Source organism: Triticum urartu, chromosome 3 (assembly GCF_003073215.2).
Source record: "Triticum urartu cultivar G1812 chromosome 3, Tu2.1, whole genome shotgun sequence".
Taxonomy (NCBI): domain Eukaryota; kingdom Viridiplantae; phylum Streptophyta; class Magnoliopsida; order Poales; family Poaceae; genus Triticum; species Triticum urartu.
In genome coordinates, this window is record NC_053024.1 from 260,513,124 (window position 1) to 260,585,212 (window position 72,089).

Sequence of the window (72,089 nt, forward strand, 5' to 3'; positions counted from 1 at the left end):
ACCCATCCTCCGAGGACTTTGAGCGAAAATCATCAAGTGAGGAAAAACCAAAAACCCAAAACCGAAACACCTACAAACCCCAAGTGATTGAGCATCACTGAAGAGATTGATCCTGAGTGGATCTGACGCTTGTTACCTTTGAAGACTGTGCTTCTTCCAGACGGTTAGGCGTCATGGTCTAGAGCATCCAAGAGGAATTGTGGATCACCGGGTGACCAAGTTTGTGAAGGTTTGGAAGTCGCCTGAAGACTTACCACGAGTGATTGGACGAGGTCTGTGTGACCTTAGTTCAAGGAGAATACGGTGAGGACTGGGTGTCTTGGACTAAGTGTCCTTGACTGGGTGTCCGGGACTGTGTGTCCTCGAGTTTAAATACTCAGCCGCTCCAACCAGACGTACAACTGAGACAGCAGTTGGAACTGGTCTACCAAATCATTGTCTTCACCAAGCTTACTGGTTCTATTTCCTCAACTCTTTCATTTCCTCATAACTGTGTTGTATGTTTGTTCATATCTATGTTTGAAGACTTTAACTAAAGACTTTCTCAATTTCCTCAGTTCAATTTCTTCAGTCTGTTTGTCTTCATCCTGTGTTATCCTGTGATTACGCTTCCTGTACTCTGTGCCTGTCTTCATTTCATCATGATGACTATGCTTGTATTCTGTTGTGTTTACTTTTGAGTACTTATTCCGCTGCTAGTAGTTCTTCGCTAAGGAATTTCCTTACCGGCAAATTCCTCAATGAAGAATTTCATATAAATCGCCTATTCACCCCCCCCTCTAGTCGATATAACGCACTTTCAATTGGTATCAGAGCAAGGTACTCCCTTGTTCTGTGTGATTTTAGTTTAACCGCCTGGAGTTTTAGTTATGTCGACCGCAGGTATGACGAAGGTGACATGCCCCATCTTTGACGGTCAAGAGTATCCCAAGTGGAAGGCCATGATGAAGAAACGCCTCATGGCGATGAACAGCGAGTTGTGGACCGTCACTGAGATTGGCCTGACTGATTTGTGCAAGATGGCGGATGCTGATGACATTCACAAGTATACTCTTCTCAACCTCACGGCGAAGGATGTCATCTGCTCCAGCCTGTCACAAAATTAGTTCAGGAACATCATGATCGAGATGCATGACGTACCAGAGTGTTCGGGCTTTATTTGCCGTACTGTGGGGCGCGAAAGCCCCTGGTGAAACAAAATGTACCAGAGTGTACGTGTGTAATGAGTAATAAATACAAAGGTAGGGAAAAAGGGAAAATTAAGTAATGAGCTGACGCTACCATTTATTTACCATTGTAATGTGATTACTACGTCGAGGCGTACTTGTACAAGTAATGCAATAAGCAAGTAAGTCTATTTAACATGCCATGACCAAGAGCGAGCTGCGTGCGGGTATGTAAAACAGGTATAGCAATCGTTAGCAGAGACCATCTGGGGATTCCCTTGTACGCCGAAGCTCCTTGCCTCCTTAGTGTATCCGACGAACTGGTTGTTAGGAGAGACCTTGAAAAGAGAAAAACCTGAAATGAAAAGGGAGAGTAAAAGTATTCTAATCCTAGGGTCGGTCGAGCCGCACTATGGATTGCGGGCTAGCTATGCCTCCATCAATGCCCATGGAATTTTGAGTGTGTAGTTATGTACGCGCGGTACGAATGCTGCCATTTGATTGGGACTGGGACGAAGGCCAAATTGCTAGTTAAGCTCTTGATGAGATGGGTTGTCTTGCTGCAGGATAGTCCGGACTCTCTTAATGGTGCCCGGGGGCTCGGCCGCCGAATTAAGGTTCTGCTAGAAAAGGCCGCGTTGTACTTCTGCTGCTGAGGCCGTGGTATGCTCCTCGGAACGGAGGGAGCGTTCCGTATTTCCATTGACTATTATGACGCCACGTTGTCCGGGCATTGAGCCTGTACAGCGGGCCTCTACGCCTAGTATGACTCCTTTAAAGGCAGTCCTTGTGGGCTCGACCCATGATGGGTTAATGCCCATTTTGCACGTTGTATCCTGATAGAGCAGATTGAGGCTGCTGCCACCGTCCATGAGGACTCGCGTCAGGTGGAATCCATCAATGATTGGGTCTAGGACTAGTGCGGATGATCCGCCATGCTGGATACTGGTCGGATGATCCCGACGATCAAAAGTGACCGGGCACGATGACCATGGATTGAATTTTTTTGCGACTGGCTCTATCGCATAGACGTCCCTGAGTGCGCGCTTGCGCTCTCTCTTGGGGATGTGTGTAGCATATATCATGTTCACCGTTTTGACCTGAGGAGGAAACTTCTTCTGTCCCCCTGTGTTTGGCCGCAGGGGTTCCTCGTCATCTTCCTCGCTCTGCGATCCCTTTTCCTTGTTTTCGGCATTTAACTTGCCGGCTTGCTTAAAGACCCAGCAATCTCTATTGTTGTGGTTGGGCGGTTTGTCTGGGGTGCCATGGATTTGGCACGGATGGTCGAGTATGTGGTCTATGTTGGATGATCCCTGATTGTTTCTTTTATAAGGCTTTTTCCGTTGACCGGTCTTGGAGCCGCTGAATCCGGCATTGATAGTAGTGACATCGATGTTGTCATCATTGCTTCGCCGTTTGTGTTTGCTGCGTCGGAGCTTGCCGTTGCGGTTCTTAACCTCGGAGGGGCCTGCCTCGCTGGTTGTGTTTCTGCTACAAGCCAACCAACTATCGTCACCCGTGCAAAAGTGGGTCATGAGTGCCGTGAGGGCTGCCATAGATTTCGGCTTTTCTTGGCCGAGGTGGCGGGCGAGCCATTCGTCGCAGATGCTATGTTTAAAGGCCGCTAGGGCTTCGGCATCCGGACAGTCGACGATCTGGTTCTTTTTGGTTAGGAACCTAGTCCAAAATTTCCTGGCTGACTCTCCAGGTTGTTGGACTATGTGGCTTAAATCATCGGCGTCTGGTGGCCAGACATATGTGCCTTGGAAGTTGTCGAGGAAGGCTTCTACCAAGTCCTCCCAGCTGCCGATGGAATTTTCAGGCAAGCTATTTAACCAGTGCCGAGCTGGCCCTTTGAGCTTTAGTGGGAGGTATTTGATAGTGTGGAGGTCATCTCCACGGGCCATGTGGATATGGAGAATCAAATCCTCGATCCATACCGCGGGGTCGGTTGTTCCGTCGTATGACTCAATATTAATGGGTTTGAACCCTTCGCGGAATTCATGATCCATTACTTCATCGGTGAAGCAAAGAGGGTGTGCGGCGCCTCTATATCGGGCCGCGTTGCGATGTAGCTCCGATGGAGTCCGTCTGCGGTTGTCGGCTCGGGTGTGACTAGGTTTGTCACATACGAATAGGTAGCCATCATCACATGTCGAGGAACGTCCTCGTGATGCGTCCATTTTGCATCATGCTTTTATATCGATATTTATTGCATTATGGGCTGTTATTACACATTATGTCACAATACTTATGCCTATTCTCTCTTATTTTACAAGGTTTACATAAAGAGGGAGAATGCCGGCAGCTGGGATCATGGGCTGGAAAAGAAGCAAATATTAGAGACCTATTCTGCACAACTCCAAAAGTCCTAAAACTTCACGGAAGACGTTTTTAGAATATATAAAAAATACTCAGTGGAAGAAATTCACCAGGGGGCCACACCCTGCCCATGAGGGTGGGGGCGTGCCCTACCTCCCTGGGCGCGCCCCTACCTCGTGGGCCCCCTGGTGGCCCTCCGGTGGCCATCTTCTGCTATATGAAGTCTTTCGATGGAAAAAAATCATAAGCCATCTTCTCGGACGAAACTCCGCCGCCACGAGGCGGAACCTTGGCGGAACCAATCTAGGGCTCTGGCGGAGCTGTTCTGCCGGGGAAACTTCCCTCCCGGAGGGGGAAATCACCGCCATCGTCATCACCAACGCTCCTCTCATCGGGAGAGGGCAATCTCCATCAACATCTTCATCAGCACCATCTCCTCTCAAAACCCTAGTTCATCTCTTGTATCCAATTCTTGTCTCCAAGTCCGGGATTGGTGCTAGTAGTGTTAATTACTCCTTGTAGTTGATGCTAGTTGGTTTATTTGGTGGAATATCATATGTTCAGATCCTATATGCATATTAATACCCCTCTGATTATGAACATGTTTATGCTTTGTGAGTAGTTACTTTTGTTCCTGAGGACATGGGAGAAGTCTTGCTATTAATAGTCATGTGAATTTGGTATTCGTTCGATATTTTGATGAGATGTATGTTGTCTCTCCTCTAGTGGTGTTATGTGAACGTCGACTACATGGCACTTCACCATTATTTGGGCCTAGAGGAAGGCATTGGGAAGTAATAAGTAGATGATGGGTTGCTAGAGTGACAGAAGCTTAAACCCTAGTTTATGCGTTGCTTCGTAAGGGGCTGATTTGGATCCATATGTTTCATGCTATGGTTAGGTTTACCTTAATACGTTTGTTGTAGTTACGGATGCTTGCAATAGAGGTTAATCATAAGTGGGATGCTTGTCCATGTAAGGGCAGTACCCAAGCACCGGTCCACCCACATACCAAATTATCAAAGTACCGAACGCGAATCATATGACCGTGATGAAAACTAGCTTGACGATATTCCCATGTGTCCTTGGGAGCGCTTTTCTCTATATAAGAGTTTGTCCAGGCTTGTCCTTTGCTACAAAAATGATTGGGCCACCTTGCTGCACTTTATTTACTTTTGTTACTTGTTGCTCGTTACAAATTATCCTATCCTGTTACCACTTATTTCAGTACTTGCAGAGAATACCTTGCTGGAAACCGCTTATCATTTCCTTCTGCTCCTCGTTGGGTTCGACACTCCTACTTATCGAAAGGACTACGATAGATCCCCTATACTTGTGGGTCATCAAGACTCTTTTCTGGCGCCGTTGCCGGGGAGCGAAGCGCCTTTGGTAGGTGGAATTTGGTAAGGAAGAATTTATATAGTGTGCTGAAATTTACTGTCACTTGTTACTATAGAAAGTAATCCTCAGAGGGGCTTGTTCGAGGTATCTTCACCCTGACTAGTAGAGCAAAGAGTTGCTCCTCAACCTACTGAAAATGAAAATGGCTGCTTTGAATTCCTTCGGGTATGATAGAAAAACTGCTAGCTAATCCTTTTTTAGAAGATGGAACAAAACATCCTGATGAGCATCTAATATATGTGGATGAAGTTTGTGGATTATTTAAGCTTGCAGGTGTACCTGGAGGTGTTGTTAAGAAGAATGTCTTCCCTTTATCTTTGAAGGGAGATGCATCGACACGGTACAGGCTATGTGATGATATGGGGTCTTGGAATTACAAAGGATTGAAATTGGAATTTCATGAGAAGTTATATCCTATGCATCTTGTTCATCGTGATCGCAATTATATATATATAATTTTTGGCCTCGCAAAGGAGAAAGCATCGCTCAAGCTTGGGGGGGCTTAAATCAATGTTATATTCATGCCACAATCATGAGCTCTCAAGAGAAATGATTATTCAAAAAAATTATGCTCGGCTTTCTGATAGCAATCGCACCATGCTTGATACTTCTTGTGCTGGCTCTTTTATGATGAAGACTATTGAATTCAAATGGGATTTATTGGAAAGAATTAAACGCAACTCTGAAGATTGGGACCTCGACAAAGGTAAGGAGTCAAGTATGACACTTAGTTTTGATTGTGTTAAATCTTTTATGGATACCGATGTTTTCCATAAATTTAACACTAAATATGGACTTGACTATGAGATAGTAGCTTCTTTCTGTGAATCTTTTGCTACGTATGTTGATCTCCCCAAGGAGAAGTGGTTTAAATATCATCCTCCCATAGAAGTAAAAGTAGCTACACCTATTAAAGTTAAAGAAAAGATTGTCACTTATAATGATCCCATTGTTCCTACTTCTTATGTTGAGAAACCACCTTTCCCTGTTAGGATAAAGGATCATGCTAAAGCTTCAACTGTGGTTCGTAAAAGCAATATTAAAACATATACACCTCCTGAGCAAGTTAAAATTGAACCTAATATTGCTATTGTTAAAGATCTCTTGTCTGATAATATTGATGGGCATGTTATTTATTTCTATGATGAAACTGCTAGAATTGCTAAACCCTATGCTAAAGATAAACCTAGACATGTGGTAGGCATGCCTGTTATTTCTGTTAAAATAGGAGATCATTGTTATCATGGCTTATGTTACATGGGTGCTAGTGCTAGCGCAATACCTCATTCCTTATACAAAGAAATTATGCATGATATTGCACCTGCTGAAATAGAATATATTGATGTCACAATTAAACTTGCCAATAGAGATACTATTTCACCAATGGGAATTGTTAGAGATGTTGAAGTCTTGTGTGGGAAAACTAAATATCCTGCTGATTTTCTTGTTCTTGGTTCCCCACAAGATAGCTTTTGTCCCATTATATTTGGTAGACCCTTCTTAAACACTGTTAATGCTATCATAGATTGCAAAAAGGGATGTTCTTACTATCCGTTTAGATGATATGACTCATGAATTTAATTTTTCTAAATTTAGTAGACAACACCGTGAAGAAGAATTACCTAGTAAGGATGAAATTATTGGTCTTGCTTCTATTACCGTACCTCCTAGTGATCCCTTAGAACATTATTTGCTAGACCATGAAAATGATATGTTTATGAATGAAAGAAGGGAAATAGATGAAGTATTCTTTAAATAGGAACCTATTCTGAAAAACAATTTACCTGTTGAAATCCTAGGGGATCCTCCCCCACCCAAGGGTGATCCCGTGTTTGAGCTTAAATCGTTGCCTGATACTCTTAAATATGCTTATCTTGATGATAAAAAGATATATCATGTTATTATTAGTGCTAACCTTTCAGAGCATGAGGAAGAGAGATTATTGAAAACTCTGAAGAAGCATCGTGCTGCTATTTAATTGTTCTAAGAATAATCTAATTGCATTTAATTGTTCTAAGAATGATCATGATGCCCTCATGTCCGTATTTTATTTTTATCCACACCTCTATCTCTAAACATGTGGACATATTTTTCGATTTCGGCTTTTCGCTTGAGGACAAGCGAGGTCTAAGCTTGGGGGAGTTGATATGTCCATTTTGCATCATGCTTTTATATTGATATTTATTGCATTATGGGCTGTTATTACACATTATGTCACAATACTTATGCCTATTCTCTCTTATTTTACAAGGTTTACATAAAGAGGGAGAATGCCGGCAGCTGGGATTCTGGGCTAGAAAAGGACCAAATATTAGAGACCTATTCTGCACAGCTCCAAAAGTCCTGAAACTTCACGGTAGACGTTTTCGGAATATATAAAAAATACTCAGTGGAAGAAATTCACCAGGGGGGGCACACCCTGCCCACGAGGGTGGGGGCGCGCCCTACCCCCTGGGCACGCCCCCTACCTCGTGGGCCCCCTGGTGGCCCTCCTGTGGCCATCTTCTGCTATATGAAGTCTTTCGATGGAAAAATATCATAAGCCATCTTCTCGGACAAAACTCCGCCGCCACGAGGAGGAACCTTGGCGGAACCAATCTAGGGCTCTGGCGGAGCTGTTCTGCTGGGGAAACTTCCTTCCCGGAGGGGGAAATCACCGCCATCGTCATCACCAACGCTCCTCTCATCGGGAGAGGGCAATCTCCATCAACATCTTCATCATCACCATCTCCTCTCAAAACTCTAGTTCATCTCTTGTATCCAATTCTTGTCTCCAAGTCCGGGATTGGTGCTAGTAGGTTGCTAGTAGTGTTAATTACTCCTTGTAGTTGATGCTAGTTGGTTTATTTGGTGGAAGATCATATGTTCAGATCCTATATGCATATTAATACCCCTTTGATTATGAACATGTTTATGCTTTGTGAGTAGTTACTTTTGTTCCTGAGGACATGGGAGAAGTCTTGCTATTAATAGTCATTTGAATTTGGTATTCGTTCGATATTTTGATGAGATGTATGTTGTCTCTCCTCTAGTGGTGTTATGTGAACGTCGACTACATGACACTTCACCATTATTTGGGCCTAGAGGAAGGCATTGGGAAGTAATAAGTAGATGATGGGTTGCTAGAGTGACAGAAGCTTAAACCCTAGTTTATGCGTTGCTTCGTAAGGGGCTAATTTGGATCCATATGTTTCATGCTATGGTTAGGTTTACCTTAATACTTTTGTTGTAGTTGTGGATGCTTGCAATAGAGGTTAATCATAAGTGGGATGCTTGTCCAAGTAAGGGCAGTACCCAAGCACCGGTCCACCCACATAACAAATTATCAAAGTACCGAACGTGAATCATATGAGCGTGATGAAAACTAGCTTGACGATATTCCCATGTGTCCTCGGGAGCGCTTTTCTCTATATAAGAGTTTTTCCAGGCTTGTCCTTTGCTACAAAAAGGATTGGGCCACCTTGCTGCACTTTATTTACTTTTGTTACTTGTTGCTCGTTACAAATTATCCTATCACAAAACTATTTGTTACCACTTATTTCAGTACTTGCAGAGAATACCTTGCCGGAAATCGCTTATCATTTCCTTCTGCTCCTCATTGGGTTCGACACTCCTACATATCGAAAGGACTACGATAGACCCCCTATACTTGTGGGTCATCACCTCGCGATCCGTAAATCGATCAGGTATATCCTGCTTTATTGTTCAGGTCATGTCGAAGGTCATATGTATGACCGTGAGCTGCTTTACCTCTGCCTTTGCGATGTGGCGGGGCGGGCTGGTGTTCGGCTTGAGTTGCCACTTTGTCCCGTCCACGTGGTGGTCGATCAGCCGCATTGCGTGATGGTGGTATGTATTTCGGCGCCTCGTCGTCGAACTGAGGTAGTAATTTGCGCTTCGGGTAGCTTTTGGCCGGGCGTTTGAGGCCGTATTCTTCGGCTGCTAGGACATCGGTCCATTTATCATTGAGCAGATCTTGGTCAGCTTGAAGCTGTTGCTGCTTCTTTTTCAGGCTTCTTGCAGTGGCTATTAGCTGGCGCTTGAAGCGCTCCTATTCAAGAGGTTCCTCGGGCACGATGAAATCGTCGGTGCCGAGGCTTACCTCGTCCTCAAAGAGCGGAAGATAGCTTCCGTCCTCTGAGTCTTCGTGTGTGGCCTGTTTACCAGGGATGACCTGCCCATTTTCCCGTTCATCTTGTTGATTAGCTGTATCTATGGGGTCTTGGTGGTCTTCGGCACCTTCTAGAGTGTTATCTTCTCCTGTGCTGGTGTTGCTGTCTTTATTACAGCGTTACTTAGAGCGGCGCCGCCGACGCCGGCGCTTGGATTGTGTTTCAGAAGGTTTATCCTCAGCTGGATCTTCCTTGTCATCGTTGTTGTTCTCCTTTGGTGCATCCACCATGTACACATCGCACGAGGAAGTGGCCGTCCAGCGTCCGGTGAACGGCGGGTCCTAGGCCTCTTCTTCTCCGGCATCGTCATCCATACCGTCGATGTCATCGGAGCCGTAATCGAGCATGTCGGTTAAGTCTTCAACAGTGGCTATGAAGTGGGTGGTGGGTGGGAAGCAAAATTCTCCACCGTCAGCCCCTAGTTCAGACCGGATATAGTTCGGGCGTGAGTCCTTCGTCAAGGACATGTTTTTTAATGAGTTTAGCACGTCGCCCAAAGGCGAGTGCTGGAAGATATCTGCGGCGCTGAATTCGAAGATTGATAAACGATCCAGTTCGGTGTCCGCGTGCTCACATGGTTCGGAACTTACGTCCGGAGGCGAGTCCGGAGTTCCGGTGGCACAGGCATCGTATGAGATTAAGTCTGTGTGCGGCTCCAACGCCAGGGAATCTGTGGCCTCCGTGCCAGGGTTGAGCCTCTGGTCCTTGGATGGCGCAGTCTGCTCCGGATTTAAGGCCAGAGCAGTTACAGGAGCTATCTCCTGGATGCAGTCTGATGACAGATTTAGGTCATGTTCGTCAAGGTGACCAGGAGCAGTCGCCACGGTCTCGAATCCGACGAAGATCAAATCTCCACGGATGTCTGTAACGTAATTCAAGCTCCCAAATCTGACCTGATGGCCAGGGGCGTAGCTATCGATCTGCTCCAGGTGGCCAAACGAGTTGGCCCGTAGCATGAAGCCGCCGAACATGAAGATCTGTCCGGGGAGGAAGGTTTCTCCTTGGACAACGTCACTATCATTGAAGGGGCCATCAAACCTTTCATCGACGGCACAACGGAACTCTCAATGAAAGCACCAATGTCGATGTCAAAACTGGCGGATCTCGGGTAGGGGGTCCCGAACTGTGTGTCTAAGGTCGATGGTAACAGGAGACAAGGGACACAATGTTTTACCCAGGTTCGAGACCTCTATGGAGGTAATACCCTATGTCCTGCTTGATTCATATTGATGAATACAAGTATTACAAGAGTTGATCTACCTCGAGATCGTATTGGCTAAACCCTAGAAGTCTAGCCTGTATGACTATGGTAATGAATATTCGGTCTATCTACGGATCTAGCCCTCCAGTTTATATAGACATGGGAGGGATCTAGGGTTACACAAGGTCGGCCACAGAGAGGAATCTACATAGTTGGCCGCCAAGCTTGCCTTCCACACTAAGGAGAGTCCCATCCGGACACGGATGCAGTCTTCGGTCTTCGTGTCTTCACAGCCCATCAGTCTGGCCCATGGCTAATAGGTCGGACGCCCGAGGACCCCTTAGTCCAGGACTCCCTCACCTCCCACGTCCATTCCTGGCACCACTGGACCGCTGCTTCATCATCCACCACGGCTGCAGTGGCCACCATGGACGCCTCTTGCCCAAGCTCTTCCTCCTGTGGGCTGTAGAGCTGCACCACCACCACTCCGAGGCCCTTTGTTGTCTTCGTTTCGGAATGCCAAGTAGCCGATGGCACTAGGGTGCACCAAGTTCCTCTACGACCCGTGCACGACTACGTGGATCCACCTAGCACCCTTCGGATAAGCCAATTTCGACCACTTGGAGACGACAAGTTCCTCTCTGGACATGTACGACTACCGACGCCGAGACCGCCAAGTACCACGACAACCCTGAAGGGATTCGAATCCATCAAGTTCCTCTTCGAAATGTGAACCACTACTTCCATGACGTCCATTACCGCCATCGAGGACCAATAGTAACACTATTTCCACTACCATCGTTGTGATGCCCCGATAATTAAACTACAGTAATCCCCTACTAATGATGCCAGGTCATCACATTACTGTTGCTAATCCTCGCCTGATCAAATCTTAGTTCAAACTCAAACTCAAATTAAAGCCCAGAATTGAAATTTCTCAAACACGCAAAATAAAATGTTCAAAGTGTGGAAAATATTCCATAACTAATTATGTTGGTGACCCAACACTTTGGTAAAGTATTTTAATGCTCTTTTGTGAATATAACAGTGGCTAAAAATAATTATTTAATGCTATTTAAATAATAAAAATACTAAATTATTTTATTTGAACCTCGAACTAAATGTGGCAGTGGTATAATTAGTAAAAACAATTTAGGTGTTGTTCCTATATTTTATAATGCTAATAGCTATTCAAAAACAAAAGAAAACTAGAACTGTAAAAAGAAAAATAACAAATTAAATAAGACGTAAACAATCCCCCCGCCCCTCTGGGCCTTAGCCCATCCGAGCCAGAGGCCCAGCCGAACGTCCAAACGCTCCCTGCTCACACTGCTGCAGCGACCGAGCCACCGAGGGCGCTCCCGTCGAACCGCCTTGCCGACAACGCCGGAGGGGATAAGGGCGACGCCTCGGGCTCCCCTTGTCCCCTCCCCACTTGCCCTCGCGCTCCCCCTCCTCCTCTCTCCCCCTCTCGCTACACCCCTCCTCCAGATCCAACCGCGTCCGACACCGTCGTCGCCATGGTTGCCCTCGCCGGCGTGGCTACCCTCCTCCCCGGTGCCTGATGACATGTCCCTCCGCCCCGCCATGGTCTGCTTCGTCGCCTGGAACCACGAGACCAAGATGGAGAGCCCCACATCGCGGGGATCGAGCTCTCCTTCATCCTTCGGACGTCGCCGTTCGTCAATGACTCCGGCGATGTCGATCCTCTCCGAGCCCACCTTTGCACCCCTACGGGATCCCGGTGAGCCGCCCGTCCAACCCCTATGTCCCTCCCCTTCGTTTGCATGCCGTAGGCCGCCATCACCGTCGTGCCCGAACTCTCGCGTACGTGTACATGCGTGCAGCTACTGCGCTGCTTTGCTTGCGACGCTGCTGCTGCTGCGGCCCGCACCCGCCGCTGCCGCCTAGTCCTCGTGCCGGCCGCGCCCGAGCCACCCCCGCGCTTGCTCTGCCGCTCTGTGGCCGCGTAGCCCCCTGCTGCCCGCCGACCGCCCGCTGCCGCATGCACACGCCCGTGCTGGTCGCTACTACTGCGCCGCTCCACCCGCGCGCGTGTAGGCCCGCTCCTCTCCTATGTGCAGCTCGCGCGCCTGCTGGCTACCTTGCCCAGCCCGGCCTTGGCTCAAGCTTGCGCGCCTTCTGGCTACCTTGCCCAGCCCGGCCTTGTCTCAAGCTCGCCGCCCCGCGCTTGCCTCGACGAGCCACTGCGCCGCCAACGCGGCCGCGTCGCTGGCCCCGCTGCGCCTCTGCCCGCGCCCGTTGGTTCCCTTGCTGCTGCCGTGCTGCGCTCCGCTCGCGCTCGTCCGCATATGGTTTCGCTTGCTGCTGCGGCTGCCCCGCCTACGCCCGCCACGACCAACCACGCGTGCCCCGGCTCTCCTCTGCACTACTAATTACTGTAGCTATGGCTAGCTTTGCGAATTTTACACCAAGTAACCCCCTGGACTGCCCCTAAACAGCAGCTAAAAAACTATTAACAGGAGTAAGAATAATATTGGTAGGTAGTACACTTGTCAAAGCTCAAATGTTTCCATTGAACCAAATCAATTTGATGCATGGATTAATTCCTATGAAAATCACAAAAGTCCATCTTTTCTTAATAGAAAACAGATTTTACCCCCATAGCAGCGTGTGTGTGTGCTGTGTAGGTGTGTGTGTGTGATGTGTGTGCAGCGTGTGAGTGTGTGTGGCCGATGTGCCAAGTGCGTGGGGCTGCCCCAAAATTAGTCTAGGTCTAATTTAATTAGGTGGATTAGTTTTAGGATTATTTTTGCTGTCTAGCTAGTTTTATTAGGGCCTTTTATTAGTGCTAGGTTACTTTAGTAGTAGATGACATGTAGGCCCCCTTTTAAATAAGTTAGGTTTATTTATTTGTTTAGGTTTATAGTCTATGGCATGTGGGCCACACCTATCCTTTTGACTAGTCAAATTGACTCGGTCAATTCGGTTTAAGCTAAATATAATAATTCTAGAATATTTTTAAAACTTTAGAAAATTAATATAAAATAATACATAACTTGGATGAAAATACTTTATATATGAAAGTTGCTCAGAAAAGCGAGGCGAATCCGAATACGCAGCCCGTTCGTCCACCACACATCCCTAGCATAGCAAACCCGCAACTTTCCCCCTCCGGTTCGTTTGTCCGAAAACGCGAAACGTCGGGAATACTTTTCTGGATATTTTTCCCCTTTGCCCGTATCACCTATCCATGCGTTAGGTCACACCTAGCACAACGCATTGACGCGTCTCACTTTGTGATACTTTGATTGCTCTGTTATTTATTGTGTTTCCCCTCCGTTACTTCTTTCCGGTAGACCCCGGGACTGCCGGCGACCCCTAGTTCGACTACGGTGTTGACGACACGTCCTTCTTGCCAGAGCAACCAGGCAAGCCCCCCTTCGATCACCAGATATCGCCTACTCTTCTCTCTACTGCTTGCATTAGAGTAGTGTAGCATGTTACTGCTTTCCGTTAATCCTATCCTGTTGCATAGCCTGTCCTTGCTACTATTGTTGTTACCTTTACCTGCTATCCTACTGCTTAGTATAGGATGCTAGTGTTCCATCAGTGGCCCTACACTCTTGTCCGTCTGCCATGCTATACTACTGGGCCGTGATCACTTCGGGAGGTGATCACGGGCATATACTATATACTTTACACTGTTACATTACCTGTGGTACTGTTTGGAGTTGGGGGCTGAAGGGGCAGGTGGCTCCATCCCGGTAGAGGTGGGCCTGGGTTCCCGACGGCCCTCGACTGTTACTTGTGGCGGAGCGACAGGGCAGGTTGAGACCACCTAGGAGAGAGGTGGGCCTGGCCCTGGTCGGCGTTCGCGGATACTTAACACGTTTAACGAGATCTTGGTATTTGATCTGAGTCTGGCTACTGGCCTATACGCACTAACCATCTACGCGGGAACAGTTATGGGCACTCGACGTCGTGGTATCAGTCGAAGCCTTCGTGACGTCAGCGACTGAGTGGCGCACGCCGGATTGGACCGTAAGCCTGCTCTTGTATTAAGGGGGGTAGTTCTGCTTCCGGACGCGTACGCAACGTGCAGGTGTGCAATGGGCGATGGGCCCAGACCCCTGCGCCATAGGATTTAGACCGGCGTGCTGACCTCTCTGTTGTGCCTAGGTAGGGCTGCGACGTGTTGATCTTCCGAGGCCGGGCATGACCCAGGAAAGTGTGTCCGGCCAAATGGGATCGAGCGTGTTGGGATATGTGGTGCACCCCTGCAGGGAAGTTAATCTATTCGAATAGCTGTGATCTTCGGTAACAGGACGACTTGGAGTTGTATCTTGACCTTACGACAACTAGAACCGGATACTTAATAAAACACACCCTTCCAAGTGCCAGATACAACCGGTGATCGCTCTCTCACAGGGTGACGAGGGGAGGATCATCGGTTAGGGTTATGCTATGCGATGTTACTTGGAGGACTTCAGTCTACTCTCTTCTACATGCTGCAAGACGGAGGCTGCTAGAAGCGTAGTCTTCGACAGGATTAGCTATCCCCCTCTTATTCTGGCATTCTGCAGTTCAGTCCACATATAATAGCCTTATTCCAGTTGATACCAATGCATACATATGTAGTATAGCTCCTTGCTTGCGAGTACTTTGGATGAGTACTCACGGCTGCTTTCTCCCTCTTTTCCCCCTATCCCTTCTACCTGGTTGTCGCAACCAGATGTTGGAGCCCAGGATCCAGACGCCACCGTCGACGACGACTACTACTACTCGGGAGGTGCCTACTACTACGTGCAGCCCGCTGACGGCGACCAGGAGTAGTTAGGAGGATCCCAGGCAGGAGGCCTACGCCTCTTTCGATCTGTATCCCAGTTTGTGCTAGCCTTCTTAAGGCACACTTGTTTAACTTATGTCTGTACTCAGATATTGTTGCTTCCGCTGACTCGTCTATTATCGAGCTCTTGTATTCGAGCCTTCGAGGCCCCTGGCTTGTAATATGATGCTTGTATGACTTATTTTATTTGTAGAGTTGTGTTGTGGTATCTTCCCGTGAGTCCCTGATCTTGATCGTACACGTTTGCGTGTATGATTAGTGTACGATTAAATCGGGGGCGTCACAATCGTTGTGTACCACTACTTCCACTATGACCGTCCTGAGAACGAATGCTTCCCCTACACCACATCGAACTCGACCCACTCCGAAATGCACGCTTCGAAGGTATAACCGCCGAGACGACCGCCCATGAACGAATGCATTTGTTGTATGAGATGCTCGTGTTTGCACCGTGTCCGAGTTGTCATTGCACGTTCCTCCTCGTTTGCCATGCCATTGACCCGTGGGAACCCGGTAACCGGGATCACCCCACCATCTTTTGCATGTTCCGTTCATCCACACTTTCTTTTGCACCAGTATCTCAGTGAGTTGTTGGATCATCGGAATGTTTCTGTGGCACCATTTTCGTTGTAGTTGTCGTGGCACCCCTTTCATTCCGCCACGGTGGCAAAATGCTCCATATCTTATAACATGCCAACATCTTCATAAAAAATTGCATATAACTTGCATATGCCATCCGCATCATGATAATAACATTTAAATTGATTAAAATTGTTGTTTGCATTAAATTGCTAAATGCGTATGGGGATTTTCTAGAATTGTTGTTTGGTATTTCCAGCCTCATTTAAACTTGCCTAGATAGGTAGTTTTATTATGCTTCACCTCTTGCCATGCTTAACAACATTTAATATTGTTGGGTACATAAACGGGAGAGAACCAAATAAATGAATGTGGTGTTTCGTCAATATGCAACTCGTTGCATATTGAGCTCCACTTAATTTGTAGTATTGTTTGTTGCACTTTGCCATGCCATGTCTCATTAAAATGGACATGCATCATACATGATTGTGCATCATGCCATGTTTATGTGATGGTTGTTTACCATGTTGTTTGCTTCTTTCCGGTTGTGCTTCTTCTTGATAGTTCCGGTCACATTGCGATGGTGAGGATCCGTTCGACTACGTTGGTTCGTCTACTTCATGGACCCGGTCTTCTTCCTAGCGGGATTTCAGGCAAGATGACCATTACTCTGGATACCACTACTATCTTTGCTTTGCTAGTTGTCTCGATGCTACCGCTATGTCGCGCTACCTACCACTTGTTTATCAAGCCTCCCAATATGCCATGAAACAGCCTCTAACCTTTTCCCACCATCCCAGCAACCCGTTGTTTGGCTATGTTACCGCTTTGCTCAACCCCTCTTATAGCGTTGCTAATTGCAGGTGTAGTTTGTTCCATGTTGGGACATGGATATCATGGGATATCACAATATCTCTTATTTAATTAATGCATCTATATACTTGGTAAAGGATGGAAGGCTCGGCCTTTTGCCTGGTGTTTTGTTCCACTCTTGCCGCCCTAGTTTCCGTCATACCGGTGTTATGTTCCTTGTTTTTGCGTCCCTAACACAATGAGGGTTTATGGGCCCTCTTGACAATTCGCTTTGACTAAAACTCTTCCAGCAAGGCCCAACATTGGTTTTACCATTTGCTCAACATAATAACTTAACATGATAATAAACTTGACTCATAGGGAGTTAGCGCTACCCGAGGTTCGTTATTCAACCTAATACAGGGGGGCCAATGCTGATGGTGTTGGTCCCAAACGGGCAGATTGCGGGGCCGCCTCGGGGAAACCCGCGATATTTGGTATATACCTGTAGACTGACCCATCCGGGCGTGGCCTCAGACAAGATACGCACGGCTACTATCAGGGTGTCGGCACGTCGGGAGGTCTTGCTGGACTAGTTTTACCATTGTCGAAAAGTCTTGTGCACCAGGATTCTGAGTCTGATCGGAGGGTCCCGTGATGGAGGATTGTCTCCGCAGATCATGAGCTTGTCATGGGATAAGTTGGGACATCCCTGCAGGGTTTAAACTTTCGAGAGCCGTGCCCGCGGTTATGTGGCAGATGGGAATTTGTTAATATCGGGTTGTAGAGGACTTGAACTAAACTCAAATAAAATACATCTACCGCGTGCGTAATCGTGACTGTCTCTTTTCGGGTGCGTTCGAGAAGAGAACACGGTGGGGTTATGTTTGAACATACGTAGTTCAGGATCACTTCTTAATCATTACTAGTTTGCGACCATTTGCGTAATGTCTCATCTTACTCTTGTACTCATAAGTTAGCCACTATACATTGCTTAGCCGCTTGCTGCAGCCTCACCACTTATCCATTCCACACCCATTAAGCTTTGCTAGTCTTGATACCCATGGTAATGGGATTGCTGAGTCCTCGTGGCTCACAGATTACCACAACAACAACTACAGGTACAGGTAAAGCGAAGCCTTGACGCGAGAGCGATGCTTGCTTGTTTTGGAGTTCTTCTGCTTCTTCTTCTTCGATTAAGGGATAGGTTTCAGGTCGGGGAGCCTGGTATTAGCAGGGTGGATGTCATTCTTCTTTTTCATTTATTTTCATCCATAGTCGGATCCTGCTCTTCTGTATGATGATTGCTATGTATTGATGAACTATTGTATTCATGTTGTAGCCTGTGGCGAGTGTAAGCCTTTACCTTGTATTCTCATCTATTTAGTACATGGTATGATGTAATGATATCCACCTTGCTATGCGCTCAAAATGCGATTGTGCCCCAATCATGAATTCATCACGTGATTGGGATAGAATCGCATCTTGGGCGTGACCGCTTTCCATAGGAGATAATTCCCCTTTGTCAACTTCTCAGCCGGCGGAGGACCAAGGTTGAGGACGACTGAAGTCGAGGAAGCCATGGCGATGGAGAAGTTTCTGGTAGCTAGATTGGGAAGAGGATGGCTTTGTATAACATGTAAGATTAGATGGAAGCGTTCCTACTCCTCGTGAGGAGCCGCGTGGTGTATATTTATATGTGACAGGAAAGCCCCTGTTCATGGCGTAGGAGGCAAGAGTTAATCGCTAGGATACAAATCGTACAGGAAAAAAGAGAACAGGAAAGCTACGAGAGGGAATAGAGATAAGAGATGGTTGAGATTACATCAAGTTTAAATCATATCATCTAACAACGTTCTCCGGCGACGGGCGTCCGGATCCGGGGCGGTGCTAAACGCGGGACGACGAGGTGCGGGAAGCGGCGACGGTGGAGCTCGGAACCAAACCACCTACTCGATTTGGAGGTGGATGATGGATGGGTGGACCAGGTAGATCGAGGGTTGGAGCTGTTGGCTGGATGGGTGGATCCAAGAGAGGCCGGGGTTGTCCCGATGGGGAATTCAAGGGAGAGGAGGTGGGCGGATCGGGATGGATCCCGAGGAAGATGTTGAGTGGGTGGCAGCGCGATGACGGGATGGATGGGACATTGCTCCTAAAATTTAGGGTTAGGGGTCTATTTATAGGAAGGGGTTAGCTTATGGGCCATTCGGTCCCTCCGATCGTAATCGGACGGCCCGGGATAAATAGGCCAGGGAAGTCCAAATAAGAAACGAAAGATATTTTAGGGATGTTTGGGGATAATCCGGACCCACTGGTAACGACAGCCCGGTTCGAGTTCGCGTAAGTTTCGGACACGCACGCGAAGGGGTTTGTGGACCGTGCAGAAAGACTCTGGCTTAGGCAAGAGAGAAAATGAAGATCCAGGTCGAAGGGGTTTGAGAAAGGCCAACAGAGACAAACGGAAATCAGTACTGCGAACGGATGCAAGTTTTATGAAAACATGCGAATACAATGTGTATGATGACATGATGAAATGCAACAAACAATTAAATCACACGTCAACAACGAAAAACATGGAAGGCGTCTGGAGCGTCGGTCTCGGGCCGTTACATCGTGCTGCTCGTGACGGCTGCTGGGGAGATGTTGCTCTGCGCGTGAAGGTGGTGAGAGGAGGGATCTCGTCAGCGGTAAGGTTGAGAAGCACAACCATGGCGGCATGTGCCGCCTTCTATGGTCATGATGGGGAAGGTGTCCTCCAGGGGCAGACTCACAGCAAGCAGTGTTCTTCCTAGCCTCTCATCTCATCACTGCGGCCTTCGAAAAGCCGTCTTCAAGGACTGTGTCTATAACATGTGATGGCACCGCCTTCTATGGCCACTGCTGCAGGGAGCACCATTGCGGACACGTCATGGCCCTCGCCCACCGATGACGACACCATCGAGTACATGATGGACTTTTCATCGTATGCCGCATCGCGTACTGCTTCAAGTTATGCATGCTAGCTTTCCGCGGCCACTGACGCGGGGAGCAACACCGTGGCCTCGACACTAGTGTCGCTAACACAAGCGAACATGACGGATAGTCGGTATATTAGTAATAAATTTGTTATCTGTTTCTGCAATCTACAAGCAGTTGCAGAGTTATGAAAATATGTTGTATTCTTGTCACCGTATTTAAGCCAGTTAATTCTGCTTAGTTGCGTCTAGTAAAGTTCATCTTGCTCAAGGAGTCTTTCAAAACTCTTGTTTTACCGAAAGATTGCTCTGACACAGGAATACCTTTTTATTAACATAGTAGAGACGCAAACACTCGTATATATGCGAGCACAGTCACCTCTATGAACACAAGCACATACACCCTGCAGCTACGGGCACCTCTGGAAAAATAAGATTGACATATCATCTTGGGATTAATAAAGTCGTCGTCTAGCTAGGTACTGCTATGAGCAAGGTCTTTTGTATGAATGGGACGATGAGGCTCCAAAATTCTTATTACCGCATGTTCTCCATGATGTAACCTTGCCACGAGATGAATAAAATGCCATGAGGCTTTTTCTTTAAAAAAAAGAAAACAGTACACACCGGATGTTTGCCAAACGAGTTCTGGACACGTGGTCCATAAGCTTCGCACTCGTCTCATATGTCATGTGACGAAACAGCATTAAACCCAACCTTCTCGCGCTCGCGCATATGTGGACCAGACAATTCCCCAAATAGGACTACGGAAATAATGCGTTTGTGTTTTTTTTCTCTTTTTGAGAATTACTAAAATAGATGCCCTACTGTCCGACCGGTCCCACCCGACCCTTGTTTTGGTTCTTCTCTCAGCGCCTTTTCATCTTCGTTCCTCTCCTCTCCCCGGACTCCGTCCTTGCATCGCACCTCCCCGTGGTCTCCAGCATAAGCTGGCGCCCTAATCCGCGCTCACCGATAATGCTGCAGGAGTTCGTCGACAACGTCATCGCCGTCATCAAAGAGTGAGCAGGGCCTCCCCGCCCCCCCCACCCCCCCTGTTTTGTACTTGTTCGTCTCTGTCTTGCGCTTAGTTTGCGTCGCTTCGAAGGAATGGCTGGCTAGGGTTGGCGAAACCAGCGAATTAATCCGGGTAATTTAGGGATTTTGAATTGGTTTAAATTATCTGGTGGAGATTCTGCAGTTTTAGCCTTGTCACAAGTTACCACTAGAAAAGAGATATGTCTTGGGAAGAGATCTAGCGAGAAGAGGGAGCTTGTGCCTCGGACTTTGGGGCTCCCTCACCCCCGCTGTCTGCTAATCCCTCACCCTCGGACTTTGGGCCTTGTTCCGCACTAGTTAGGTCTTTGGTTGTTTTCTCGGCTTTCGGTGTTGGATTTATGTCTTCGTGTTGGTGTCGAGGTAATGGTACCCTTCTTCATGCTCTTTGTGGTGGTGGTATTGCGGGCAGCCAGCAGCGTCGATGGCCCCCGGCTAGGGAAGTCTTGTTGGTGGCCGGCCCTTGGTGATCGCGGTGATGTTCCCCCGGCCGTTTTTACAAAAGCGACGAGGCTGTGGTCTTATTTTCTCCCCTAGGGTGTCTCCCTGATGCGACATACTCCTATTGCTCTTTGGTGGTTCGTGCTCTCCCTCGGTCACTGCGGCGTTCTCTCCACCGCCGCTGCGAAGCTGGCAGAACTTTTTTTAGGAGATGGTTCGTCTCTTGCTGGAGATTAAGATTGTTTGGCTATCTGAGGACCTGGTTGTAATTTCCTTGTTTTCTAGGATGCCTTGTATTTTTGAAAGTCTTTTAATATAAATCCATAGCCTTGTTCACAAAAAAAGTCACAGCTAGAAATACGGCAATGCTACACGTACAAACAGTTTACAGGCTTTTACAGGTAGGTTAGTTTTTATTGGTCAACAAGTGAGCGGGACGGCCCACCCCCCTGAAAATCAGGGGGGGAGAGGTTTGTGATTGGTTGTTAGATGGAAAGAGCTTGTAAAAGCTTGTAAATCTTTGTATGTCTAGCATTTTTGCTAGAAATACCATAAAAAGCATGGATATGGTTGGATTATAGTGGATAAACTTTGATTGTCTTAGTAAGGACAGTGGATTTCTGGCCCCAAGATTGATTATAGTGGATAAACAATTGATTTTCTATAAGTTCTGTAGTGTATGTAGTTACATGGGTTATCACATGGAAACTATGTTTTGTGGATTTATGACCCAAAGTACTTCGTACAAGTATCTTTTACATTTCTTATTGACGTGATTAGTAAAAGAAATGTTCAATCTGTGTGTATTTGTAACAGTTCTGACGATTGAAATGACAAGTAGAAAGCGGCCGATACCGCTTATTTGCAACTGAATGTGGCTGTGGGTATGGTCTAATAAATCATTTGTTTAGATGCATGACGTCAATAGTGCTTGAAATCTTGTCTTAAAAGTAATTGTTACTAATGCTTGAATTAATCACCTGTTAATGAAAGAGGAGATGGTATAGCTGAAAATATGTTACTGATTTGTTGTAAGCACTAAATAAATGTATTATGTAGAGCAGATGACACACAATTCATAGTTAATTTCAATCTCCATGATGATGCCCATTTGATAATTATAGGCGAAAAATGTTGGTGTTCTGTTTTATTCTGTCTCTTTGAAACAGTTGATGAAGTGTGAAATGTTATGTATATACTCCCTCAGTTCCTAAATATTTGTCTTTTTAGAGATTCCAAATGGACTATCACATACGGATGTATATAGACATATTTTAGAGTGTGGATTCACTCATTTTGCTCCGTATGTAGTCACTTGTTGAAATCTCTAGAAAGACAAATATTTAGGATCAGAGGGAGTACAATATACCGATGAACTTGGTTCTGACAGTTAAAATTAACAATGCTAACTCAGCTAAATACTTGCTCTACCTTCTAAATGACAATGCATTGTTAATTCATAACTTATTATTGCAAAAGAGTAAGATGTTTCCTGGCTTTTCTTATATCAATCTCTGTAGGGTGATTCCAGGACCATAGACTAAGCTGATTGCTAGTGATTTCTGCACAAATTTCTTTAGCCCCTTGCTTCTTCTGAGATATCCTAACCCTGGCAGCGTAAAGCTTAATTGTTGTTAGTTTCAGTTTTCATTTCCTTCATACAAGATCAGGAACATCTAGGTTTCAGTTGAGTTGCTCTTATTTTGAGCTTTTGTACTTATAGTTTAGAGTATTTAACTCGTTGTACTTGTTTGGGCAGGTCTGTGAAGACATTCACATATGAGACGTTGAACAACATCGCGAGATTGATAAATGGAATATCAGCACTCTTGTTGACACTGTTACCTGGAAAAGCCAACATTTTGGAAGGGGTCAGTGGCTGGGAACTTAGGCCAGCATTTCGCGGGCCACGTCTTCCTCGTTGGATGGAAAGGTGAACACAGTTTCAATTTTTGGCACTTCTCTTTGGTTGCTGGATAGTTTTGAATATATTTTTTTTCATAATATGCGAGTACTATGTGGGCTAGGTTCTTTTCGCTTGCATCATTGCATGAGTACTTCTTTCTCTAGCCCGATAACTCATGTTATCAGTATTCATTGCCATGTTGCCTGTTACTAGTATATGCTCCCTCTGTAAACTAATATAAGAGCGTTTAGATCACTAAAGAAAGAGGGAGTATAGATTAAGAAAGAGGGAGTATAGATTAAGTATGGCTTCTTCTTTTGCTTGATAAGTTGATAATACCATTGAACCATTTCTGAATTCTGCAACCTCACTTGTTTGTTTTGAACTTCTGATAAAAAAAGTGGGGTCTCTTCATTTAACGAGTTCATTCACGAACTTTCTGCCGATTCGGAGTTTGAATCAATTGCTGGCTCTGTCCCTGGGGATGATGACAATGAAGAGTTTGTCTGCCCTCCTTCTCCGTTGTCCCAAAGTTCACGATTGTCACACACAAGCAGCTTTGGTAGACATGACCGTCGATTGAGAAGGCCTATCAAATATGCAGTTTCCTGGATTATTTGGCCTGTGAAGATTTTCCTTTCTTTGCTGCTCGTCTTGTTCAATGCTGTCAAATATCGGATATCAAGGGCATCTGCTAAAACCCCAGAAAGTCCTTATTTATCGAGGAGCATATCTGCGAAAAAACCAATTCACATGAAGGATCAAGTCCTACAACGAACGACTGATAGAAGGCGCGGAGTTGTCGAGGTAGTATATTTGAACAAATTGGAATCAGTTTAGTAATTTATTTATTTACTTACACCATACCAGGCCAGGAATCTGGAACCTCAAGATTGTTTAAAAGTATGTATATCCATTTGGCATTCACTCCTTTTTTTCTTTTCTCTTAGGATGTTCATTTGGCAGTTGAGATATTCATTGAATCAGTTTTTGACGTTGTTCATAAAGGAGCACATTATGTTCTTTCTCCTTCTGAGGTGTGGCAGAAGTTATTTTGGTGGATTCATGGAAACAGGGTTGGTAACAGTAGTCCTGCTGTTGATGTGCCAACAGCTAACATTGGCAGTGATAATCCAGTTCCAACTGAAAGGAAGACCGTATATCGTCATGCATTGAACACAGATTCTCGGACATGTGAAGATGTTATAACTGAACTTGGGTAGGTACCTCTGACCCTTCCATGTTTGTTAACATGCTAAAACATCTGGTACTTAGTTGCAAGTTCAAGATTATAAAAATTGTTTGTAGATATGGATAAGTTGTTTTTGCGAATGATGATTTAAGCATTTTTAAGGAGTGCAAGTTACCGTTAGTGTACTACACACGAGATGTTTGCTGGCTCCGTCCTCTCGAGGGCCAAATGTTGTTGAAGTATCGATGCAACAATGTTCTGCCTGCATTTCCGTTTTTCCAGCATATATCATATTAGTGCTAAAAAAATCAGTGTTGTCTAATATATATAGCCTTTTCCTGTAGTATGATTAGCTTAAATTAATTAAGTGAGTGGCTTGTTGAAAGCTTCACCTAGAATGATTATGTTTATTAATCCTTTAACTGTTTGGTTCCCAGCCGAAGCTTGCAATGCCTAAAGGTCAGGTGTGCCACAATGGTTTAGGTGGGTGTCTGGTTGGTCGTCACATGTGTGGCTTGGCCAGACTTTACTATTCATATGACCCGCATGTCATAGACTCAGATTTTGACCATACGTGTGGTGCTGAGTTTGTAGCCACACTTTCCCTATGCTTAGTTGTGGCGAAGTTAGACCATATGTCTGAACTGTTTAGGCGTTGTACAATGGAAGGTGCCTAGGGAAGGTGCTTAGAGAAATAAACCAGTTTTCCTTGAAGCGTTGGTGCTTATTTGTAGAGGGTAGACGCTTAATTAAGCACCTGTCATGTAGAGGTAAGCACTGGTGCTTTAGAAAAACTCGGTTTATTTTACTAAGCATCTTGCTAAGCACCTTACATTGTACTAAGCCTTACAAGTGTGGTGCTTTGTAGCCACAATTGTTTATAAGGCGGTAAGGCGAGCACCAACCGCCCTGACGCCTAAGCGCTTAAAACGGGCATAATTGCAAGGTGCTGCCAGGTGCTGCCTAAGCGTCCAAGGTGGGACGCCTTATGAACAATGCTGTTTACGAATCCACATAGTAGCACAACCTTTTCAATAATTGATTTGACCCTTTGTATTGATGACATTACTTTGTCCATAAATGATGGAACCATTCTGCCGTTATTTCCAGGTATCCTTTTGAGGCTATAAAGGTGGTTACTTCAGATGGATATGTTCTGCTGCTGGAGAGAATCCCCAGGTGAAAAAATAGCTATTTCTTGCCCTTATCTTTTCCCAATATTATGGAATGGGACTTGACACATGGCATGTTTAGGCGTGATTCACGGAAGGTTGTGTTGTTGCAACATGGAGTACTGGACTCATCTATGGGGTGAGCCTATGAAATTATAATTGGAAATTTGACAACATAATTGAAGATTTTTCGATGTTTGGCTATTCAATCGTGATTATTGGTTGCTATGCTAATTGATCACTTGATCCTATATTGTGGTTCATTCCTTCTGTATTGCTATTTCTTTCTTTTGATAACATAATGTGATAATTGGAACGATCTACTACTGTCATAATCCTAAATTCCTAATTACTGAGAAGTAGATAAAAGTGAATGATTCTTCTCTGCTTTGTTGAGAGGGGTCAGCCCCTTAATATAGTAGACAAGACTTGACTAATAAGCCGGTTAATATGTTCAAACTCGAATACGATCTCTAAACTAACTGGATTCTTTCCTAACAAAGTTGCTTAATCAACTAGGACTCTAATTAAGGGATAAGACTCCATGTTTGATGGGCTGTCTCACATAAAATCTCTCCTTCATCGAAAAACAGCTTGTCTGCAAGCTGTAGGTTGTCAATTTCCTCCTAGGGGACCTTGGGTGCTACCAGTTGTGGAGCTATCTTGGTCGTTGTTAAGTTACTGTATATATCATTGTATCTCTAGTTACAGTACTCTCCCCTTGATAGTACTCCCTCTGCAAAGAAATATAAGAGCGTTTAGATCATTAAGTAGTGATCTAAACGCTGTTATATTTCTTTACGGAGGGAGTATTGTTTTTATAGGTGACTAACTAGCAAAAATGCCCGTGCGTTGCAACGGGAGAAAAAGGATCACACACCCCTAAGCCCAATATGCATGGCGATGGAAATGTATGTTGCGGAATAACATGAAGCAGAATTGTGATTTCAGCCAACCAATCTTTGCAAATGGCTAAGAAATTTAGACATTGTACAATTTGTGAGTTAGGTTAAAGACAATCATCTCCAACAGAAATGAAAACAATAAACTCATGCATAAGAAAAGACATACAAAGCATAAGAAAGTTCGAAATACTGAAACATATTTCTTCTGCCAATGCAAGATGTTATTCCTCACATTCATTTCATTATCAGAAGAATAAAAATTTAGGATTTAATACAGCTTTTAATAGGAATAATGTGTACTATAATTAAGCACGGGCTAGGTTGTCACCGAGAAAGCATATTCAGTACTATAATCAAGCATAGGCTAGGTTGACTACCCATCGTTTGGTTTATAGTGTGCGTATATATCAACGAACAAACCAAATATAAGTGCAGTAAATATAGATTATCAACTACTCCCTCCGTTCCGAATTACTTGTCGCAGGTATGGATGTATCTAGATGTATTTTAGTTCTAGATACATCCATTTCTGCGACGAGTAATTTGGAACGGAGGGAGTATAACAGAAAGTTATAATTTTAGTATACAATGAGGGTAATTTTTTTATAATTTAGTATACAATGCAGATTAAGCACCATACTGACAATAAAAATGTCGTATACACAACACTTCTATTGAGTTACTGACATCATACAGTAAAAAGACTGCGATCCAAATTGCTTGCCTGCACTAGAGCTTCTTATACTGTATGCAACTCTTGTTCATTAAAAAAAGAAACAAATTAGATTTTGCATCAAAAATATAACATTGGTGGATGTATATTTCCCGTCCAACTTCAGTACTAGGTTGTACATCGGATGTTGATGCATAATGAGAAAGCATATCACATCAGCAGATTAGCCATCCTAATGAGTTACTCACATATGACAATAAAAATATTATACATGAAATATTTTTATTGAAGTAATTTTACACAGACGCAATTGTTCCTCCGTACCTTCAGTTACGCTAGGCATGACATCTTCTTCCTTGTTCACAAACTTTACTGAGATTAGACCCTATGACCATGATTTCTGAATGTGTTTTATGTGGAGTGTCCGAAAGACAATTTGTTTTGTCGTAGCCCATGTATGCTCCTGCTATATATAGGCTGTACTATGTTGTAGTAAACATAGGTGTTTCCCTGTTGCTTCGCTTTCCGGCTGTACGCGTCACGTTTTATTTTGCTGGGTATGAGCAGCGCATGCAGCAGCAAACCTGCATGCAATGGCATCATGCAACGTGAATCAAGGTTCTCCCCTCCTTAAATTATGCTCGATCCGCTCTAAAGTAACCAAAGTCCTGACTCGACTTCAACCGCAGCACCCCAAACCTTCACACGGGAAGGACAGGAGCGGCGCTAATTATTTTGGTTGTTGACACCCAGTGGCATTACCGTCGTCATGCTGACGCCTAGAGCTCCTTATCCATGTCCAGTCTCACAAGCATCTCTGTTGTCACCGTTGACATCACTGGCGGGACGGTGCCGTGCGGGACGACACCTCGGACTCGTATTGGCCCTTATCTGCTCCATGTGTATCTCCATATCTCAACGGTTTAATTACCTTCTATTTTCCTTTCTCCGAGGCAGCTTCTTAACACCTGGGAAAGTCAAAGAAGTATATAAATTTGATCGGTTAGATTTAAGGAGTCGATGTAGGACTATTGAAGATGCAATTGACCTACTGTTTAACGCACAAACATGTTCTAGCTCGTTGGTATTGTGACCTGTGTAGAACAGGAGGTCGCGAGTTCGATACTCCAGACCAGCGCGCAAATTTTTGCGCCTCGGCCTGATTTTTTGGGCCACTGGCCATCAGCACACACGGAGGGGTGATTATTTGGGCTTTTGGGCCACCAGCCGTCAGCACACGGAGGCTTCGTGAGACGCATGGATGGGGAAAGCTGACGTACGAAGAAATTAAGACGGACGGACGAAAATTAGAAGGGACGGACGAAATTACGGTGGTAAGAAGCGATAGATACTTTATTAGTAGGCATAGATTTACTTCCGGTGCTTTTCCCTGGAAAATTAGTAACTTAAGTGTGACAGTACAAATTACTGTTTATAGTTGGTAATTCTAGTGCTGAATGGCTGCCGAGAGATAATGTACTCCCTCCGTTCACTTTTATAAGTCGTTTCAGACAAGTGAAATTGTGCTGTTTTGCACATTGTCTGAAACATCTACAAAGCCTTATAAAAATGAACAGAGGGAGTATAACTTTTTGGGGATAATGGTACTGTGTCGATATAAATCTGTCCTCTTGTTTCCCCTGCAGTTGGGTATCAAATGGTGTTGTTGGCTCACCTGCATTTGCAGCTTATGATCAAGGTCAGTAATCAAAGTTGGATTTAATGTATTCCACTGCTGGGCCGCAAATGCTGAAGTTCTTTCCTCGTTTTTGATTCCGTGTAGGTTATGATGTTTTTCTTGGAAATCTCCGTGGTTTGGTTTCAAGAGAGCATATGGATAAAAATCTTTCTTCCTCCAAGTAAGTGCTACTCCCTGTTTTTTAGACCGTCTTATATTAATGAACAGAGGTTGTATTAGTTTATTGGTTGAGATAATTTTTTACTCCTCTATATGCCAAATCAATTTGGTTACTGTGCTTGCTCATCTCTGATGCTCCTTCTCAATTCATGTTAGGTACTGGAAATATTCTGTCAATGAGCATGGAACCAAAGATATGCCAGCAATAATCGAGGAAATTCACAAGATTAAAACTTCAGAACTTGGCAGCAGTCAGAATCTTATTGGGGAGGAAATGGAAGATCAAAATGGTGACATAAAGAATTCGGAAATACAGACTTCAGAGGAAGACGTGACAAAAAATCAGCCTTATAAGCTCTGTGCTGTCTGCCACAGCCTGGGTGGTGCAGTTATGTTGATGTATGTGGTGACATCAAGGATTGCGCAGAAGCCCCACAGGTTGTCAAGATTGGTCTTGCTATCTCCTGCCGGTTTTCACGAGGATTCAAATGTGGTGTTCAGCTTGGTGGAGAAGATCATCCTGTTTGTTGGTCCAGTACTTGCTCCACTTGTGCCTGGGCTGTACATACCAACTCGATTCTTCAGGATGCTTCTGAACAAATTAGCTAGGGATTTCCACAACTATCCAGCTTTGGGTGGTCTCGTCCAAACCCTTATGGGGTACGTTGTTGGTGGTGACAGTTCAAATTGGGTGGGAGTACTTGGGTTGCCTCACTACAACATGGATGACATGCCCGGTGTATCGTTTCATGTTGTACTCCATCTTGCACAGATAAAGAGGGCGAAGAGGTTCCAAATGTATGACTATGGAAGTGCCGCGGCAAACATGGAAGCGTATGGAACACCAAAACCATTGGACCTGGGAGCTCACTACAGTCTTATTGACATCCCCATGGACCTGGTTGCTGGGCAAAGAGACAGAGTAATCTCACCAACCATGGTGAAGAAGCACTACAAGTTGATGCGGAAGGCTGGTGTTGAAGTCTCCTATAATGAATTCGAGTATGCTCATTTGGATTTCACATTTTCACACAGGGAAGAGCTTTTGTCCTATGTTATGTCCCGCCTGGCCTTAGCAGCTGACGCAGGTAAAGGCCGCATCAAGCAGACCACTGTGCGACTAAGGAAGCCGAAGAGAGTTCAGTCAGAAATGGAGAAGGATCGTGCCATGGAGTATAGAGGCGCAGATGAAGAGATACCTGGTGAACCAAATGGGCATAGCAAGTGATGCAAATTTCTGACTAGCTGTTGTTGTACGTAGTTTTGTGCATAGGTAGTATATATACGACACGCCGCTCTCTGCATACTTCTACAATCTACACCATGTAGAAGAATATTTGAGGATGGATAGTGCACAGTTTTAATAGTGAAGTTCGATGGGGACTCTTTTATATCCTTGTCGGAAACCAGACTGGTACATGTATACATGATATGTTAATGTTTTCACACAAATGAATATAACTGACACAGGGACAGGCTATTTTTTGGGGGTGAATTAGGAGCGCTTGATAAGCCGCGGCATATGTCTACATTTCATCAAACACATGCCATGCAGAAAATACAAGTACCTTTACCTGGAACACAATGCATTCCATTAACTCGCGGACGCGGCGATATCGCCGGCCACGGCACCAACCACCAAGTACATTGGGGGGCAGGTTAGCGATCCACATGCGGTCATCAGAGCTGACCCAGAACTATAACTCGCCAGTAAATGAGCTGGGACATTACATTCACGTTGATCAAAATTAACTTTGTAATCTATGAAGCCCAGCTGTAGCTGAAACTTGGACTCCCGATCTGCCGAACTTGAGTCATTGGCTTGCTTGAGGGGAAGATCACACCGCCCGGCCCATTCCAAACCCCTTGGCAAGATTGATTGCTTTCATGAGGGCTGCGGCCTCAGCCTGTAGAGCCGCCGATTGGTGCAAGACGGTACCAGCAGCAGCAAAAAAGACATCGCCCGTCGAGTCTCTGGCAATACAGCCCCAGCCGGCCGTTCCCGAAGACACCATGAAAGAAGCATCGAAGTTCAGCATAACCCATTCAGGCCATGTTTGGCACCAAGGGTTTTCAAGGATTATTGGGGATTTGGTGAACCCCTCCCCCGCACCAAATCCCTCTAAATCCCCTTCCCCCTCCCAAACCCCTTCCCCATCTATCCATATAGAGTGTTTGGCATGCAGGGACAAATTTGGTCCATTTTAAACATGAACTTCAACAACACACTGATTAAAATCTGATCTTTACTGCTGAACACGCTGAAGCATCAATGGCCATATCATCAAGTACTACTGAAAGCAACAAATCATAATCTTTAAGAACAATGGCATATAAACTAAGAACATCAAAGGCCATACACAGGCATGCATCAGAATGTACCAACAACACCTAGGGTGCAACACAAACATCACTTAAATTCGGTTTCTGCTTCCCAACATAGTTTCAGTTTCGACGCCGACGCACATGCATACTTCAGTTCCATCGCATCCCTGAAAGCAGCAAGTCAATCAGAACATTAGACACCCAGTCAAACAATTCACAGCTACAAGAGTACTTCAAATACTTTCTCAAGAAAGAAAACAGGGGGGAAATATGGCATAGAGTCTGTTTCTTATACTTCATGATCTGAAACAGATGGACTCGCTCTCCTTTGTCAAAAAGTATAACAAAATCACTTCTGCTTCGGTAGACCCCCTAAACACAAGGACGGCTCAGATTAGCCCATACCTCTTCATATGAAGGGGCATGATAGTAATATTTATATTTTTAGTCCGTGAATGAACGCGCACATCCTCCCGCGCTGGACCGGCCCATACATCATGTTTTTTATTTTCTAAAACCGCAAAAATAAGTAAGTGCCGCAGAGGATTCGAACCGCCCTACACCAGTAATTAGCACAGGCGCACTAACCAACCGGGCAACTGAACAACACGTGCTAGATATTTTTTTTGACTAAAAATAGAACACCGGAAAGCGCACTATATCCTGTTTGGTTTTCTTTTCCGCTTTATTTTTCCTTTTCTTTATTTGTTTCCCTTTTCTTTCTTAAATGCGTAAAGATTTTAAAATTCGTGATTTTTTTAAATGAAGAAAAAAATTCAAAGTCGTGAATTTTTCTTCAAAGTGGGTGCACTTTTTTTTCCAAAAATGGTGAAGTTTTTTCCCCAAATTCATGAACTATTTCTCTAATCAGTGATTTTAAAAAAGAATTGAACTTTTTATAAAAATGATGAATTTTATTTTAAAAATGAATGAACTTTTTTTAAATCAATGGACTTATTTACAAAATTGATAAAGTTTTATTGAAAAAATATTTTTTTATTTTGATTTTTTAAAAAAATCAATGACTTTTTTCGAATTTGTGAACTTTTCCCAAAAATGATGAAGTCTTGTTTTACTTTTTCTGATCAATGAGCTTTCTTAAAATTCAGTTAACTTTTTAATTTTTTTGTGAACTTTCTTGAATTCCTAATTATTTATTTTAAAAATTATCTAAAAGTCAATGATCAAGTTGTAATTAAACTCCCTCCTCTTTCTTAATGAGCGTTCTTTGAAATTTATCTTGGATGCTTGGCATGGTGATACTAGTGTGTGGAACAAATTTGAGTCCATTTTATTGATGTGAAAAAAGTGCATCCAGACTTGCCCTACCGGCCTACCCGAGCCATCACCTTTGAACATGATATGCTTCTTGCCATGCACAAAATGACACCAAAACTTGTCAGTATGTGGCCATGCTCAGGGCTGGCCTTCATGCAAAATTTGAAGGAATTCGGACACCTAACGCACATTGTGTCACGTTCGGTTAGTGTTTTAAGATTTTTTTTCACGGGAAAACCTTAGTAAATGCATAAAAAGTCAGAACTCAGTGAAATTTATCATGGATGCTTTGCATGATGATGTTAGTGTTTCGAAAAAAATTGGTTTCATTTTATTGGTGTGAAAAAAGTGCAACCAGACTTGCCCTGCCGGCCTACTCAAACCACCACCTTTGAATATGGTGTGCTTCTTTCCATGCATGAAATGACATCAAATTTTGCCAGCATGTGAGCATGCTAATGGCAGGCCTCCATCGAAATTTTGAAGACATTTGGACACCGAACGCATGTTGCGTCACGTTCGACTAGTGTTTTAGGGTTTTTTTCACTAGGAAAACCCTAGAAAATGTATAAAAGGTCATAATTCAATGAAACTTATCATGGATACTTGACATGGTGATACTAGTGTGTGGAAAAAATTTGGGTCCATTTATTGATGTGAGCATTTTTTGAAAGAAAAAAGAATGAAAAACGAAAAACAACAAGAATGAAAATAAACAAAAAAGAACAGTAAACCGGTCGCTAAATGATTTATTTTCATTTCCCTTTTTCTATTTAATAGATGCTCTGAAATTTTAAAAGTGTCCGCTTCTTTTATGTGAGCATGTTCCTATTTAAACGAATAATGAACAAACATTTTTTGTTTAAATGAACATTTTTTCTATTTAATAGATGTTCAGAAATTTAATCATATTGATATGAGCATTTTCTATTAAACAAACAATTTTTTGACATATATGCACTATTTTCTTAAAATGCGAATATCTGTACTTTATGAACAGAATTTTAAAAAGCAATTTTTTAATTCAAAAAACAATAAGTGTGAGAATTTTCAGAAAATAAAAAAGAAACAAAAATTAAAAAATTAAAAAAATAAATAGAAAAAACGAAAAAGAAATAGTGATAACAATACCGATTCAACAAACTGAAGTAGAAGAAAAGAAGTTTAAATACCCAAGCATTAGGTTGTTCTAGTTGGTTAATGTGGTTTTCCTTAGACCAAGAGATCTTGAGTTCGATACATGGTGCCTGCGCTATTTTCTGAAATTTAATAAAAAGTGGGTATGATGTCTCGTATGTGTCACATAAGCATATGAGTATACGGATTGATGAAATGACTGTACCGCTCTTATACGGTTTGTGGAGGGGGGGGGGGTCTACCGAAGCAGGCCTCAAACAAAATTTATATGTGATGTACTTGAGCCAGATTTAACTTGATGCAAATAGAGAAAGCAAGCTCTACCATCAGGTCACATAGATATCTCACATCGAGTACTAGCACTAGAAACTCACAACTAAAATTTTATACGTATAGACCATATATACACTGCAGAGAAAAGGTTGACAGAAACTCTTTGCATATACAGTACAGATCATATATATGTACAGATCAAAACTAAAAATTTATATGTACAGATCATATATACAACTAAAAAAATATATTAGATTTAGTATGATTGTTCACTATCAAATTGTATCTATTTCTCTAACAAAAACTCTACAATTACTTTATTGCTGATTGCCAAACAGTATGGTTCAGTTTCTTCCTGTTATTTGCCCTTTATTCAAATTAGTATGCAGACAAAGCATTCATTCACAAGAAAAACATGTTTGTTCCAAGCTAATCAGGAATAGGAGCTTAAGTGTAGTCTCAGTTCGGAGATGAGAAATTGATTTCTAGCTAATCAGGAATAGGAGCTTAAGAACAAGACCAAGCAAGCAAGAACATTACGAACCAAATCAAAATACCTCTTCTAGGTAGGCAACTCATCCATTTCGCTCCGAAGCCACATGACCGCACTCACTTCTTGCAGTTTGATGAACATGTAAGATAACAAAGAGCTCGCTATTACGTTATAACAGAGCATCATAAATGTTTGTTCTAAGCTAATCAGGAATAAGAGCTTAAGTATATTCTTAGTTAGACATGTACATGCATATGCTCAGTTAGCAACCACATAAATATACTACAACTAGTCATCTCAGATGAGAAATTGATTTCCAGCTCTTGTCTGCATGTATTTTACTCATCTTAGCAAATCACACCAGTAACAGTTAACTTCGACATGTTTTCTCATCAGGTTGTCAAACTGCAAGAAGGCATGCCTTGCTGATCTTTGTAACTTAAATATGAAAAACTCACTGTACCTTTCTCTCACTGATTGAACAAAAAAATGGTTTCAATTAGTTCCCTGCTTGCTGCTCTGGGCCAGTATGGTTCAGTTATTTCTTGACTTTCAACTTTATTCAGACAAGATGCAAGCAAGATATACAGAGTGACGCTACAGCAGTTCTAACTTCAGAATATGTGTTTACTGCATTTTTCAAAGTTGAACATTCAACAAATAGATGTATAAGGTAGCAGGTAGTGTCCTTTCAAAAGTTATTCCTTACATATTTGAAACAAAGCTACTGCTAGACTTGAATGTAAAAGAACTAGTAGAGAAAAAAAGTAGTAGAATTGACCCTAATATTTCCCATATTAGGCGACAAAATGCATATTGTTTCTAAACAATGCTATATTTTTAGCACATAGTGTCAAAATTAATCAGACCGATGATATACCAATGAAACTTATGTGCAACAAAATGATTCTCTCCTCACATTTCTACACTACATCCAATTATCAATATCTAACACAAAATGGTCGGCTTATTTTGTTACTTTGATATCAGATATAGGAGTACTATATGCTAATAATAATGGGATTTTTTACTATGGAGTATAAAATCAGTACCGAAAGGTAGAGATCCTACTTGAGCATCTACATGTATAATGTTAAGGCACACATAAATGACATCAAAAAAGGGTTGGAGTTGTCTTGAATAGTAGTCCAGAGCTAGCGGCAACTAACTTCAAACAGGGGGAGGAGGAATGTGATGGGGAAGCAGGCAGAGGAACAACAGGAAGGGCCTCTCACAGCGGTGGTGCTGGAAAAGGGAGAGGAGCCGGTGGTGGCTCTCAGGGACGATGTGCTTGGCGAGCTCGCCGGGGAGGACGAGGCGAACGGAGGACTGGCGGCGGAAACCCTAGACGAAGATGAGGGAGGGGAAGGGGGTGGTGTACCTCGGGGGAGAAGGCCAGCTTTCCCTAGGAAGAAGAGGAAGCAGGCGTCCGACGGCGTTAGCAGCGACGACGGCGGCTGCGCGCGGTTCTCGCCGTCTCTTGTGACCGCGGCCGCGTCTCTTCTCCCTCCCGCATGAGGCGTGTGAGACGCGAGGTACCCCTCGATGCTGGAAAGCCCCGTGGATCGGGGAGGATCAGACGGGATATTCGGGGCTGACCCGGTTGAAGCCCAGTGCACCAAACGCTTCTGTTGGGCTTTTAGGGGCTTTTAAGCCCGAAGGGGAAAATCCACTAAAAAAACCCTTCGATCCCGGTGTGCCAAACACGGCCTCAGGTGGCTTCCATCTACATGGCGTGACAACTGTGGTCTGTGCCGGAGGTTCGACAGAACTTTGATCTGACTAGCAAATTCTTGCGCTGACATCTTCCTCTCACCGTGTCTAATGCGATTTCTTTCATTCCACCAGCGCCACAACAAGAAGATCACTTGGAGCTTTTTAATGTTTGGTAGGGCAAGGACTAACTCCAACACTTGAAGGGGCGAATGCCCCCATTAGCTTGGCGCTCGCCTTCAAGACCTGTCTCCCGCCATAGAGCCTTAACTAATTTGCATCTGAAGAAGAAGCGACCATCATCCTCAAAGAAGTGGTCGCATGACGCGCATCTTCTGTCCAGTTCGACTCCCCTAAGTTCAATATTCATGTGCAGAGGGTGACTGTTGTGCCCAAACCGGCACAGGAAATGGTGGACCTTGCCTGAACAGTCCATCTTCCAAATTCCCGATCACACTTTCTTGCGAGAGTTCATTCCCTCGATTCCCTCTCTATGTGGTTTGTTGCTCTATTGCCGGACCAGATCGATGTGTACCCTGTAGGCACATTTGGTAGAGAAGAGACCCCGAGAGTCGTAATACCATGCAACAAAGTCGTCATGTTGCTCAAAGACGGGAATGGATAGGATTAGCTTTAGCTTGCATCCTCTGCATGGAAGGTTTGCATGACAAGCTCAGTATCCCAGCTTGTTAAATTGTGATCCAAATTCTACCGTATTGGACTAGACGTAGTACATACGGTGTGGGCCTTTGCGTTGATACCGACGCGTACGAGTACAACTCGTTTACTTGTCCTCCATTGACTCTCATGTATTGCCATCTTATATAACCCATGTAGTCGTACCTAAAGACGGTTTGTCGTCTCGTGCTTGTAATACTTCTCCTCATATTGATTGCACCTTCATGAATCCATGGTTTTCTCCCGCAAGGGTTTCCACGCAAAATCCACGTCTCTCTGTCTCATTTATTTCTCGTTATTATTTAACAAGTGGTATATAGAGCCAAGTTGCAGATACGAGATGAGGCGAGAGAATTAGGGTTCCGTCTGTGCACCGCCGCCGACGCGACCAGGCGATCCATCTGGGTCGATTTCTACTACGCCGCCATACGAAGCCGAGACGGATAGGGTTCAAGAGTTTTTTTGGCGGGGGTGTTGTGTGCTGCTTCAGGCGATCTGTCCAGTCAAAGGTTGGTCTCGTTGCACGCTGCAGCTGAGGCTCCAATTCCCAACGTGACCTGGCGAGTTGCCGCTGCTGTGCGTACAGGCTTCAAGTCGTCGAGATCGTGAATTTCCGCTGCAGCCTGTTCGCTGATTGGACGCACTCAAGTCTCGAGGACATCCACACGGGTGCTACTGCTTGCTACTTTTCCAAGTCAAGACAAAGTTGAACCAGCGATCCATCACCACGTAAATTGGCTAGTACTACTAGATTACTAGTTTGGTTTATCCATCATCGTCAATTGCTACAGCCACCGAAGACTGTTCCAGGTGCCATCTTTCTAGTTGTTCGATCCGCATATTAAATTCTGTCAAGAATTTTTCTACGGGTTTGTACTACTTTGTGTACAAAGATTTATCCACTCATGGCTTTCATGAAGTACGATTTTCCGCCGCTAGACCGTGACACAAGGTTTACCCTATGGCAAGTCAAGATGCGGGCGTTGTTGGCACAGACCGACTATGATGAAGCACTGGATAGTTTTGGGAAGAACCGAATTGAGGACTGGACCGATGAGGAGAAAAGAATTGATCGTAAGGCTTTGTCAGAAATTCAACTCCATTTGCATAATAATATTTTGCAGGAAGTTTTGAGCGAGAAAACTGCCGCCGCTCTATGGTTAATGCTGTAAGGGATTTGTATGACTAAAGATCTTACCAACAAGATGCATCTGAAGCAAAAATTATTCCTGCACAGGTTACCCAAGGGAGGTAATGTTTTGAATCATATTTCAGAATTTAAAGAGATCATATCTGATCTAGTTGCAATGAAGGTTAAGTATGAAGAGGAAGATACTGCTTTAATGTTACTTTGGTCACTGCCAAGTTCCTATACCAATTTTAGAGACACCATATCATACAGTCGTGATACTCTCACGCTTAATGAGGTTTATGAAGCTTTGAACTCTGAGGAGAAGATGAATTAATGGTGCCTCAGGATGGTTTGAGTTCATCCCAAGCCGAGGGATTATATGTTCGTGGCAGGACAAAGGAGAATAACTCCAATAATGGAAACAGAGGCAAAAGTAAAAATGGCTACAGGGGCCGGTCGCAATCCAGAGACAAGAAATATTGCAAGAGAGATGGGCACGACATCTCGGAGTGTTTCAAGTTGCATAATAAAGAAAAGAGGAAAGGTGACAAACAAGGTGAAAATTCTGCTAACGTTGCTCGTGATGATAGTTCTGATGATGCTCTTGTCGTTATTGCTGGATGTGCTGAGATCAATGATGAATGGGTACTTGACACTTCTTGTACTTTTCATATGTGTCCACATAGAGATTGGTTTAATACTTCTGATTCCACTACTTCAGCTGGTTCCGTTTTGGGTTTTGATAATTCACCATGCAAGATTGAAGGCATAGGTTCCGTTTGAATCAAGATGTTTGATGGCACAATCAGAACTTTGATAGATGTTCGATATATTCCGAAGATGAAGAGAAATCTTATCTCTGTTAGTGCCCTTGATGCAAAGGTGTATAAGTATTCAGATGGAGATAGTGTTTTGAAGGTCACCAAAGGCTCCCTTATTGTGATGAAAGGTGACTTAAGTTCGACCAATGGTCTTTATTACCTTCGAGGTCCTACAGTTTCAGGTAACGCCACTCCAGTTGTTTTAAAGAATTCTGATTGTGATGCTGCTAACCTTTGGCATATGCGTCTTGGACATATGAGTGAACTTGGTTTAGCAGAGTTAAATAAGAGAGGTCTTCTTGATGGATATGAACCTGGTAAACTGAAATTTTGTGAGCATTGTATCTTTGGCAAACACAAGAGGGTGAAGTTCAACACTTCGGTTCATACAACTAAAGGTATTCTTGATTATGTTCATTCTGATTTATGGGGACCATCTCGAAAAAAGTCACTAGGTGGTGCTAGTTACATGCTGACTATTATTGATGATTATTTGAGAAAAGTTTGGCCTTATTTCTTTGAAGCATAAACATGAAGCATTCTCAACATTTAAGGAGTGGAAGATTATGATTGAAAGACAAACTGAAAAGAAGGTAAAAATAATTCACGCTGATAATGGTATGGAATTCTGTTCTAAGCAATTTAAGAATTATTGCAAGTCTGAAGGCATTGTCAGACACTACACCGTTCCTTATACTCCTCAACAAAATGGTGTTGCTGAGCGTATGAACATGACCATTATTTCCAGAGCCCGTTGCATGTTGTCCAATGCAGGTTTGCATAGGCATTTTTGGGCTGAGGCTGCTTCCACTGCTTGTTATCTCATTAACCGTTCACCATCTATTGCTCTTAATAAGAAAACTCCAATTGAGGTATGGTCTGGTTCACCCGCTGATTATTCACAGTTGAGAGTTTTTGGTTGCACTGCTTATGCTCATGTTGATAATGGTAAGTTGGAGCCTAGGGCTCTTAAGTGCATCATTCTTGGTTATAAGTCTGGTGTTAAAGGTTTTAAATTGTGGAATCCTGAAACCCAGAAGGTTGTTATTAGCAGAAATGTTGTCTTTAATGAATCTGCTATGTTACAAGATGTTTCATCTACTAATGTTCCTGTTGAGAGTGAACAACAGCCTATTGTTTAGGAGCCTACTGTTCAGGTGGAGCATGTTATTGATTCAGGTGATACATCCGGTAATGAAAATGTTGATGCACATGATGAACCCGTCGTTGATGATGATCATGTCACTCCCACTCCAAATCAGCCTATTGTTCTACCCAGTTGGAATCTCGCACGTGACAGAGTTAGACGGGGTATTAATAAACCTGATAGGTTAATTGAAGAGTGCAATATTGTTTCTTTTGCTTTACCTGTTGCAGAAGAAATTGAAGGTAATGCTGAGCCTTCTTCATATTCCAAGGCTATTATTTCCGGTGATAGTAATAAGTGGATGACCGCTATGCATGATGAGATGGAATCACTTGAAAAGAATGGCACTTGGGATTTAGTAAAATTACCAGAGAGAAGAAACCTATTCGTTGCAAGTGGGTTTTCAAGAGCAAAGAAGGTGTTTCTCCTAATGATGAGACAAGATATAAAGCAAGGTTAGTTGCTAAAGGTTACAGTCAGATTCCAGGTATTGACTATAACGAAGTCTTTTCTCCTGTTGTGAAGCATAGCTCTATTCGCACTTTACTCAGTATTGTTGCCATGCATGATCTTGAGCTTGAACAATTGGATGTTAAAACTGCATTCTTACATGGAGAATTAGAAGAGGATATTTATATGGAACAACCTGAAGGTTTTGTTATTCCTGTAAAAGAAAAGCTTGTCTGCAAGTTAAAGAAATCTCTTTATGGATTGAAGCAATCCTCTAGATAGTGGTACAAGAGATTTGACACCTTTATGCTCTCTCAAGGTTTCAAAGGGTCTAATTATGATAGCTGTGTTTATTTGAAAACTGTCAAAGTTTCAACTAATTATTTGCTCCTTTATGTTGATGATATGCTAATTGCTGCAAAGAGTATGTTAGAGATTAATGAACTAAAGAAGCAATTGAGTAATGAATTTGAGATGAAGGATTTGGGTGCAGCAAAGAAAATACTTGGCATGGAAATATCCAGAGATAGACCATCTGGAAAAGTATATCTAAGTCAAAAGGGATATATTGATAAAGTTCTTCATCATTTTAATATGCATAATGCCAAGCTAGTAAGTACTCCGTTAGCTGCACACTTCAAATTATCATCAGCTTTATGTCCTAAGTCAGATGTAGATATTGAGTACATGTCTAGAGTTCCCTATTCGAGTGTAGTTGGTTCACTTATGTATGCCATGGTTTGTTCTCTTCCGGATTTATCTTATGCATTGAGTGTTGTGAGTAGATACATGGCTAATCCCGGAAAAGAGCATTGGAAAGCAGTTCAGTGGATTTTCAGATACCCGCGAGGCACTTCTAATGCTTATTTACAGTTTGGGAAAACTAGAGATGGACTTGTTGGTTTTGCTGATTCTGATTTTGCTGGTGATTTGGATAAGAGAAGATCACTCACAAGTTATGTTTTCACCATTGGTGGTTGTGCTGTGAGTTGGAGAGCAACTTTGCATTCTATTATGGCTTGTTCCACTACTGATGCCGAGTATATGGCTATTTCTGAGGCATGCAAAGAAGCTATCTGGTTGAGAGGTTTGTACGCTAAGCTTTGTGGAGATTCATCTTGCCCTACCGTATTTAGTGACAGTCAAAGTGCTATATATCTTACAAAGAATCCAATGTATCATGAGAGAACAAACCACATTGATGTCAGATATCACTATATTCAAGATGTTGCTGCTGAATGTGATTTGAAGGTATGCAAGATAAGTACTCATGATAATCCCGCTGATATGATGACAAAGCCAGTTCCGACCAATAAGTTTGAGCTTTGCTCAGGCTTAGTTGGTATTTCTCACTAGTCCTATGGACTTTGACGCACAAGGTGTTTAAGCTGATTTGGATGGAGTTATTCACTTTCTTCGACTACTGGAGAGAATTTGGCTTAAGGTGGAGATTGTTAAATTGTGATCCAAATTCTGCCGTATTGGACTAGACGTAGTACATACGGTGTGGGCCTTTGCGTTGGTACCGACTCGTACAAGTACAACTCGTTTACTTGTCCTCCAAGGACTCTCATGTATTGCCCTCTTATATACCCCATGTAGTCATACCTAAAGACGGTCTATCGTCTCATACTTGCAATACTCCTCCTCATAGTGATTGCGCCTTCGTGCGTCTGTGGTTTTCTCCCGCAAGGGTTTCCACGTAAAATCCGTGTCTCTCTGTCTCGTTTATTTCTCGTTATTATCTAACACAGCCGTTGGATATTGGATCGATCAGCTTCGAGACCTGTGTGGGAAGGTGTGCACCCTGCTTCATTAATGGCCGCATGAACTAATCTCTCGGTCTTGGGAGCCAAGGGTCAGACCAGATCTTTATCTTCTCCCCCTGTTTCAACACACCAGATCCTCCTTAACTAACTCCAGGCCCTTAATGCTTCACCAAGTGTAGCTCATGCCCGCCATCGGAACAACTGAAAATATGTCACCGCCAGGATAATACCGCGTTTCCAGAACTTGTGCATATAGAACTTCCTGATTTCACCAAAACTTTTGAGGTTCATTGTGATGCTAGCGGTCATGGTATTGGTGGAGTTTTGATGCAAGAAAAGCGAGTCGTTGCATATTTTAGCGAAAAACTTTCCGGTGCTCAACTTAACTATCCTATATATGACAAAGAATCATATGCTTTAGTGCGAGTATTGCATGTTTGGGAGCATTATCTTCGCCCACACGAATTTGTGATACATACCGATCATGAGACACTTAAGTATCTAAAAGGCCAAACCAAGTTGAATAAACGACATATGCTAAATGGAGTGAATTTATTGAATCTTTTCCTTATGTGATCAAGTACATTAAGGGCAAAGAAAATGTTGTGGCGGATGCTCTTTCCCGCATATGCATGCTTGTTACTCAACTAGAGTTGAATGTTATTGGCTTTGAGCATATTAAAGATCTTTATGTGAATGATCCTTCTTTTGCACTTCCTTATGCCAAATATCTTACTCATACTTGTCGGGAGGACTTTTATCTCAAAGATGGCTACCTTATGCGCGCTAACAAGCTTTGTATACCCAAGTCTTCTCTTCATTTGTTGCTTTTGCAAGAGGCTCACGAAGGTGGAATCATGGGACATTTTGGACGCGACAAGACCTTCACCACACTCTCCTTCAAGTACTTTTGGCCAAAGATGTTCCGTGACATGGCACGCTTCACCAACAAATGCTCTACATGTCGCAAAGTAAGTCCAAAGCCCAGTCTCATGGTTTACATATGCCCCTTCCAATTCCATATCAACCATGTGAGGATATTAGTATGGATTTCGTGCTTGGTTTACCTAGAACTCGCAATGGAAAGGATTTCGTCTGTGTTGTTGTGGACCAATTCTCAAAAATGTCACATTTCATACCATGCAACAAGATAGATGATGCTTCACATGTTGCTAATCTTTTTTGTAGGGAAATTTTGAGATTTCATGGAGTGCCAAGGACCATTGTGTCGGACCATGACGTCAAGTTCTTAAGCTACTTTTGGAAGACCATTTGCGCCAAGCTCGGCATCAAGCTTCTATTCTCAACGACCTACCGTCCTCAAACCGATGGCCAAACGGAAGTCACCAACCGAACGCTATCTACTCTCCTACGCGTGTTGATCAAGAAGAAAATCAAGGAGTGGGAGGAGTGCTTACCAATCGCTGAGTACGCCTACAATAGATCTCGACACACTACTACTGGCAAGTCTCCCTTCATGGTTGTCTACGGCTTCAACCCATTGCCCCATTGGACATTCTACCTCTTCCGCAACAAGAACGCACAAACATGGATGCTAGTGCAATGACAAGTTTTCTCAAGAAAGTGCATGAAGATACAAGGGCAACAATTGAGCATCAAGTACACCGCATAGCCACCAAGCTCAACATCAACAAGACACCAATGGTGTTCCAACCGGGCAATCTTGTATGGCTTCATCTTCGCAAAGACCGCTTCCCCAACGAGCGCAAGTCAAAGCTACTACCACGCGCTGATGGACCCTTCAAGGTGCTAGCACGCTACAACGACAACGCTTACAAGATTGACATCCCACGCGACAAGTACAACGTAAGCGACATCTTCAATGTCAAAGACTTGGCCAAGTACCATGGTGATGAAGATCACGATCCATGGACGAATCTCTCCCAAGGGGGGGAGGTGATGCGGAGCATCCTTTCATCATCCCCGTGGACTCTACATCAACACATCAAGCCCCATGTGTACCTATGACAAGAGCTAAAGCATGCGCATTAGAAACCAAGGTGAATTCTTTCCTACTTGGCTTGCATATGGATACAAATGGAACTTGGTTGCTACCTCACCAAAATATGCTATGCTTCATTAGGTACAAAGAGGAACACCACCAAGAAGATCAGGAGAATCACGAAGGAGAAGGAGGACCACCCCAAGGCCATGCGGATCAAGACGGAGCACTACAGCAGCTGGACAGGAAGTCCCAGGTGACCCCGTGCGCACGGCCCCCCGAGACCCCGTGCCCACGGACTATCCAGGGAGTTGGCGCTGAGGCACCCCGTGAGCACGAGCGTGTACCGTGCCCATAGGACCCCGTGCGCACGCGCCCCACTAACCCCGTGCGCACGGGCTCTCCAGGATGGACGGCTGTGATCACCTGTTCGAGCCCCTCTCCATCCACTTCGACCCCAAGCCTATATATTCCGTACCTAGGGTTATGTTTAGGGTTAGAAAAGTATTAGATGAGATATTTTCTCTTTCTACCTTCCCTCTTGTGGATCAAGACCCCTTAGGGAAGAATCCTTGTGAATTTCAAGATGTCCACAAGGAGAAGACTACCTTCAAGACCTCATCTCCTAGGAGTGGGAAGAACCTTATCATTGTTTCTTTTCCTTTGATTGTGTTTGTGAACTTGTGGATCTTGTGTTCGCTATTCTAGTGGATGTGTAATTGGGTATTGTTGGAGTGATTTTCCTCTTTGTGTTCTTGTTGTTCATCTCCTTTTCCCCCTCCAAGTGTGAACAGATCCATCTCGAGGTTTCACCCTACAATATCTTGGTATCATGAGCAAGGTTGATTCACATCTTGGAGTCCCTACCCTCTATTTTCTAGCTTGATTTTGTTGTTTTTTCATCCTAATTCGAAAATCCCCACCAAAAATAGCCCCAAAAAATTTTCTTGCAATTTGTTGATCTTGTGAGATTTGGTTGTTTTGATCCACAAATTTGGTGTTTGGCAAGTGGATCTATCCCCCTATCATCTTCCCCACGCACCCCTCCATCGAATTTGGCCTCAAATTGGGAAATGCCCACGGATCCAGAGCAGTTCGTCCGCTCACAGGGGACCCCGTGCACACGGGCCTCACTTACCCCGTGTGCACGGACCATCCAGAGACTTCCGACCATGTTTGGTTTTGCATCATTTTGATTCCCTACCACCACTTGTGTTCCTCCACAATATTTCTCGTGGTTGTTTGAGTTTGGGGTGCGATTTACCTCGTGTCCTAAGGTGTTTCAGCTACTTGGGTGCGTTTGGACGCCATCATCACCGCCACTCATCATCGACTCGGACTCCACATCGTTCCGACTACATCATCTTCATACCAACCATAAGCAAGGATGGTAACCTCGACGACGCCTTTGTGCTACCCTTGCCATTACCTTGATAGCTTCGAGCCTCTTTTGCGTAGCTTACCCATCGAGACTAGCTTGTTGAGCATTGCTGGGCCACGCCTTAGTGCACCATTAGTGTTATGTCTCTCCCGTGCATATACTACTTGTCATCTTGCATTGGGGCCTAGTAAAAAAAGCAAATAAAGGAAAGCTTTTAAGCAAAAGAGAAGAGAAGCAAGAGCTTGTAAGCAATAGCATTGAAACACTTTACCTAGTTCATCATCTTGGTTCATACATACATAAGCATAGTTGGATAGTGAGATGACCCATTTCTCTCTTAGGTTGGTGCACTAGCGTATCTAGCCCATTGGAGCAATCGAGCTAGCGTCTCTCTAGTATCCGTACAACAAGAGCATTTTTCCGTGGTTCCACATCGTAGAGCTCACCCCTTGGTTGTGCGGATCCCATTTATCTTCCATGTGTGCGTTCCTAGTGTTATCTTGGGTTTGATCTATTTGTCTTACTTGCCATTTGTGAATACTCTCAACTTTTTCAACATCTTGATTAACATTTGCTTGAATTATTTGTGCCATTTCCTAACCTAGCTCCTCCATAAGCCTTTTACTTGTAGGTGTGAGAAACAATACCCGGTACCAATTCTCCTATTATAGCATCACGTGCGATCATACTTGTTACATCCACAATCTTCGGAAAAGGTAACTTTGGTTTTGTTCTCTCATTTTCCTACTCACCACCACTTTCACATGATGGATAGGCCGAGTTCCTCTACCAACCCACTCTTCATCGAGCAAGACGATGACATGACCTCCTACATCACCAAGCAACACCTCTTTGGTGCACAACAAGCTTTGCATCAAGAACAACAAGCAATGAGCGACCGCATCGACCATCTCGCCACCGACTTATGCCTCTTCGAGCAATGTCTAAGAGACTAATTCGACAACAAGCTCGACGAACAAAAACAAGAGAGAAATGCAAGAATGGATGAGATTCGTGCCTTGTTGGTCAACCACTCTTCTACAATGTCGTCCTACTCGATATGGAGCCGATCGAGTCAACACTCTGATGAGACCATCTCTGGCTCAATTACTCCGACATCTAACACTCTTCAATGAGCCGTGCGCCAAGACCGTCAAGAAAATCACAATCCTCTTCACGACATCGATCCTCAAGAGCAACTTCTAGTGCAAGAACATCGACACCGCCAAAACCAAGCTACCTTTGCACAAGCACGAGAAAGGCAACGCCAATGCCAACAAGAGGAAGAGAGGGCGCGCAAACACCAAGAGGAACAAGATGCCGAGGCACAACATCTTCAACAACAACGACGTGAAGCTCAAGCTCAAGTGGCTCGCGACGCGCTCTAAGAGTCCACTCAAGCCGTTGCCCACCGCAGTCGTCAAGTACGTGATCAAGAGGAAGCTCTTCATCAGAAAATACAAGAAGAAGCCGCCCAACATGAAGAAAACCAAGAAAGGAAAGATTGTGAACACATGCATCGCCCTCCACTACGCCAAGAGCACATCCTTGTCAACGATCTTCCTCCATGCCAAGAGCAACACCAATTGGAGCAAGGGCGTGCAGACCCTCCTCCTCCTCGTCACGAGCGATTTCAACATCATCACTTTGATGAGGAACTTCGCTACGGCAAGCTCAAGTTCACCATGCCCAAGTTCTCCAGAAGCAACGACCCCGAGGAGTACTTATCATGGGCATTGAAAGTCGACAAGATATTTCATCTCCACAACTATGACGAAGAAAAGAAGATTGCCATGGCATCCCTCAAGTTCCAAGACTACGTCCTCATTTGGTAGGAACAAGTGATCGAGCGACATCGCCAGAAGGACGAGCCACCCATCACGACATGGACACAAATGAAGGACGTCATGCGAGCATGCTTCGTGCCTACACACTACACACGAGATCTCTTCAAGAAGTTGCAACTCCTCAAGAAAGGCATGAAGACGGTTGAAGAATACTATCAAGAAATGGAGATTTCCATGATACGAGCCAATGTCAAAGAAGATGATGAGCAAACAATGGAACGCTTCTTGAACGGTCTCAACCACCCAATACGGAAGATTGCCGATTTCTAGCCTTACTCCAACCTTCTCGAGCTAGTTCATCAAGCGAGACCAAGGCGGAACGACAAGTACAAGAAGATTTCAAGCACGCCATGTACTCATCCAAGACCTACGGCTCATACACTTTAACACCCCGAGTCCGATGCGTCAGGTGTCTTCCAGTTATTTCGCTGTCATTGCCATGTCATTCGCTTGCGTGTTGCACTTTGCCATGTCATCATATGCATTTCATCTGCATGTTTTCAAAAGTTGCATCCGTCCGGGTCTCCCAGTTTTCTCCATTATCCATTCCGAGCCCTTTTCACACTTACACACATCCGCCGCACCTTCCAGATCTCGTTTGGTGAGCGGGAGAAAAAAGTTCTCGGAATGGGCCAAGATTTGTCGAGTGGTCTTGGTACATCACCGGTAGACCGCCTGTCAAATTTCGTTCCATTTGAGGTCGTTTGATGCCCCAACGGTTAACCACGTTAACGAAAGCCCTCCTTGTCTTTGCAGCCCAGCACCCCTCCACAATAGCCCACAAGCCCATCTAAACCCCCTCCATGTTCTTCATCGTTGGATCATGATCGTGTGGGCGAAAACCACACCTCAATAGCCTCTCTCACCAAGGCGGAACGACAAGTACAAGAAGATTTCAAGCACGCCATGTACTCATCCAAGACCTACGGCTCATACACTTTAACACCCCGAGTCCGATGCGTCAGGTGTCTTCCAGTTATTTCGCTGTCATTGCCATGTCATTCGCTTGCGTGTTGCACTTTGCCATGTCATCATATGCATTTCATCTGCATGTTTTCAAAAGTTGCATCCGTCCGGGTCTCCCAGTTTTCTCCATTATCCATTCCGAGCCCTTTTCACACTTACACACATCCGCCGCACCTTCCAGATCTCGTTTGGTGAGCGGGAGAAAAAAGTTCTCGGAATGGGCCAAGATTTGTCGAGTGGTCTTGGTACATCACCGGTAGACCGCCTGTCAAATTTCGTTCCATTTGGAGGTCGTTTGATGCCCCAACGGTTAACCACGTTAACGAAAGCCCTCCTTGTCTTTGCAGCCCAGCACCCCTCCACAATAGCCCACAAGCCCATCTAAACCCCCTCCATGTTCTTCATCGTTGGATCATGATCGTGTGGGCGAAAACCACACCTCAATAGCCCTCTCCTAGCTCCCAGAATCTATATAAAGGCCCCTGTGGGAGCCCTGGATTAGGGGGTCTCCGGACAGTCGGACTGTTGGACTATGAAGATACAAGATTGAAGACTTCATCTCGTGTCCGGATAGGACTCTACTGGGCGTGGAAGGCAAGCTAGGCAATACGGATATGTATATCTCCTCCTTTGTAATCGACCTTGTGTAACCCTAGCCCCCTCCGGCGTCTATATAAACTGGAGGGTTTTAGTCCGTAGGACAACATACAATCATACCATAGGCTAGCTTCTAGGGTTTAGCCTCTCTGATCTCGTGGTAGATCAACTCTTGTAATACTCATATCATCAAGAATAAATCAAGCAGGACGTAGGGTTTTACCTCCATCAAGAGGGCCCGAACCTGGGTAAAACATCGTGTCCCCTGCCTCCTGTTACCATCCGCCTTAGACGCACAGTTCGGGACCCCCTACCCGAGATCCACCGTTTTTGACACCGACATTGGTGCTTTCATTGAGAGTTCCTCTGTGTCTTCACCGTTAGGCTTGATGGCTCCTACTATCATCGATAACGATGCAGTTCAGGGTGAGACTTTTCTCCCCGGACAGGTCTTTGTGTTCGGCGGCTTCGCACTGCGGGCCAACTCGCTTGGCCATCTGGAGCAGACCGAAAGTTACGCCCCTAGCCACTAGGTCAGGTTTGGAAGCTTAAATTACACGGCCGATATCCGCGGAGACTTGATCTTCGACGGATTCGAGCCCCTGCCTTGTGCGCCACACGGTCACGATGAGTACGATTTAGCTCTACCATCGGACCGTATTCAGGAGATCGCATCAGCAGCCGCTCCGAGCCTCAATTCGGAGCCAGTTGCGCCATCCATGGACGGGTGGATAGACCCCGTCACGGAGGCCGTATCCTCAGCGGTGATCGAGCCGAATATCGACCTTACCCTTCACGAGAGCCGTGTTGCCAAACTGCCGGATCCTTCTTAGGCCACGGACTCCGAACCGCCTGTGCCCGTTCCTATCGAATCCGATTGGGCGCCGATCATGGAGTTTACCTCCGCAGATATTTTTCAGCACTCGCCCTTCGGCGACATACTAAACTCATTAAGGTCTCTCTCCTTGTCAGGAGGATCCTAGCCGAACTATGTCCGACAGGATTGGGATGCGGATGACGAAGAAATTCGCCGCCCACCCACCACCCACTTAGTAGCCACTGTCGACGACTTAACCGACATGCTCGACTTCGACTCCGAAGACATCGACGGTATGGATGACGATGCGGGAGACGAAGAGGAACCACTGCCCACAGGGCACTGGACAGCCACCTCATCATACGATATATACATGGTGGACACACCCAAAGAAGGCAATGGCGACGAGACAACGGAGGATGACCCCTCCAAGAAGCAACCCAAGCGCCAGCGTCAGCGGCGCCGCTCTAAGTCCCGCCAAGGCAAAAGCGGTGATACCGACACAGGAGATAATAGCACTTCGGACAGTGCCAAAGACAGCAACAATCCCCTCCAGCAAGATTTAGGGCATGAGGATGGAGAAGCCAGCTCTCTAGAGAAAGCGGCAGATGGAGAGGCGGAGGATGATAATTACATGCCTCCCTCTAAAGACGAGGCAAGCCTCGACGATGACGAATTTGTCGTGCCTGAGGATCCCGTCGAACAAGAGCGCTTCAAGTGCCGGCTTATAGCCACGACAAATAGCCTTAATAAAAAGCAACAACAGCTTCAAGCTGATCAAGATTTGCTAGCCGACAGATGGACCGAAGTCCTTGCGGCCGAGGAATATAAACTCGAACGTCCCTCCAAGAGTTACCCAAAGCATAGGTTGCTACCCCGACTGGAGGAGGAAGCATTCAAACCCACATCTCCAGCACATGATGCGGCTGACCGGCCACCTCGTGGTCGCGGCAAAGAGGCATTTTAGCCAAAAGCTCATTCTGCACTCCAAAGTCACTCACATAAAAACGTCAAGGCATGGGGAAATACGCCAGACCTGCGAGACGTATTGGAGGACAAAGCAAAACATGCAAGATCGATCTACGGATCACGAGGGCATGCCACTATGCGAGACGATAATCGTCACGCCGGATACAGTAAAAGTAAGTCCGACCGGGCCGAACACAGCGGGCAAGACTCATTCGAGCTGCGTCGCGACATAGCCCAGTACAGAGGCGCCGCACACCCCCTATGCTTCACAGACGAAGTAATGGATCATCAAATCCCAGAGGGTTTCAAACCCGTAAATATAGAATCATACGACGACACAACAGATCCTACGGTATGGATCGAGCATTTCCTCCTGCATATCCACATGGCCCGCGGTGATGATCTACACGCCATTAAATACCTCCCACTCAAGCTCAAAGGACCAGCTCGGCATTGGCTCAATAGCTTGCCAGCATAGTCCATTGGTTGTTGGGAGGATCTGGAAGCCGCATTCCTCGACAACTTCCAGGGCACTTACGTGCGACCAGCAGATGCCGATGACTTGAGCCACATAATTCAGTAGCCAGAGGAATCGGCCAGGCAATTCTGGACACGATTCCTAACAAAGAAAAATCAAATCGTCGACTGTCCGGATGCAGAGGCCCTAGCAGCTTTTAAGCACAACATCCGCGACGAGTGGCTCGCCCGGCACCTTGGTCAGGAAAAGCCAAATCTATGGCAGCCCTCACGACACTCATGACCCGCTTTTGTGCGGGAGAAGACAGCTGGCTGGCTCGCAGCAATAACATATCAAAGAACCATGGTACTTCGGATACCAAGGATGGCAATGGCAGGTCACGTCGCAACAAACATAAGCGCATCATTAACAGCGACAATACCGAGGATACGACAGTCAATGCCGGATTCAAAGGCTCTAAACCCGGTCAGCGGAAATAGCCATTCAAAAGAAGCACTCCGGGCCCGTCCAGTTTGGACCGTATACTCGATCGCTCGTGCCAAATACACGGCACCCCCGACAAACCAGCCAACCACACCAACAGGGGTTGTTGGGTGTTCAAGCAGGCCGGCAAGATAAATGCCGAAAACAAAGATAAGGGGTCACATAGCGATGACGAGGAGGAGCCCTGACAGCCGAACACCGGAGGACAGAAGAGGTTCCCCCCACAAGTGCGGACGGTGAACATGATATACGCAACCCACATCCCCAAGAGGGAGCGGAAGTGTGTGCTCAGGGACGTATATGCGTTGGAGTCAGTCGTCCCAAATTTCAACCCATGGTCCTCCTATCCGATCACCTTCGATCGCAGAGACCACCCCACTAGTATCCGTCATGGTGGATTCGCCGCACTGGTCCTAGACCCAATCATTGACGGGTTTCACCTCACTCAAGTCCTAATGGATGGCGGCAGCAGCCTGAACCTGCTTTATCAGGACACAATGCGCAAAATGGGTATAGACCCCTCAAGGATCAAACCCACAAAAACGACCTTTAAAGGTGTCATACCAGGTGTAGAGGCCCATTGCATAGGCTCAGTCACACTGGAAGTGGTCTTCGGATCCCCGGATAACTTCCAAAGTGAAGAGTTAATCTTCGACATAGTCCCGTTCCGCAGTGGCTACCATGCACTACTCGGGCGAACCGCATTTGCGAGATTCAATGCGGTACCGCATTATGCATATCTCAAGCTCAAGATGCCAGGACCTCGGCGGGTCATAACAGTCAATGGAAACACAGAGCGCTCTCTCCGCACGGAGGAGCACACTGCGGCCCTCACAGCAGAAGCGCAAAGCAGCCTCTCAAGGCAATCCACTAGTTTGGCGATTAAGGACCCGGACACCTTCAAGCGCGCCCGGAGTAATCGGCAACTTGACCGCCTCGCGCGTTCCAAGCTCGCATAGCAGTACGACCCCCACCCCGGTCCCAGCCAAACGGCGAAATCCGTGCCACGCGTACATAATTACGCATTAAAAATACCATGGGCACAGGTGGGGAGGGGGGCACAACTACGACACACCCCAAGACGCGGCTTAAACCGCACTAGGGGCCTCCCGCTTTGTTATTTTTCTCTTTCAGGATTTTAATCTCTGGAAACCCTGTCCGGCAGCATGATTGCCGAACACATGATGCAGCAACCAAGGAGGCAGAGAGCTACGTCACACCACGGAACTCCCAGGTGGATTACGATAACGAGTGAAATACTTGCTTTAATACTATTCCTCAGCTTGCCCTTGGAAGGGACATGTCAAATAGTCCTACTTTTTGCTTATCGCACTACTTTATCACTCTGCTCTAACACACCTTTTTGAATAAAAAAATGCATAGCATTAAGACTATTATTGCATTCTTCCTTTACATATATATGTTCATTCATGACATCTAGCACCCGTACACTCTGGTACGGCCAATACGCCAGGGGCTTAAGCATACCCCATAATGCGGCGTGAGAAGTCCGAACACTTTCGACAGTGCGGCACCCCAAACTTATAACATTATATGCATCAGCTCCGAATCATGTCTTGGGTCAATAGTTGGGTTTGCCCGGCTCCCATGTTTTGTTACCTTACGTTCCGCTATATCGGCTAAGGTAGCACTGGGAGAACTACTACGATTGTGCCCCGGTTCTGCTGGGCTAAGCACCTTAGTAGAGAAAGCTAAAACTGACTGTCATGATAAGGCGAGAGACTGGTCGCTGTTCGAGAGGTTTCAAGTTCCTAAAGACTTATGCCGCTTAGAGCGAGGAGTCGGCCCTGTCTAGCTTAAGGCATGCATCGCGCCCCAAATTTGGCCTTTCGAATACTAGGGGCTTCGCCGAAATTTAAAATTATAGAATTATATGGCTAAGTGAGAGTGATAACGCATTATAGTCCGATTGCCTTGTTCGTTGTGCTGAGCACCTCCCTCGAAGGACCCAACAATGGGAACAAGAGTGCTCAGGTTTATCCCGAACACCCCAGCACTCGTGGCATGGGGGCAGAAGCCGACGACTAGCCATCTCCCAGATTTGATAAACAGCCGAACATAAGGCAATATTTTAAATTCAAACAAGCGTTGCATAGCGCATATGAACAAGTTTTCATAATACAAGATTACACGAGCAAGTTTACTCCAATATTACATCTTTCGCACACTCGTCCGCTACAAGATGGGCACCCTTCAGGACACCCTCATAGTACATCTCGAGGTGGCGATGCTCCTTGCCCTGCGGTGGCCCTTCCTTCACCAGCTTCACGGCATCCATCTTGGCCCAGTGCACCTTCGCACGGGCGAAAGCCCGGCGTGCACCTTCGATGCAGACGGACCGCTTGATGACTTCCAGCCGTGGGCAGGCATCCACAAGACGCCTCACCAGGCCGAAGTAGCTGTTGGGAAGGGCGTCACCAGGCCACATCCGGACTATAAAGCCCTTCATGGCCTGTTCGGCCGCCTTGTGCAGCTCGACCAGTTGCTTCAGCTGGTCGCTCAGAGGCATCAGGTGTTCGGTCTCAGTATACTGAGACCAGAAAAACTTCTCCGTTGAGCTTCCCTCCTCGGCCTGGTAAAACTGTGCGGCATCCGACACGCTGCGGGGCAAATCTGCGAATGCTCCTGGAGAGCCCCGGACTCGGGTAAGTAACAAGTAATTTACTTTCACATGCTTGCTTTGCATATTGAATGCCTTACCCACCGCTATCTTGTTCATCGCATCAATCTCCTGGAGGGCCTTTTGGGCCTAAGCCTTGGCATTCTTTGCGCTCTTGAGGGCTGTGGCAAGCTCGGACTCTCGCGTCTTCAAGTCAAGCTCCAACGCCTCGTGCTTCGTCACGAGAGCGTGGAGCTCTTGCTGCACCTCGCCCACCCGTGCCTCCTGCCTTTCCCGCTCGGTGCGCTCCTTGGCCGCTTTGTTTTCGGCCTTGGATAGCGCTTGCTTCAAGGTCGCCACCTCGGTCATGGCCCCTGGCAAATTTACGATGATCCTGTCATTTTGCAATCGCATTCTTTTTATATATATCCATAGACTAGGTACTACTTACCTTTGTTCTCCTCGAGCTGCCTCTTAGCAAGGCCGAGCTCTTTCTTGGACCCTTCAAGGTCCTGCTTCAGTACGGCGACCTCCGCAGTTAGTGCGACAGAGGTCAGCAGCGAAGCCTGCATACGCATATAGACATACTTATATTAGACTCCTGCAGATATTAGTTGATCCTCTATTCGGTTTTTCTTTTTGAACACCAAACAAAGCATCAGGGGCTACTGTCTATGCGGTAATATTTTTCCTATATTTCAAATACTTACCTCAAAGCCTGTTAGAAGGCTGGCACAGGCTTCAGTTAGTCCGCTCTTGGCGGACTGAACCTTCTGGATCACCGCACTCATAATAGTGCGGTGCTCTTCGTCGATGGAAGCGCTGCGAAGAGCTCCCAGCAGATTGTCCGGTGCCTCTGGATGGACAGAGGTCACCGGCACAGGCGTCTTGCCCCTTTTGGAAGGAGGCCGCCTGTCTGAGTCCGGAACCACTGGAGGTTCCGGCGTGGTGTTCGGCTGAGGGCCGAACTCGGAGCCCTCGGGAGCCTCCCTCCCTCTGCTCCTGGAGTCCGGAAGGTCGCCTTGAGGCGCCTCCGGGATTGTCTCCCCTCGACCCGGTGCCTCTTGATACAATACCTCGGCATTGTCCATAGGGCAAGGGGAGGTGGCGGTCGGAAGTGGATCGCTATCCATATGCGACGAGTCCAAGGAGCCGCCCGACGAAGATACGTCGATACGGGCTTGGGGCGGTCTGCATAATCATATTCAGCGTTAGGGGAAGCAGTGCGACAAAGGTATGCTATGAGTTACTCTGGTATCCGAATACTTACGACTTCACCAGGGGCTTGGCCCTGAGCAGCCACTCGTCTTCTCCTTCGGCGGCGGCGGTGGAGTAGTCCGGAAGGAGGGTCCTCCCCTTCTTGGACCCTTCGCCCCCCAGTCGGGGCGGCCTTCCTTTTCTTGTCTCCCCCGACTGAAGGGGGAGCATCTTCATCTTCCTCCTCATCTTCGGGGGAGGAGTGCGTCGCGGAGTTATCGGACGATGAGTCTGATACCACCTGGTGCCGGGAACTATTTAGGGTTCCCTTGGCCTTCTTGGTCTTCTCCGGCACCTTGTAAGGAGCTGGAGTCATCATCTCCGTCAGGAGAGTGTCCGCAGTGTCTTCGGGCTGAGGGGCCGGACAGTTAATCTGCCCCGACGTCTCCACCCAGTCCTGTCAAAGGCATGGAGCTCAGACCCCGCACATGGTTAAGCTAGGGGAAATAAATATCCTACCGGATGTATAGAACTCACCAAATGCGCTAGGCGCTTCGCGCTTAGCCCGCGGTCCTCGGTAAGAGAAGGAGGGACCTCGGCACCCTTGAACAACACCCTCCAGACGTCCTTGTGCGTCGTGTCGAAGAGCTCTCTTAGAGTCTGGTGCCGGGCTGGGTCGAACTCCCATAATTTAAAATCCCGTTGTTGACACGGGAGGATCCGACGGAAGAACATGACCTGGACTATGTTGACAAGCTTGAGCTTCTTGCTTGCCACATTCCGGATACATTTCTGGAGTCCGTCCAGCTCCACCGATGAACCCCAGGACAGGCCCTTCTCTTTCCAGGAGGTGAGCCGCGTGGGGATTCCTGATCGAAACTCGGGGGCCACCACCCAGTTGGTGTCGCGTGGCTCGATGATGTAGAACCACGCCGATTGCCATCCCTTTATGGTCTCCATGAAGGAGCCTTCGAGCCATATAACATTGGGCATCTTTCCCACCATGGCTCCACCGCATTCCTCTTGTTGGCCTCCCACCACCTTCGGCTTGATATTGAAGGTCTTCAGCCACATGCCGAAGTGGGGCCGGATGCGGAGGAAAGCCTCACACACGATGATGAACGCCGAAATGTTGAGGATGAAGTTCGGGGCCAGATCATGAAAGTCCAGCCCGTAGTAGAACATGAGACCGCGGATGAATGGATGGAGGGGAAACCCCAGTCCGCGGAGGAAGTGGTGGAGGAAGACTACCCTCTCGTGAGGTTCCGGGGTGGGGACGATCTGCCCCACAGCGGGTAGCCGATGCGCGATATTCACGGATAAGTATCTGGCTCTGCGCAGCTTTTTGATGTGTCCCTCCATGACGTAGGAAGCCATCCACTTTCCTCCCGCTCCGGACATGTTTCGAGAAGGTTGAGGAGAAGGATGTGGACTTGGGCGTTGGAGCTCGGGTGTGCGAGAATGGATGAGCAAGGAGGAAGAAGGCATGGTTAGAAAAAGGATAAACCTTACCCCTTTATAAGGGCAGCCGAAACTATGCGCCCCCACTAGCCTGGTAAAACTCGCTTATCCCCCAAGCGCCATAATTGATGGCGCGGTTGGGTTACCCATGCCCATATTGATGAGAATCCCGTAATAAGGGGGACACGATCTCTGCTTTGACAAGACGTGTCAAGAAACCGCCTCGCATTATGTGTGGGGCTAGTTAAAGGAAACAGTTCGAATAATCACCGGGCCACGGCATGATGTCATGTTGCCGAAACATGTCAGTAGATTAGGTTTGTGGAAATATCATTCTCTCTACGGTGGTATGTGGAACTTATTTTGTAGGGTCGGACACTATCCTTGTATTCAAATTCTTCCGTGGTGTATTCGGAGGAGGAACCCGCCTTGCAATGTCGAAGACAACACTGCGCGCCGGACTCATCATCATTGAAGCCTGGTTCAGGGGCTACTGTGGGAGTCCTGGATTAGGGGGTCTCCGGACAGCCGGACTATATCCTTTGGCCGGACTGTTGGACTATGAAGATACAAGATTGAAGACTTCGTCTCTTGTCCGGATAGGACTCTACTGGGCATGGAAGGCAAGCTAGGCAATACGGATATGTATATCTCCTCCTTTGTAACCGACCTTGTGTAACCCTAGCCCCCTCCGGTGTCTATATAAACCGGAGGGTTTTAGTCCGTAGGACAACATACAATCATACCATAGGCTAGCTTCTAGGGTTTAGCCTCTCCGATCTCGTGGTAGATCAACTCTTGTAATACTCATATCATCAAGAATAAATCAAGCAGGACATAGGGTTTTACTTCCATCAAGAGGGCCCGAACCTGGGTAAAATATTGTGTCCCCTGCCTCCTGTTACCATCCGCCTTAGACGCACAGTTCGGGACCCCCTACCCGAGATCCGCCGGTTTTGACACCGACAGCCCCCTCCATTTTCGGGCGAAACCCTAGCCTTCCTCTTCCTCCGCGCTGATGGACGCGTCCGCATGCACAGGACACGTCCAGCCACCGCTGATACGTCTCCATCGTATCTACTTTTCCAAACACTTTTGACATTGTTTTGGACTCTAACTTGCATGATTTGAATGGAACTAATGAAGGAAATGTGCCCTAGAGGCAATAAGAAAGTTGTTATTTATATTTCCTTATATCATGATAAAGGTTTATTATTCATGCTAGAATTGTATTAACCGGAAACTTAGTACATGTGTGAATACATAGACAAACAGAGTGTCACTAGTTTGCCTCTACTTGACTAGCTCGTTGAATCAATGATGGTTATGTTTCCTAACCATGGACATGAGTTGTCATTTGATTAACGGGATCACATCATTAGAGAATGATGTGATTGACTTGACCCATCCGTTAGCTTAGCACGATGATCATTTAGTTTGTTGCTATTGCTTTCTCCATAATTATACATGTTCCTATGACTATGAGATCATGCAACTCCCGAATACCGGAGGAACACTTTGTGTGCTACCAAACGTCACAACATAACTGGGTGATTATAAAGGTGCTCTACAGGTGTCTCCGATGGTGTTTGTTGAGTTGGCATGGATCAAGATTAGGATTTGTCACTCCGATTGTCGGAGAGGTATCTCTGGGCCCTCTCGGTAATGTACATCACAATAAGCCTTGCAAGCAATGTAGCTAATGAGTTAGTTACGGGATGTTACATTACGGAATGAGTAAAGAGACTTGCCGATAATGAGATTGAACTAGGTATTGAGATACCGACGATCGAATCTCGGGCAAGTAACATACCGATGACAAAGGGAACAACGTATACCGTTATGCGGTTTGACCGATAAAGATCTTCGTAGAATATGTAGGAGCCAATATGAGCATCCAGGTTCCGCTATTGGTTATTGACCGGAGACATGTCTTGGTCATGTCTACATAGTTCTCGAACCCGTAGGGCCCGCACGCTTAACGTTCGGTGATAATCGGTAATATGAGTTTAGGTGTTTTGATGTACCGAAGGTAGTTCAGAGTCCTGGATATGATCACGGACATGACGAGGAGTCTCGAAATGGTCGAGACATAAAGATCGATATATTGGATGACTATGTTTGGACTTTGGAAGGGTTCCGGGCAAGTTCGGATGAATACCGGAGTACCAGGGGGTTACTGGAACCCCTCGGGGACTGTAATGGGCCTTAGTGGAGAAGAGGAGGGGCGTCCAGGGCAGGCCGCGCGCCCCCTCCCCCTCTAGTCTGAATTGGACAAGGAAGGGGGGGGGCGCCCCCCTTTTTCCTTCCTCGTCTCTCCTCCTTCCTTCCCTCCTACTCCTACTCTTGGAAGGGTTGGAGTCCTCCTCCCGATGGGAGCAGGACTCCCCTTGGGGCGCGCTTAGGAGGCCGACCTCCTCCCCCTCCTCCACTCCTTTATATACGGGGAGGGGGGCACCCCATATACACACAAGTAGATCATTGATCTTTTAGCCGTGTGCGGTGCCCCCCTCCACCATAATCCACCTCGGTTATATTGTAGCGTTGCTTAGGCGAAGCCCTATTCCGGTAGCATCATCATCACCATCATCACGCCGTCATGCTGACAAAACTCTGCCTTGAAGGTCTACTGGATCGTGAGTTCGCGGGACGTCACCGAGCTGAACGTGTGCAGATCGCGAAGGTGCCGTACCTTCGGTGCTAGATCGGTCGATCGTGAAGACGTACGACTACATCAACCGCGTTGTCATAAGCTTCCGCTTACGGTCTACTAGGGTACGTATACGATACTCTTCCCTCTCGTTGCTATGCATCACCATGATCTTGCGTGTGCGTAGGATTTTTTTGAAATTATTGCGTTCCCCAACAGTGGCATCCAAGCCAGGTTTATGCGTAGATGTTATATGCACGAATAGAACACAAAGGAGTTGTGGGCGTGTGTATATACGTATTGCTTGCCGTCACTAGTTGATTCTTGATTCAGCGGCATTGTTGGATGAAGCGGCCCAGACCGACATTACGCGTACGCTTACGCGAGACTGGTTCTACCGATGTGCTTCGCACACAGGTGGCTAGTGGGTGTCCGTTTCTCCAGCTTTAGTTGAATCGGATTCAATGAACAAGGTTCTTTCTGAAGATCAAAAAGCAATCACTATACCGTGTTGTGGTTTTTGATGCGTAGGTAAGAACGGTTCTTGTTCAGCCCGTAACAGCCACGTAAAACTTGCAACAACAAAGTAGAGGACGTCTAACTTGTTTTTGCAGGGCATGTTGTGATGTGATATGGTCAAGACATGATGCTAAATTTTATTGTATGAGATGATCATGTTTTGTAACACTGTTATCGGCAACTGGCAGGAGCCATATGGTTGTCGCTTTATTGTATGAAATGCAATCGCCATGTAATTGCTTTACTTTATCTCTAAGCGGCAGCGATAGTCATAGAAGCAATAGTTAGCGAGACGACAATGATGCTTTGATGAAGATCAAGGTGTCAAGCCGGTGACGATGGTGATCAGGACGGTGCTTTGGAGATGGAGATCAAAGGCACAAGATGATGATGGCCATATCATATCACTTATATTGATTGCATGTGATGTTTATCTTTTATGCATCCTATTTTGCTTAGTTCGGCGGTAGCATTATAAGATGATTTCTCGCTAAATTTCAAGGTATAAGTGTTCTCCCTGAGTATGCACCATTGCTACAGTTCGTCGTGCCAAGACACCACGTGATGATCGGGTGTGATAAGCTCTATGTTCACATACAATGGGTGCAAGCCAGTTTTGCACACGCAGAATACTCGGGTTAAACTTGACGAGCCTAGCATATGCAGATATGGCCTCAGAACACTGGAGACCAAAAGGTCGAGCGTGAATGATATAGTAGATATGATCAACATAGTGATGTTCACCATTGAAAACTACTCCATCTCATGTGATGATCGGACATGGTTTAGTTGATATGGATCACGTGATCACTTAGATGATTAGAGAGATGTCTATCTAAGTGGGAGTTCTTAAGTAATTTGATTAATTGAACTTTAATTTATCATGAACTTAGTACCTGATAGTATTTTGCATGTCTATGTTGTTGTAGATAGATGGCCCATGCTGTTGTTTCGTTGAATTTTAATGCGTTCCTAGAGAAAGCTAAGTTGAAAGATGATGGTAGCAATTACACGGACTGGGTCCGTAACTTGAGGATTATCCTCATTGCTGCACAGAAGAATTGCATCCTGGAAGCATCGCTAGGTGACAAACCCACTGCAGGAGCAACGCCAGATGTTATGAACACCTGGCAAAGCAAAGCTGATGACTACTCGATAGTTCAGTGTGCCATGCTTTACGGCTTAGAACCGGGACTTCAACAACATTTTGAACGTCATGGAGCATATGAGATGTTCTAGGAGTTGAAGTTAATATTTCAAGCAAATGCCCGGATTGAGAGATATGAAGTATCCAATAAGTTCTATAGCTGCAAGATGGAGGAGAATAGTTATGTCAGTGAACATATACTCAGAATATTTGGGTACCACAACCACTTGACTCAATTGGGAGTTAATCTTCCTAATGATAGTGTCATTGGCAGAGTTCTTCAATCACCGCCACCAAGCTACAAGAGCTCCGTGATGAACTATAATATGCAAGGGATGGATAAGACGATTCCCGAGCTCTTCGCAATGCTAAAGGCTGCGGAGGTAGAAATCAAGAAGGAGCATCAAGTGTTGATGGTCAACAAGACCAATAGTTTCAAGAAAAAAGGTAAAGGGAAGAAGGGGAACTTCAAGAAGAACAGCAAGCCAGTTGCTGCTCAAGTGAAGAAACCCAAGTTTGGACCTAAGCCTGAGACTGAGTGCTGCTACTGCAAAGGAACTGGTCACTGGAAGCGGAACTGCCCCAAGTATTTGGCGGAGAAGAAGGATGGAAAAGTGAAAGGTATATTTGATATACATGTTATTGATGTGTACCATACTAATGCTCACAATAGTGCCTGAGTATTTGATACTGATTCAATTGCTAACATTTGCAACTCGAAACAGGGGCTACGGATTAAGCGAAGATTAGCTAAGGATGAGGTGACGATGCGTGTGGGAAATGGTTTCAAAGTCGACGTGATCGCCGTCGGCACGATACCTCTACATCTACCTTCAGGATTAGTATTAGACCTAAATAATTGTTATTTGGTGCCAGCGTTGAGCATGAACATTATATCTGGATCTTGTTTGATGTGATATGGTTATTCATTTAAATTAGAGAATACCGGTTGTTCTATTTATATGAGTAATATCTTTTATGGTCATGCACCTCTAACGAGTGGTCTATTTTACTAAATCTTGATAGTTGTGATACACATGTTCATAGTATTGAAGCCAAAAGATGCAGAGTTGATAACGATAGTGAAACTTATTTGTGGCACTGCCGTTTAGGTCATATTGGTGTAAAGCGCATGAAGAAACTCCATTCTGATGGACTTCTGGAATCACTTGATTATGAATCACTTGGTACTTGCGAACCATGCCTCATGAGCAAGATGACTAAAACTCCGTTCTGCGGAACAATGGAGCGAGCAACAGAGTTATTGGAAATCATACATACTGATGTGTGTGGTCCAATGAACATTGAAGCTCGCGGCGGATACCGTTATTTTCTCACCTTCATAGATGATTTGAGCAGATATGGGTATATCTACTTAATGAAACATAAGTCTGAAACATTTGAAAAGTTCAAAGAATTTCACAGTGAAGTGGAAAATCATCGTAACAAGAAAATCAAGTATCTACGATCTGATCATGGAGGCGAATATTTGAGTTATGAGTTTGGACTTCATTTGAAACAATGTGGAATAGTTTCGCAGCTCACGCCACCTGGAACACCACAGCGTAATGGTGTGTTCGAACGTCGTAATCATACTTTACTAGATATGGTGTGATCTATGATGTCTCTCACTGATTTACCGCTATCGTTTTGGGTCACGCTTTAGAGACAGCTGCATTCACGTTAAATAGGGCACCATCTAAATCCGTTGAGACGACACCTTATGAACTATGGTTTGGAAAGAAACCCAAATTGTCGTTTCTTAAAGTTTGGGGCTGCGATGCTTATGTGAAAAAGCTTCAACCTGATAAGCTCGAACCCAAATCAGAGAAATGTGTCTTCATAGGATACCCAAAGGAGATTGTTGGGTACACTTTCTATCACAGACCCTAAGGCAAGATATTCGTTGCTAAGCATGGACCCTTTCTAGAGAAGGAGTTTCTCTCGAAAGAAATGAGTGGGAGGAAAGTAGAACTTGATGAGGTAAATGTACCTTCTCCCTTATTGGAAAGTAGTTCATCACTGAAATCAGTTCTAGTGATTCCTACACTAGTAAGTGAGGAAGCTAATGATGATGATCATGAAACTTCTGATGAAGTTACTACCGAACCTCGTAGGTCAACCAGAGTAAGATCCACACCAGAGTGGTATGGTAATCCTATTCTAGAAGTCATGTTACTTGGCCATGATGAACCTACGAACTAGGAGGAAGCGATGATGAGCCCAGATTCCGCAAAATGGCTTGAAGCCATGAAATCTAAGATGGGATCCATGTATGAGAACAAAGTATGGACTTTGGTTGACTTGCCCGATGATCGGCAAGCCATAGAGAATAAATGGATCTTCAAGAAGAAGACTGACACTGACGGTAATGTTAATGTCTACAAAGGTTGACTTGTTGCGAAAGGTTTTCGACAAGTTCAAGGAGTGACTATGATGAGACCTTCTCACCCGTAGCGATGCTTAAGTCCGTCCGAATCATGTTAGCAATTGCCGCATTTTATGATTATGAAATTTGGCAAATGGATGTCAAAACTGCATTCCTTAATGGATACCTTAAAGAAGAGTTGTATATGATGCAACCAGAAGGTTTTGTCGATCCAAAAGGTGCTAACAAAGTGTGCAAGCTCCAGCAATCCATTTATAGACTGGTGCAAGCCTGTCGGAGTTGGAATATATGCTTTGATAGTTTGATCAAAGCATATGGTTTTATACAGACTTTTGGAGAAGCCTGTATTTACAAGAAAGTTAGTGGGAGCTCTGTAGCATTTCTGATATTATATGTGGATGACATATTGTTGATCAGAAATGATACTGAATTTCTGAATATCATAAAAGGATACTTGAATAAGAATTTTTCAATGAAAGACCTCGGTGAAGCTGCTTATATATTGGGCATCAAGATCTATAGAGATAGATCAAGACGCTTAATTGGACTTTCACAAAGCACATACCTTGATAAAGTTTTTAAGAAGTTCAAAATGGATCAGGCAAAGAAAGGGTTCTTGCCTATATTACAAGGTGTGAAGTTGAGTCAGACTCAATGCCCGACCACTGCAGAAGATAGAGAGAAAATGAAAGGTGTTCCCTATGCTTCAGCCATAGGCTCTATCATGTATGCAATGCTGTGTACCAGACCTGATGTGTGCCTTGCTATAAGTTTAGCATGGAGGTACCAAAGTAATCTAGGAGTGGATCACTGGACAGCGGTCAAGAACATCCTGAAATACCTGAAAAGGACTAAGGATATATTTCTCGTATATGGAGGTGACAAATAGCTCGTCGTAAATGGTTACGTCGATGCAAGCTTTGACACTGATCCAGATGACTCTAAGTCACAGACCGGATATGTGTTTTTTATTAAATGGAGGAGCTGTCAGTTGGTGCAGTTCCAAGCAGAGCGTCGTGGCGGGATCTACGTGTGAAGCGGAATACATAGCTGCTTCAGAAGCAGCAGATGAAGGATTATGGATGAAGGAGTTCATATCCGATCTAGGTGTCATATGTAGTGCATCGGGTCCAATGAAAATCTTTTGTGACAATACTGGAGCAATTGCCTTGGCAAAGGAATCCAGATTTCACAAGAGAACCAAGCACATCAAGAGACGCTTCAATTCCATCCGCGATCAAGTCAAGGAGGGAGACATAGCGATTTGCAAGATACATACGGATCTGAATGTTGCAGACCCGTTGACTAAGCCTCTCTCACAAGCAAAACATGATCATCAGCAAGACTCCATGGGTGTTAGAATCATTACAATGTAATCTAGATTATTGACTCTAGTGCAAGTGGGAGACTGAAGGAAATATGCCCTAGAGGCAATAATAAATTTGTTATTTATATTTCCTTATATCATGATAAAGGTTTATTATTCATGCTAGAATTGTATTAACCGGAAACTTAGTACATGTGTGAATACATAGACAAACAGAGTGTCACTAGTTTGCCTCTACTTGACTAGTTCGTTGAATCAATGATGGTTATGTTTCCTAACCATAGACATGAGTTGTCATTTGATTAACGGGATCACATCATTAGAGAATGATGTGATTGACTTGACCCATCCGTTAGCTTAGCACGATGATTGTTTAGTTTGTTGCTATTGCTTTCTCCATAACTATACATGTTCCTATGACTATGAGAACATGCAACTCCCGAATACCGGAGGAACACTTTGTGTGCTACCAAATGTCACAACGTAACTGGGTGATTATAAAGGTGCTCTAGAGGTGTCTCCGATGGTGTTTGTTGAGTTGGCATGGATCAAGATTAGGATTTGTCACTCCGATTGTCGGAGAGGTATCTCTGGGCCCTCTCGGTAATGTACATCACAATAAGCCTTGCAAGCAATGTAGCTAATGAGTTAATTACAGGATGTTACATTATGGAATGAGTAAAGAGACTTGCCAGTAACGAGATTGAACTAGGTATTGAGATACCGACGATCAAATCTCGGGCAAGTAACATACCGATGACAAAGGGAACAATGTATACCGTTATGTGGTTTGACCGATAAAGATCTTCGTAGAATATGTAGGAGCCAATATGAGCATCCAGGTTCTGCTATTGTTTATTGACCGGAGACATGTCTCGGTCATGACTACATAGTTCTCGAACCCATAGGGTCCGCACGCTTAACGTTCGGTGACGATCGGTAATATGAGTTTATGTGTTTTGATGTACCGAAGGTAGTTCGGAGTCCCGGATATGATCACGGACATGACGAGGAGTCTCGAAATGGTTGAGACATAAAGATCGATATATTGGATGACTATGTTTGGACTTCGGAAGGGTTCCGGGCAAGTTCGGATGAATATCAGAGTACCGGGGGTTACCGGAACCCCTCGGGGAGTGTAATGGGCCTTAGTGGAGAAGAGGAGGGGCGACCAGGGCAGGCCGCACGCCCCCTCCCCCTCTAGTACGAATTGGACAAGGAAGGGGGGGGGGGTGGCGCCCCTTTTTCCTTCTCCCTCTCTCCTCCTTCCTTCCTTCCCTCCTACTCCTACTCTTGGAAGGGTTGGAGTCCTACTCCCGGTGGGAGTAGGACTCCCCTTGTGGCGTGCCTAGGAGGCCGGCCTCCTCCCCCTCGCCCACTCCTTTATATACGAGGGAGGGGGCACCCCATAGACAAACAAGTTGATCATTGATCTTTTAACCGTGTGCGGTGCCCCCCACCATAATCCACCTCGGTTATATCGTAGCGGTGCTTAGGCGAAGCCCTGTTCTGGTAGCATCATCATCATCGTCATCACACCGTCGTGCTGACGAAACTCTCTCTCGAAGCTCTACTAGATCGTGAATTCACGGGACGTCACCGAGCTGAACGTGTGCAGATCGCGGAGGTGCCGTACCTTCGGTGCTAGATCGGTCGATCGTGAAGACGTACGACTACATCAACCGCGTTGTTATAACGCTTCCGCTTACGGTCTACGAGGGTACATAGACGATACTCTTCCCTCTCGTTGCTATGCATCACCATGATCTTGCGTGTGCGTAGGATTTTTTTTGAAATTACTGCGTTCCCCGACAACTAACCTGGACTGACACTGTTTTTTTGTGCAGAAATAAAAGTTCTCGGAATGACCTGAAACTTCACGGAGAATATTTTTGGAATATATAAAAAATACTGGCGAAAGAATCAATGTCAGGGGGCCACCCTGTCCACGAGGGTGGGGGGCGCGCCCACCCCCCTAGGGCACCCCCTGTCTCGTGGCCCCCCTGATGGTCCACTGACCTCAACTCCAACTCTATATATTCACATTCGGGGAGAAAAAAAATCATGGAGAAGGATTCATCACGTTTTACGATACGAAGCCGCCGCCAAGCCCTAATCTCTCTCGGGAGGGCTGGTCTGGAGTTCGTTCGGGGCTCCGAAGAGGGGAATCCGTCGCCATCGTCATCATCAACCTTCCTCCATCACCAATTTCATGATGCTCATCGCCGTGCGTGAGTAATTCCGTCATAGGCTTGCTGGATGGTGATGGGTTGGATGAGATTTATCATGTAATCGAGTTAGTTTTGTTAGAGTTTGATCCCTAGTATCCATTATGTTCTGAGATTGATGTTACTATGACTTTGCTATGCTTAATGCTTGTCACTAGGGCCCGAGTGCCATGATTTCAGATCTGAACCTATTATGTTTCCATGAGTATATGTGAGGTCTTAATCCTATGTTGCAAGTCAATAGTCACCTACTATGAGTTATGATCCGGTACCCCGAAGTGACAATAATCGGGACCACTCCCGGTGATGACTATAGTTTGAGGAGTTCATGTATTCACTGTGTTAATGCTTTGTTCCGGTACTCTATTAAAAGGAGGCCTTAATATCCCTTAGTTTCCAATAGGACCGCACTGCCACGGGAGGGTAGGACAAAAGATGTTATGCAAGGTCTTTTCCATTAGCACGTATGAATATATTCAGAATACATGCCTACATTACATTGATGAACTGGAGCTAGTTCTGTGTCACCCTATGTTATAACTGTTGCATGAGGAATCGCATCTGACATAATTATCCATCACTGATCCATTGCCTATGAGCTTTTCACATATTGATCTTTGCTTAGTTACTTTTCCGTTGCCACTTTTACAATCACTACAAAACCAATACTATTACTTTTGCCACCGTTACCGTTACTTCCATATTAGTTTGCTACTAAATACTTTGCTGCAGATATTAAGTCTTTCAGGTGCGGTTGAATTGACAACTCAACTATTAATACTTGAGAATATTCTTTGGCTCCCTTCCTGTCGAATCAATAAATTTGGGTTGAATACTCTACCCTCGAAAACTGTTGCGATCCCCTATACTTGTGGGTTATCAAGACTATTTTCTGGCGCCGTTGCCGGGGAGCATAACTCTATTCTTTGAGTCACTTGGGATTTATATCTATTGATCACTATGAGGAACTTGAAAGATGAAAGAACCAAGATTTTTCCCTCAACTACGAGGGGAGGTAAGAACTGCCATCTAGCTCTGCACTTGATTCACCTTCTGTTTTGAGTAAACTTGCGACACCTACTCCTGCTATTTATTCTGATATGTCGCATGTTATTGATGATGCCATTTCTGCTTTGCATGATGCTTATGATGAAACTACTTCTATGCTTGATAATACTGTGCCATTAGGTGAATTTCTTGATGAAAAACTTGCTAGGGTTAGAGAGAATGAAATTATTGAAACTGATAATATTGATGAAAGTGATGATGAAGATTCTCCCCTAGATATGAATTACCTGTTGTGCCTGAGGGTTATGTTATGGATGAAGAAACTGGTAGAGACTTTTTAGCTTGCAATGATAGATATGATCTTAAGAAACTGTTAGCTAAGCTGAAAGAAAAGTCTTTGAATGCTAGAATGAAATATGACCTTGCTTTTGCTACTTCACCTATCTGTATTTCTGATAAGGATTATGATTTCTCTGTCGATCCTGAGTTAATCACTTTGGTTGAATCTGATCCTTTTCATGGCTATGAATCTGAAACTGTTGTGGCACATCTTACTAAATTAAATGATATAGCCACCCTGTTCACTAATGATGAGAAAACTCGCTATTACTTTATCCTTAAGTTATTTCCATTCTCATTAAAGGGTGATGCTAAAACATGGTTTAATTCTCTTGATCCTGGTTGTGTGCGTAGTCCCCAGGATATGATTTATTACTTCTCTGCTAAATATTTCCCCGCTCATAAGAAACAAGCTGCCTTAAGGGAAATATATAATTTTGTGCAAATTGAAGAAGAGTGTCTCCCAAAAGCTTGAGGGAGGCTTCTCTGATTACTTAATGCTTTGCCTGATCATCCTCTCAAGAAAAATGAAATACTTGATATCTTTTATAATGGACTAAGTGATGCTTCCAGAGACCACCTGGATAATTGTGCTGGTTGTGTTTTCAGGGAAAGAACTATTGATCAAGCTGAATTGCTACTGAATAATATGTTGAGTATTGAAAATGATTGGACACTTCCTGAACCAACTCCTAAGCCAACTCCGAAGAAAAGGGGTATTCTATTTGTCAATCCTGAAGATATGCAAGAGGCAAAGAAATCTATGAAAGAAAAAGGTATTAAAGTTGAAGATATTAAGAATTTACCACCTATCAAAGAAATATATGGTCTTGATAACCCGACACATGTAGTAAAGGTAAATTCTCTCTATAGATTTGATGAAGGTGATATTCCTTGTAATAAGTCTGCTAGCCAATGCTTGGATGAGTTTGATAATTCTATTGTTAAACAAGAAAACTTCAATGCTTATGTTGGTAGACAATTGAAACGCAATGCTTATATGATTGAACACTTGAGTGATTATATGTCTAGAGTTAAGGGTGAACTTAAACTTATTAGTAAACATGCTTCTATGGTTACCACTCAAGTAGAACAAGTACTTAAGGCTCAGAATGATTTGCTCAATGAATTAGGTAATAAGAAAAATGATAATGCTATTAGAGTTGTGACTAGAGGGGGTAAAATGACTCAGGAACCTTTGTATCCTGAGGGCCACCCTAAGAGAATTGAGCAAGATTCTTAGAGAACTAATTTTGATGCACCTAGTTCTTCTAAGAAGAAGAAAAAGAAAAATGATAGAACTTTGCATGCCTCTAGTGAACCTGTTGTTGACACACCTGAGAATCCCAATGATATTTCTATTTCTCATGCTGAAACACAATCTGGTAATGAACATGAACCTAGTGATAATGTTAATGATGATGTTCATGTTGATGCTCAACCTAGCAATGGCAATGATGTAGAGATTGAACCTGCTGTTGATCTTGATAACCCACAATCAAAGAATCAACGTTATGATAAGAGAGACTTCATTGCTAGGAAGCACGATAAAGAAAGAGAACCATGGGTTCAGAAACCCTTGCCCTTTCCTCCTAAACCATCCAAGAAAAAGGATGATGAGGATTTTGAGCGCTTTGCTGAAATGATTAGACCTATCTTTTTGCGTATGCATTTGACTGATATGCTTAAAATGAATCCTTATGCTAAGTACATGAAAGATATTGTCACAAATAAAAGAAAGATACCGAAAGCTGAAATTTCCACCATTCTTTCTAATTATACTTTTAAGGGTGGAATACCAAAGAAACTTGGAGATCCAGGAGTACCAACTTTACCATGCTCCACTAAAAGAAACTATGTTAAAACTGCTTTATGTGATCTTGGAGCCGGTGTTAGTGTTATGCCTCTCTCTTTATATCGTAGACTTGATTTGAATAAGCTGACACCTACTGAAATATCTTTGCAAATGGCTGATAAATCAACTGCTATACCTGTCGGTATTTGTGAGGATGTGCCTGTTGTGGTTGCAAACGTTACCATTTTAACGGACTTTGTTATTCTTGATATTCCCGAGGATGATAGTATGTCTATTATTCTTGGTAGACCCTTTTTGAATACCGCAGGGGCTGTTATTGATTGCAACAAAGGCAATGCCACTTTTCATGTTAATGGTGATGAGCATACGGTACACTTTCCGAGGAAACAACCTCAAGTCCACAGTATCAATTCTATTGGAAAAATTGCAACGATTATTATTGGAGGTTTTGAATTTCCTCTCACTACTGTCAAGAAGAAATATGATATTCTTATTGTTGGGGATGTGCATATCCCCGTTGAGGTAACTTAGTGTTATTCAAAAATTCTTCGGTTTCATGTTATTCGAAAAGAGTTTGTTAACAAGACTTGATCAACCTTGTTAGTGGATTCCTTTTGATGAGCATGAGATGGATGAAGTTAGAAATCGCAACTCTCTGTACCCTCTTTTTACTTTTTGTTATTTAGATTAATAAAGCAAAAATAGTATTTTCTGTCTGTTTTCTGAATTATCCTTGCAATAAAAAATACCCCGAAAATAAAAGTTCTCCAAATGTCCTGAAAATTTTATATGATTTTTTCTAGAATATTTATGAATTATTGACATTGAGAACACACGAGAGGGACCCACCACCTGGCCACGAGGGTCCAAGGTGCGCCCACCCCCCTAGGGCGTGCCCCCTGCCTTGTGGACTCCATGTGCCCCCCTCCACTTATTCTTGCACCTACACACTTCGTCTTCCTCCAAAAAAAATCATCCACCAGCTCAAACCCGAGTTCTAGCTCATCTTCTTGCCATTTTTGATCTCCTAGCTCAAAGCTCCATTCACAAAACTGCTTTGGGGGATTGTTCTTCGGTATGTGACTCCTCCAATGGTCCAATTAGTTTTTGTTCTAGTGCTTTATTTAATGCAAATTTTTGCTGCTTAGGTGACCCTGTTCTTGAGCTTGCATGTCAAATTTATGTGGTCAAAAGTAGTTTTAATGCATGATATGGTCTCTAGGCACTTGTAGGAGTAGTTGCTATCAATCTTGTTGAGTTTGATTCACTTTTATTTTGAGTCACTAAAAATTTCAGAGGAAGAAAAAAGTTTAGGAAAATGTACCAAGGTGGTTCCTCAAGGAAGCAAGGCCCAAGGCTCGCGATACGTGAGCCGGACAATGAACTACCAAGGAAAGCTCAAGTGCGGCCTTGTGAATGGCCGTCTGAGGAGTTCATGGTCCAGGCAGGCATCAAGGATGAATTTGACACATATGTGCGTAACGCTGATCTTGAGAGCTTCGTGTCAGATAAGTGCCGACAATACCTCTATCTAACTGATTCATTTGTGAGAAGGTTTAAATTTACATCCCCGCGCAATTCTCACACTGTTTTATTTGATCTGTATGATAAATCATATACCATGGACCTAGAAGATTTTAATATTGCTTGTAAACTCCCGTAGTGGGGAAATGTCAGTGAACCTTGCAAATCTGAATATAAAGACTTTCTTGCTAGTATTACTGTGGGGGAATCTAGGAAGATCACACAAGCTACCATAGGAAGCATTCATTTCCCTTCCATACATTATTTTGGTCTCTTCATTGGTCGATGCATTAACGGTAAATATGAGGCTTGTCACATGTGTGTTCCAGATCTTAGTGTCCTCAAGAGTTCGGTATTAGGTGATATGCAATATAACTTGGGGTCCATTGTTGCACGTAGGTTGCATCACAACAACATAAGTGGAGATTTGTTTGGTGGAATTTATGCAACTCGTGTAGCTAACTATCTTGATATAGCCATACGTGGAAATGATATTGAGTTACCTCCTGCTTACCTAGATTATAATGCCATGGTTCGCCATCAGTTT

At 44.8% G+C, this 72,089-nt stretch overlaps 1 protein-coding gene and 1 long non-coding RNA gene across 4 annotated transcripts; one reads left to right on the top strand and one right to left on the bottom strand.

The window, feature by feature from the left end:
- Positions 1-20,238: 20,238 nt before the first annotated feature.
- Positions 20,239-30,086, top strand: LOC125543780. 2 transcript variants are annotated; one of them, XM_048707247.1, is made up of 9 exons: positions 20,239-20,419; positions 22,654-22,827; positions 23,202-23,607; positions 23,751-24,019; positions 25,103-25,171; positions 25,247-25,303; positions 28,389-28,441; positions 28,526-28,601; positions 28,757-30,086. In XM_048707247.1, the coding sequence occupies exons 1-9, from the start codon at positions 20,376-20,378 to the stop codon at positions 29,826-29,828; spliced, it is 2,220 nt and encodes a 739-aa protein (XP_048563204.1). In that variant the 5' UTR covers positions 20,239-20,375; the 3' UTR covers positions 29,829-30,086. The 2 variants fall into 2 exon arrangements, with proteins under 2 accessions (XP_048563204.1, XP_048563205.1); XM_048707248.1 differs by lacking the exon at positions 20,239-20,419 and adding an exon at positions 20,529-20,547.
- A 743-nt stretch (positions 30,087-30,829) lies between these two features.
- LOC125543781 lies at positions 30,830-35,721 on the bottom strand. Of its 2 annotated transcripts, none has more exons than XR_007298760.1 (3): positions 35,488-35,721; positions 34,171-34,225; positions 30,830-31,092 (listed from the first exon to the last, which is right to left on the bottom strand). It is a non-coding gene; the product is annotated as an uncharacterized LOC125543781 (long non-coding RNA). The 2 variants fall into 2 exon arrangements; XR_007298761.1 differs by having other exon boundaries at positions 34,171-34,228; positions 35,488-35,708.
- Between the last annotated feature and the right edge of the window lie 36,368 nt (positions 35,722-72,089).

What these genes read in the sequence shown, in the direction of transcription:
- LOC125543780 (XM_048707247.1), top strand. Translation starts at nt 20,376, where the DNA reads ATGCTGCAGGAGTTCGTCGACAACGTCATCGCCGTCATCAAAGA. An exon ending in GAAGGCGCGGAGTTGTCGAG is followed by an intron (nt 23,608 to 23,750) that starts GTAGTATATTTG and finishes CTTTTCTCTTAG; the next exon opens with GATGTTCATTTGGCAGTTGA. An exon ending in AAAAATCTTTCTTCCTCCAA is followed by an intron (nt 28,602 to 28,756) that starts GTAAGTGCTACT and finishes AATTCATGTTAG; the next exon opens with GTACTGGAAATATTCTGTCA.